The following is a 71,035-nucleotide window of genomic DNA, read 5'->3' on the forward strand; positions in this document are numbered from 1 at the left end:
AGAAAGAAATGTTGAAGGGTCTCAATGTTGTTTTAGAAGGATACAGAGGGTATGATCCAGTGCTTTGCAGATGGTGTCTCGAAGAAAACATTTTCTAGTCCAAACCAAACAATTAGAAAGTAAAATTCAGGAAAAAGGATTTAAGGTATTTAGATTCTGATATTGTGATTTCCATGTGAAAGAAAAATCTGTGGACCAAACACAGCCTAAATGACAGTTAATGGACTGAAGGCATCGTTACTCAGCAGATGAGAAGAGTCACAAGCTTCCAAATGAATCCTTGCATGCATATGGTTGTAACTTGTAAGTTCTTTCACCTAATTGGTGTTTTTGTGTGTAAAGCAGGTAGAGGAAAACAGCCTGAGAACCCCACTTCTACAACTGAAACAACATTCAAGAAGAAAGCAGAGTCAATTCCTATCGTTGAAGCTCCATTGTGAATCTCGGGGTGGCTTGCCAACAACTTTTTTGCATTGCTATTTCCTCAGAGGAACTGCATACCTATTGGGCTTCACCAAGTGTACATGGTGTCTAACCTTCGTTGGAAAAATTTACATCCTTCGGAGTAATATGTGCATCTTTGAAATGAAAAGAAATTGTAAAAGACGCAATAAATGTAAAATCGAAGCAATATAGTGTTTATTTTTTACCCTTCGACAACCAAAAGACAAAAGCCCTTGAAAGTTCGGAAGCAATACTCTATGAAGTTCTTAGTGCAATTTAGATGGGGGAAAGGATATATGCAGTAGCAGTAGTACTTTACATGTTCCCCGAGGATTGAGAATCCACCAATACTGCTGTGTTGACCAACAGTTCGGTATCTGTATGAGTTAATGTTCATGATTGATTTATATTCATACTAGCAATTCTGATATCACTACGAAGTTCTCAAACCAAACCAAAAAGGTTTTAGGTTCCTCTCTCAAATCTCAGTGCAGGGAACAAAATGCCATAACACATTAGAAAACTGAGAAGTTTAGGAGTGAAGTTGTCCACATCAGATTATCAATATATATATATATATATATATATATATATATATGTGAAGTTCCTCCACTTTGATACGGGAGATAGGAAAGAAATGCTAGGCGACTGTTATAGTGGTCGAAGTATCAGGACTATCAGCAACTATGCCGAGATTCCTTCATTCTAAGTTTTGACCACAAATGATGAAATTTAGGTTTCATTTCCCTTTCCGCCTTCACCATTTTCCTGAACTTTATTTGGGCTATTTTGTGAAAGTTTGGCAAAATGAACAATTGGTTAAAGATAGTTGTTTGAGTACTTGTTTCGTAGGAAAGGGTCACGTGTGCATATAGATGAAGTGGACCCTAATCTTTCGTTGAAGAAAATTACTTTAGCTACCCTTTATAAGTTTATTTAGCGGGCACCATTGGATTTGTATAATTGCATCGATCGTTGGGTCAATTTCTCTTCGTACAAACAAACAACCCTATCTTTCCAATTAGCCAAAACACGTTGACCCCTTAATATTAAAAGGCTTTCTTCTTCCCCCTCTCTGCCCCCCATTACTCCCCTCAGCCAACCAACAAAAATAAGACCTTTAGTGATGGCTTGAAGGAGGAACACCCTGGGCGTTGTTACTGTTACACCATCCTCCTTTAAATCATCACATACTTGGTTTATCTTTTAGATGGGTTGTACCTTCGACCCCCAGTGCTTTCGTCAACCAACAAAAGAAAATATGACCTATAGTGATGGCTTGAAGGAGGAAGACCACTGGGTCTATACCAAGGAGGTTCCTCCTTTAGATCATCACAATCTTGGTCATGTTTTAGGTGGTTTGTATTCTGTCAAATACTTCTGATTTTTTTTTAATTCTCTTTTTTAAAGTTTTAGATCTATATGATCCTCAAAAAAACTATTCTGATTTCTGGATTTCTTTCTAGTATTTTTTTTTCTATTTTTTTATTTTATAAATATAAAAAAAAAAATGGTTCATATTATGTTTTATTTTGCCCCGGCACTACTGGATCATTTTCAAGCCAATAAATTAAGAAGCCCGCCCAAACAAGATACATTTAGCAAAAAAAAACGCCCGCCCGAATTAACACAAACTCTAAGTACACCCCTACAATGTGACTGATTCCCCAACTATATAAGCTCATCACTAGTCTCTCTTTCTTTTTCTTTTCATTTCGCTTATTTTCACACCAAAACCCTAGATTCTTTTTTTCTCCCTCTTCCAAACTCAAAAAAAAGAAAAGAAAAGTAAGTCGTTTAGCTTCTTTTCTTCTTCCCTAATCTGTCAAATGGATTATGTTCTTGTTGTTTTTGGTACTAACTAAGTATGAATTCATCATTTTCTTCTTTGTTTCTGAGCAGGTTTTGTTCTCATTCCTCAAATCTCTTCAACACAAGTAAGTCTTGACTCGTTTTTGTTAATTTGTACATTAGACTTACTGCAAATAGCTGTTAATTAGATGAAGTTGTTATTATTCTTGAATCTTGAATCTTGATAATTCTGTTTTCTTGATTTTTTTTCTTTCTTAAGTATCTTGTTTGAGAATTCTCTAATTTTCTCTTGATCGTGGTTTTCCACATATGTTTTTTAAATTGTTTATGGTTATAAACGTGATCTAGTTAATGATTTGATCTAAACTTGTTTTTACATATTGATTTCGTTTTAATTTTGTGTATGATTCTTTCTTAAATTTTCCTATCATTAGCTAGCATGTGTTTGGATTTATGTGTAAATTTATAATCATGTGTATTTTTATACCTATCAACTGTGATGATGTTTTCCCACTGAACTTTGTTCCGATTTCTAAATTCTAAGATACCATATTATCTGTATGGTATGTAGATAATATGTAGATAGCGTACGTTATTTGTAACATGACAGACATATTAGTCCAGAAAATCCAGAAACAATACTTGGTTGATTCAACTGTTTAATTCGCTTTAACTTGAACTGTTGCTAGAGTTTGCTATTTTGAGTTGTTCATACGATTTTTGTTGTTTTATTCTGTTTGTAGTTTGTCTGTTAGTTTAAATAAATCATATGCAGTAGCTGGGACAATAAATTGTGTTGTTATGTATTGGTGCATGTTTAATGTCAAATGCAATGACTTTGTCGAAACTATGTTTCACTCATACGGTCTAGGTTGTGGTTCTGTGCAGACCTAAAAGGTTGTTCTAGGATATTGCAGAAATGAGTACAAAAGAAGAAAGTTGTTTAGCACAGAATTTCTGTACAAGTAGGATTTGTTTGTGTTGCGTCAATCAGCATCTATTTTTCATATTATTACTCGTCTTTATTTTTTTGATCAGGTATTTTTGTTTGAACATGGGACTTAAATTTTGTACTTATGAGCTTCTAATCTCATTATTGTCTTGATTTCATGGTTTGTGTTTTTTGTATTTAATGAACATGTTAAGGTTGTGCGTGTCAGTTTATTTCTGGTTATTCATTCTTTTATAAATTTAATGTACTCTAACTAGTTTTTTCCTTGGAAAAGATCTAGGGAAGCGTAGGTTTTTAAAATGAGCTCTGGAGATCAATTGATTGGTAAAGGAAAGTCCCTGATAAATCCCAATGATGAAGTACTCAATGATGGTATTGCTGCATCACTGGGTGGGAATGCAACAGAATCAGAATGTGGGAGCACAATACACGGCACCGTCCCTGATCTAATGGTTGTTGGGTCCAACACAGTATATGGTACTGGCGTGACTGATCCTCTCCCATTGGCAGAGGGTACAGTTGCTGGTGGTGACATTCAGTCTCAAAGTGTGGATCAAGATATGGATTCTCCAAGTCCACTTCAGAATGATTTGATTGATTTTAGCTTTCTTGGATCCTTTGGACATAGTAAGGGTACTGATGAAAATAGTGAAACCACAGTTGCTGGTAGCGTCTCTGATCAAGTGGATGGATTGGGTACTACTGCAAGTTCCTTTCATACTGATACTCCCGATTTTAGCTTTCCTGGGTCAGTTGGACATAATTTAGGCTTGGATGGAGTAAGTGATAGCACAATTCCTACAGGTTTCTCTGATCAGCTGTGTGGATTTGATTCTACTGGAAGTCGATTTCAGACTGATTCTATGGATCTTAGCTTTCCTGGATCCTTGGATGGGCATAACTTCGGAGCAGATGAAACAATGGATTGCACATTGTCTGGTAGCTTCTCTGATCTGCTCGGTATGGAAGTTGACACTATGGATCTTGAATTTCCTGGATCATCGGATGGACACACTTCTGACAGGCCACATCCTACTAGGAACTTCACGACTCCCCAAGGAAGCTTGGATAATCTTTTTTCTGGGAGTGCTGCATCCAATTTTATGACAGATACTGTCCGTGATCATTCACAGCTTGGGTGTTTGTCAAGTTTCGAAGTTGGTGGTACCTCTACAATGAATGAGTATCGGGACACAGGGCAGTTACACACCTCTGACATGTCACTTGCTGTTAGGAACTTTATGACTCCTGATGGAAGCTTGACTGATGTTTTGTCTGGAAGTGCACCTGTGTTAGTTGCTGGTACTAATGTTGGCTCAATTGTCAATCCTCTGGGAAATTATGGAGTTCAAAACTTGAATGAGAACAGTGGGACTTTTGTCAATGAGGGGGTCGTTTCAAACCCATTTGCCACCCACTTCCATTCAGTAAAAGGCAATCTAAATCAGCAGTCTGCTCAACCTGCAGAAGGAGTACTTCATTCTGTAGGAAGCATGGGTCATATCTTCTCTGGCAGTACCCTTACGTCTGTTGGTGGTGCCAATGCGGGCGTTAACCCTCAAGGCAGCGCTCTTCCTGGTATGAATGAGGGGTCTAATTCGCAGCCATTTGCAGTCTTCCACCAAAATGTAGAAGGCAGTCTAAATCAGCCCTCTTCTCATCTTGCAGCTGGAGGTCTTTGTCCTTTACCTGGTAATGGTATGTTTAATTTATCTACACTTCATATTTTAATTTCTCTCTGACACATGTTGATTGTTGCAAATATTCCAGTTCCTGTTGCAGACGCTTCAGCTCCTGTTGCACATCCTCAGACAAACACTGCAAATGCTTCAACTGTTACTCAGGCTGGACCCCCAGAAACTGGTTGTAAGTATACATGCTTCTCTTCATAGTTCTATTTTCTTCATGAAGAGTTTAAAATGAAACTGCTGTAGATTTCCTTGCACCCATGTGGATCCTCTTCATATTTGGTTTAAATCTGGAGTTTCAAGTGAAAGCCACTCCATGGATTGACAAAATACCTTCATTAACTTTTGGACCTCTTTTGGTCCAAAAAATTGGTCTTCTTACCTATGCTTGTTGTTAATGTGTATTAACAAAAAATTGGTCTTCTTACCTATGCTTGTTGTTAATGTGTATTAACAAAAAATTGGTCTTCTTACCTATGTACGTTGTTAATGTGTATTTTTAAAAGAGCATCCCCATATTTTCTGTAGTACATGAAGTTTTTGTTATATTTATGTGGGGCATTTTCAACAGTTTCTTAGTGTTATCAGCTACACTATAAGGCCCTTCACTTGTCTAAAGAATTTTCATTTTGAATTAAATGATTAAATTTAGTTAGGGGAGTTATGGTTTGCTGCTCATCTTAATCTTACTAGTTTTTTTTTTTTGCAGTTTCCATCCAGCCGAGATTGTGGCGTTACAGTGAGCTGTGTCCATGGTGCGAGAGGCTTCTAACCTCTAGCCCAAATTCAGTAACACCTCCACATTATCCTCCGGTAGTTGTGCATCTTTCATGTGGACACAATTACCATGAGGAGTGTTATCTTGGAGCTACAGCAAATGGACTTCTACCAGCACCTGCTTGTCTTCACTGCATGGAGGGAGTTATTCAGGATTAGACCGCTTACTGTGTTTTCAGATAGGTTTAGAGACTTTTGGTGCAATTGTAGGAAATATTCAAATCTACTTAGACTTGATACTGGTGTAGCAGGGTTTTGTTTATTGCCATTTTAAGTGTTTATAGTCATGGCCATAGATGTGTACAGTTAGCAATACATGTTATACAGCTTATCATATACAGTTGAATAGTTAGGAATACAACTTTTTGTATGTAGTTGTGAAATTTATCTACTGCTGATTTCTATGTACTGGAATTAGACATAATGCATATTTTTTCCTTGAGCTTGTGCATAAGTAAATGGTTGGCCTTTGAAATATTTGTAACATGTATGCTATAGGATAACTATCCTAAGCCCTGCGCCTCCCTGATTCCCCATTGACCGTGTTTTGTTTTAATCTGAACTGTGTTATGCTTTGATGTCTAAAATACTTGGTTATAGATATAATTGATAATTCACTTGCGGCTTCACAGTGGTTTCGTCTGTGTTAGTTATTGCCATAATTCCTTGGAAATTTTTCTAACAGGCCCTTAATGTCATTTTCATTCTGTCTGTGAGTCTCCTGTGTGCATCTTATTATATGAACTACTTAGTCTGATTTGTTTTCTAAACAGAAAGGTTCTGTCAACTATTTGCTTGGATAACTTGTGTTCTTATCAAAACTTGATCCTGAAGGTCCTGTTTAAAAATAGACGCCAAATATTCTTCAAATCAACGTTTAGTTTCGGAAGGTTAAGTGTGTACTCGTGGGATTGTGGCCATGGCTGGGAGGAAGAGGCTGTTTCAGGGGGGGAGATTATGAACCATATTAGAATGATGAACTTGATTCTGAACCCTAGTAAAAAAGGACATCATCCAAAAAATTTCCTTGCCCAAAGTTGCTTTAGATCAAGGCCCAAAATATCAAATTCGGTGAATATTTCGGTGTACTCAAAAACCGATATATATCGGATATATCAAAAATACCGGAGATATCTCTTTTTTTTCACTAATCAAAATTTTGTTTTGTATGTCGATATGTCAGAAATATTGTCGATTATATCGGAAATATCGTCAATATATCAGTCAAAGTCAACAATATTTGGTCAAAGTCAACAATATCGGTCAAACCCAATAATTTATATCGTATATATTGGTCGATATATATCGTTATATCGGAAATTCTGATATATATTGGGGGAAAAAAGGATTCAGTATTCGGTGAATATATATCAAATATATCGATGTCGGTATACCAAAAAAACGATATATATATCAGCGATATATCATATATATCGGTGATATTTTGGGCCTTGCTTTAGATTGAGAGTGGATTGAAAATGTTTCCAATTATTTGTTCATTAAGTTTGGAGATAATATTTGTGTGCAGCAGGCTAAAGGTATCTCAACAAGGAATTAACAGTTGTCCTTGGTTGTTGAAGACTTGAAGCATAGTACAAAATATCAGGATATGGGTATTTATCGATACTCAATTTCTGGATATGTATCGTGGATATTTGACATTGTTTCACATGCAAATATCGTGGATATATCTAAAATATCGACAAATATCGTAGATATTGTGGATATTTCTTGATATATCATGATACATTATTTATATTTATTTAAAATATAATGGTAAATATTAAATAAATTTGTTATATACAAAAAATATCGCTAAATATCTCCAAATATCCCCAAATATCCTCAAATATCACAAATATCGCAAATATCGTCAAAATATCGTAGATATTTGCAGTCGTATATATCTCTTAACATATCGTGATATTTATATATCTTTTTCTATAGATATCCCCAAATATCGCGATATATCGGGATATTTTGTACTATGACTTGAAGTACTTGTGCGCAAGAGATTCGAAATAGGGTTAACTAATATTACCCCCACCCATTAGGATTTCCCCCTAAGTACACAAAAAAAAAATCAACTTAGGTTGATAGTGTTTTTTGTGTGTATCGGGAGACCCTAATTTTTCATCTAGGAGGGAATCCTAATTGGCTGTAGGTGCCAACTAAGGGTGTAATACAGGGCTGGTCGAGTCAACTGCGCCCCAAATAGTGATGGGTCGGGGCAAGGCGGGTCTAGGGGATACAAATCCAGTGGTCCCCGATGGGGCGGGGCGGGGCGGGGCGAAGTGTCATGTCTTAGTACCACCACCCTACCGGCGGGGTCACCTTTACGAGTATGTGTTTTGGGCGGGTCATCTGGGTCGAGTGGAAATTATCATTTTAACCCAATTTGACGTAAAAAAAAAATTTCCTCAAGTAATATCTTTCCAATTCACAACATAGAGAAAATTAATGGAATCAATCAATGAAAAATAAACACAAATTAAAAACTATAACTTGAACCCAAAACCATATATTTGAAAATTTGAAATTTCTTTATCGTAAATTGATTATCTTCCATAACAAGATAAAATGAAGATGTGAGGGTCTATGATACAAAACAATAAAATATAAACTAAATGAATTTAAAATTAATACAAGGATGAATGATTCATCTTCTTCAAAATTCGAAAGTTGAATTTGAACTTTTGATATTTGTCTAATGTTCAAACTTGAACATTTGAAATTAATGCTGAACTCATAAGTTTGTGTTCATATCTCTCAAATTTCTACAAAAGTTAAAAGAAAATATAAACAAAATACACAAATATTAGAGTTTGAGTCTTGAAACGGACCAAATTTTGAAAGTTGAATTTGAACTTTTGATATTTGCCCAATGTTCAAACTTGAACATTTGAAATTAATGTTGAACTCATAAGTTTGTGTTCATATCTCTCAAATTTTTACAAAAGTTAAAAGAAAATATAAACAAAATACAAAAACATTGGAGTTAGAGTCTTGAAACGGTGCGGGTCAACGACTTATGTCACATTGTGGATCAGGCGGGTCGGGTTTGAGCATAGAACCTACACCTATAGCCCGACCGCGTAGAAATGGTGGTGGGGCAGGGCGGGTCTATTTTCAGGTCGGTGCGGGTTTGGGTTGTGGGTGAATACCGGGTGCCCTAACGGATGATGGGTCAACGGTTTTTTTTTACACTCCTAGTGCCAACTAGCAAAGTCGGTAAAATCTTTGGGTAATAATACCAGAGGTTTGGGGATCGAACCCCGCCATCATCAAAGAATTATTAATCGCATTTAAAACAGGCTTGTCAATCAAAAAAAAAAACAAAATCCTAATAGGCTCATCTAGTGGGGGGTAATGTTCGTTAACCCTTCAAAATATCTGAACAGTGAATTTGGATCCAATACATGTTATAGTAATGTTACTCTTAACGATGATTTGGATCCACTACATGTTACACACTAGATTTTGTCCGTGCCGTACAACACTCCCCTCAGCCCGACTAAAGCCTAGTGCATTTGTTGACTTCAATAATTATACAACACTCTTGTTCCACACTATTGACTATTCGTATGAGCAATGAACAATCGTTGTTCATATGAATAATCATTGTTCACACCTATTTGGAGTATGAACAATTACTGTTTATACCTCAACATGAGCTATGCACAATCACTGCTCATATATCAACATAATGTATGATTAGTAAGAACACATATTGGAATATAAACAATCAACGTATTTAAGGTATGAACAATCACTATTTATACCTCAACATAAGTAATACACAGTCACTGTTCATACCTCAACATAATGTATGATTAGTAAGAACACCTATTGGAGTATGAACAATCAGTATCTATATATATTTGATCATTGTTCATACATCAACATAGACACATAGTGTATGATGTATGTTCACTTATTTGGGTACGAACAATCACCAAATTTATCTGCTTTATAAACATAACATTGATAGGTGAAACTGATATTTAAAAAAAAAAATATTTTTTATTTTTAATAACACAAAGGGGTAAAACTGATATTTAAAAAAAAAAAAAATAGTCGGACCAACTTATTTTTTCTTTGAGACTTACTAAAATTGAAATCGTGAGTTTTTGGGTTATTTAATATTGGAATTTGTCCTTTTGAGTTATTAAAAAAAAAAGGGTTCCTAGTATTGTTTTGGCCTAAAATTGGTCCTGGACTCTTTTCTTGTTTTTAAAAGATTAGTAATTAGATTAGGCTTTCATTTATTAAAGTAAAAATAAAAATAAAAAAGCACTAAAGAATTATATTTTCCAAAATTTCCACGAAACGAATTTCATTTGAAATTATCGAAAAGAAAAACAAGGAAAACTCATTAACACGTGACATAAGTTCTTAGCTTAAACGAGTCCACGTGTCGAGCATTTAAAAACGGGCCCACAACCCGCACACCGAACCCTTTAAAAGCACAAGCCCCTTACAGAGCGCCAAAACCCCTCAAAACTTTCTTATTTTTTTCCCAGTCCTCAAAACCCCTCATAATCTCAACTATTTCTGGTAAGAAATCTCTTCAAAATATCAAATTCCATTTAAACTTCGTATTATTCAGCTGATCCAACACGAAATATTCAATCTTTAACAATATTTATGCACAATTTTTAATGAATAAGGAGATCATCAATCTTGATTTTGGTTATTTTGATGTTCTAGTTTGATGATTGTGATTTCGTCTTGATTAGATCACCATATTGCTGTTTGGGTATTGTGTATTTAGTTTAAATTAAGTCTTTTGATCACTTTTATATGTAATGTATTGTATTCATTTGAAGAATTTTGATGTTTATTGAATGGTATGTATGTTTTCTTGGGTTTGATATTATTTAGTTTAAAAGAATGAAGGAGCCCCATTTGTTATTTTTAATTTGTTTGATGAAAGTGTTGATAAGATGGATGGTGATATAAAAGAAACCTCTTTTAAGAAATTTAGTTGTTTACAGTATATAGTGTGGGTAAAGAATGAGGAAACTAGAAAGTAAAATGCCCATAGTATTGAAGTAAAGGAATATAGAACAATGAGGATTGAAGAAGATAAATTCCTTGAAAGTATCACCTGCAAAAGATAGCTTGGTACCATTGTTGGTTAGTATATGTCGTTAGGGTAATCGATGCGTGTTTTTATGCAGTACAAATGAGAAATGCAGATTTTTGAAGTCTCAATCTATGTTGTTGCAGGTTGGTTCATAGTGGTTGTGAAATAGCTTGACGCTGTACAACTAGTCTTTCAATAAGTTTTGAAGTCCCCCTTTGAGTTTCATCTGTTTCAGTTTGAAGAAGAAAGGGGGATTCAGTGAGCAAATTTTGAATGTTCTAAATGGACGAACTCTCGAAGAAGAATGTTTCCAATCCTTTTGGGAACCAACTTAAAGAATCTTCATATATAGTGATAGACGATGACGATTTTCACATTTCACAGAATGCAGCCACAATGAATTCCCGTGATCCATTGAATAATGACGAAGGCATTTTTGGAGTTAATAGTATGCCTGTGGTGAATCTGGCAGACTCCCCAGAATGTGCAAATTTTCTTGACTACATGGACGGGATATCCCAGACTCATGTTGATGGTATGGTGGACGACAATGGTAACGGTATGAGTTGTGCTCCTCTGTATAGCGATTTTTTGAACCCACAGATGGAAAGAAGTTCCTTTATTATTGACAGTAACATGGCTGCTGGAGTTCAGCATCAGAGTCTAGGAGGAGTAGCAACTCGTCCATCTTCCTTTCAGGCTGGTCAAGTCAATTTTGGCGACACTATGAGCTTTTCTGAACTATATGGTAATTTCCAAAGGCCACAGGTTGACATAAACTCCACAACCAATGGGAACAATGCAGAATTTCCAGAGCAAAATCTACGTGGAAATATTACAGCGACTGATATTGCAGGTGTCCACATTGTTAGGAGTAATGCTAATAATGCTGCGAGTGTACCTTCCCAGTTAAATGCCTTCCATATCCCACAGGGTACTCGAAGCAATGCTGGAGTTCAAATACGCAGTCAGGGTGAAACAACAATTGCTACGCCTGACATTCATGGTTTCAGTAGTAATAATGAGATAAGGTTCCCATCCATGTTTAACAACTTCCAGAGTGAACATGTAATTCAACAAAACAGTCAGGGTGTAGCAGAAATGGCCACTTCATATGCTCAGAGTGCTGTACGCAATGCTAATAATTCCATGACTGTTGCTACCCAATCCAGTAACTTCCAGAGTCCACAAATCAGTAGAAGATCCGTAAGAAGCAGAGCTAGCGGAGCTTCCGCAATTCAACAAAATAGTCCCGGCAAAGCAGCATATGCGACTGGAAGGTCTCATGTCCAAGGTTTTACTGTTGAAGGTAGTAACACGAATCTCTCCACCCTATTTAACAATAACTTGCAGGACCAACAGATTAACAGAGCCCCTATCAGTATTGATGGTGGTTTGGCTTCCAGAATGCATGCATACAACCAGGATATAGTGATGGATGAAACTAATCTTAGTTCTAATGCACTCTTGTCTGATGGGATTCGTAGTCCGCTGGCAGTTGGAAACTTTATAAATGTTGGAGGTGACATGCCTGAAGTATTGCAATCTCGAATTCATGGGGGTAGAAACAGTGTCAGTACAATTGAAAATCGGTCTGATGCGGCTCTTTGTCCACAACAAATTGACAACACTTTTCTGAACCTTGGATGTCGAAGTAATTCAAATGCCAATTTTCAATCTATTGAGCTTGGAGGAGGAATTTCCAGTAATAACGGATGTCCTATTACAAACCAATCATATGCATCCAATGGGCCACAAACTAATGGAAACTTCTTGAGTCTTGGAGGAAGCTTGAGTGATTCTTCCTGGTCTAACAATCCCTCTGCAGTTATTCCTGATTTTAATGCTGGGCTCAATTCCAGCACGTATGTTAGTCTTCGAGGAAACATGGGTGGTCAGACCCGGTCTAACAGAACAACCAGAAATATTTCCAGTATGAATGATGGGATCCATGCAAACCCATTTACAATACCCCAAGCAGTACAAGGCAATGTGCATCAGCATTTCCCGAGGCCAAGTGGCAGAGCCTTGGGGCCTGGAGGCAATGTATCTGGAAGATGCATAAACACAGCTCCTTACGGAGGCTTTGGTGGACATTCTGGCATGGCTTTTAGACCCTTTAATAGCATACCAGTTGGATTGCATGCCAATCCGCAAACAAGGCTGTCCAGCTTACCACAGGGACCAAGTTCTCTGGTGGGGATTCCAAGTGTACCTTACTCAACCCACCAAATGCAACAAGCTTATATGAACAGTCTCAGACACGTATCAACCAATCCTTCAATGGTTTCTTCGCTCAATGGTACTGCTGTGAGAACCTTTGGGCAAGATCAATCAGGTATACAGAAAATGCTTTAGTCCATTCTTTTTTTTCTTTTTTTTTTAATTTCTTGGTCATAAATAAGTAGATTACTTGGTTTGCTTGTTATAACCCCTCCCTACCATCCTTTTGTCCTTCTCTTAGTTGAGTAAGATCAAAGTTTTAACAATTAAAGATGTGTTAAACATATAGGTCACAGTTGTGGATATTAGGACATGTGCCTCTAGATGTTCTCTTTCATTCTCTAGTCAACAGATGCACTTAGTATACTTGAACAAGTATGAAGTTCTTCAATATTATCATTTGTTCTAAACTATTGAAAAAGCTATATATTTTTTTTCTTTTCTTTTTTGGATACAAAAAGGATGAAGACATTCTTCTACGCCCTTCCTCTATTTCTTCTAGTGCTTTGATAGGATTTAGTGCTTGCCCTTGAAGTTTACCTCATTATTATGACTTTCCGAAATAGTCTCATGCCTATATTAAAAATCAAAAGCAGTTAGTCAACAGGTTCCTACACTCCAAATTTAATTATGAACCTGTGATTCTTTACAATCATTTTGTGCTATACTAGATAGAATTAAAACTTGATTGTAACTTTATGTAACTTTTTGCTATTTATTAATACAATTAGCCAATTACCATAAGCGAAAAAATTATAATCATTTTTGTTACTAAACAAATTCATAATTTTGTACGTGTGGGACTGAGGAAGATGACTGGTAATAGGCCACATTTATTGATCCTTGCTTTATGTGTGGGTGGAGGTTGTTATCTACTTTTATGAGCTTTAACGCTATTGAAGAATTTGGGATTAGGCACAAGTCTCAATCTTGCTTTGTTATGTGAAATAAAGATGAGGAGGCTTTATAACTTTTCCCAACCATAGCCATAAGTTATGCTTGGATCATTTAGATTATGTAAAGGTGAGGATTGGCACTATCACAAAGTAAGAATCCGGTGTCCATGTGGTTGTTCATTCGTACAGTTTTTCCTTTCCGTACTAGTCACCTTTAATGGAAATTGGAAATCCATTAGTTTCATATCTTTCATAGATATTAGGGTCGACAATAGATTTACCCATGCCAAGCATGTTGAGCCTGATGTTTCAGCTATACAATATGATGGTAGATGTGGATATCTGCTTTTTCTTGAAATGAGGAGTCACCATATGGCATCCACCGTTGTGGATTAGATGTTGAGATCTTGGGGACCAGTAGTATAGGTTGGATTTGTTTGCTTCAAGTTCAATCTATATCCTCAGTGTCTGGTTTTGACCTGCTTGTAGATTTGGAAGAACAATTTCTTTTATCTTTTTCACTGTGTATATAGAGTTGGATTTTCTTACCCCTTTTTGATAGTTACAACTTAATTCCCATCCTGCTGAAGGTGGGAGTTAAATATTTAATCCCAAGGCCTTGGGCTCAATCTTCCAGGTTTTACCAGTACACCGCTGGATTTGATCCAGGGCTGTAGTGGAATATTTATCCTGTTCGTCTTATGTTCTGGATTGAACTTTGCTTGCATGCGGGTACTCCCACTGTTGTGATGATGATTATGAAGTGCTATGAGGATGATGAGAATGTGGATTTTGTAATTTTGCTTTCCTCCCGTGTTTTTTGATATCTATTGTCTTGATTGAGGTTAAATATGTTGAACGTTTTTCTTAGTAAAACCAGCACATGGGTGTACGGCATCATTAGTGGATGTTGAATCTGACATTATGAACTTTTCTCACGCCTCTTTTCTTTTAAGACTAGGTACCCCTAAAGAACTAGTTTAACGGAATATTTTGTCTTTTCTGTCAGGAGTAACTATTCCCATGTGTTTCGTTTACCTACTACATCTGCAGTTTGTGTTTTTATGAGATGCTTGAACAAGCGATACCAAGTTGCCAACCATTTTCTCGATCTCAAGATCTGTACTAAAGTTTCTATAAGTAACGTAATGCAACCTGTGTCACTGTCTTGCAAAAAATAGCATATATAAATGAAGTATCAGTGGTCATACCTATTTTATGTCATTCAACATTAAAAGTGTCAAGCTTTGTCCCTTCTTTTGCTTGCAGGCCATCCTGTTCCAGTTAATGATGCCCTTACTGATGCTGCTATAGCTATTACTGAGCTTTCTTCTATACAACCGCAGTCAAACCGAAACACAACTCGTACTTCTCGCAGAGGTTGGAAACATGTTATAGATTTTGCACCTTATTTCTCTAAATCGTCAAAAACTACCAAGAACAAACCATTGATATTTGTCATATGGATCTTTTATCCATTTCTAGCTGTACCGAATTAGGATTCCTACTAACATGTGTGGAGAATCCATTTTCAGTCAGCTTGGTGATTCTGTCAAACTTGATGTGACGAGGAGTTGTTTTTTGTTTTATTTTTATGTTTAGATAGAGAGTATGCAACTCCCAATCAAGAATCACACCCGTAGATCATATGGAACATTCTTATATTCTGCAATCTTAAACTCAACCCATCATGGATATCTTATTTAAAATTTCAACCAAAAAGATGGCTAATCAACACTTATGTCTTATGGTTGATTCTTGATGTTCTTGAAAGTTCTCAACATTACTTGGAGACACTGTTGCATTTGTTTGCTTTTAATATAAACTGAATGATTTTTTAAGTACAAATTAAATACTCAGAAAACTAAATTAATTTTGCGATGTCTGCTCGCAGGAAAGCGAGTTCCAGCAGGAGAGATCCCAGGTGCTCAACCTGCTAAAGTCCTTCTTGGACCATCTCTGAGTGGTATGTTTACATTATCTACACTTTCATTTCCCCATGCTGTCTCTGTAACTGGTTGTACCTGATTGTTTGCAGGAAAACCAGTTCCTGTGGCAGGGGGAGTTGAACTTATTAGGACTTCTGAAGGTCTGCCTGGGCAAACTAGTCAGAGAAGTATCATTCCAAATGCTTCAACTACTCTTCGAGCTGCACGCGGAAGAAGGACACCTCAACCTTTAGTAAATAGATCTACCCCGACTGTTAGCAAAACCAGTCCTGTCTACCATCTCAAATGGAAAGGTACGTCTAGATGTGTCCCTTCGTGTTTCAAGAATTTTGAGAATTTAAAATAGGTCTATATCTGTCCTTTTTTTCCTGATAGAATGTGGATAGAAACTGTTGTCCTACAGTCCTCGTCCTTCCTTGGGGACGCACAGGGGCATCTGCTTATGTTTTGATATCAATCCGGACCTTGCTACTGATAGCCATTCCTTGGATCTATGGCACACCAACAATAACACTGAATTACTGTCATAACTACCTCTACTGATGCAAATATTTGATCCTTACCTGTCTAATTAGGCATCTTTCCGAATGAGTTTAGTATTTTTCATGAAGTACCTGAAGTTTGTTCGTTAGCCAATTTTAATATTTTTGTCATCTATTTAATATGCCCCTACTTGTCCACATCATGTCAGACTTGGGTTAAACAATTGGATATATTCCGTGTGAACTTTGGTTTGCTGCTGATCCAAGACCCCTGACCTTTAGATAGTCAGGACTGCTGACCAAGTATAGAGCATTGTGGGTGCCAATCCATTTAGCTGGTCCCACCACGAAGGACTCAAAAGTTTTGGATGAGCTGGTATTTGCTTGTCATGTCCTCGTCGTAACTTAATAGAAATACTCATATAGAAGCTATATTTGCAGATCCTACCGATTTGTATCAATCCTCTGGAGAGAATTGTCATCTATGCAAGAGGGATCTAACGTTCACACCAACAGGACCTGTAACTCAGCCTTCTGTTCCTCCAGCAGTTGCAGTACTTCCTTGTGGCCATACCTTTCATGATGAATGCCTGCAGCTTATAACTCCAGCAGATCTGTCGAAAGATCCACCATGCATTCCGTGTGCCATCAGCACCTCCTGAAAGGCTGAAATCGTAGATTACTTCAAATTTTTGGAACTTTTGCTGCAATTATAGGAAAAAAAAAAGGAAAATCGAAATCATCATAGTAATTCCACTGATTAGATAAGTCCCACTTAATTGTACATACAGAGGTATTGGTGGTACAATGTGCATGGGTAGTAAGGTGTACCAGCCTAAGACATTTAAGAAGTTAGGAATACAACTTAGCGTATACGGTTGACTTGGTTGTCTGGGGCTTCATTTTTGTTTAATGGGATTGTCCGACTCCTGATCAAGTAATAAAAACCTTATTCTTTATGGTTTGAGATCTCTTATGGTTTTCTCTTGTTATATATGTTCAATTAATTGTGGTTTGTCTTACTTCTCTTGATTTCTCAAAACATATATAGCTGGTTTTCATTGTCCTACCTATGAAATAATCCCTGGACAGGTACTATGCACAGAGTTTGCAGCATCGCTTTTTTTGTATAGTCATGCTGCACGATGCTACAGTTTTGGCGTCGTCCTTTAACATTAGAATCTTGAAATGAAGCTCCATGCTCATGTGAGTACTGAGTACTGAAGTATACGTCCTATTACAGTTTGTTACTTGTACCTTCATGTTTTTTCACATGTAATTTGTTGTGCTCGTGAATTAGTGACATTTAATAAGACTGGTGCGTCATGCCTTCATTACTTCTCCTGAGACCACCCCCAGGCTCCAGCACGTTTGGACACTCTCCGTTCCTGGTTCCTTTTCATCAAATATTGATGGAGCTGTGAAAAGGCTAAGGCCTAAGGCTAACACAACCGAATCCATATACAGATTTTGCAAGGATTTTCTTTGATGGTGAAATAGGAATTTTGAACTTGCTAATCAGTAAGGGGTCGTTTGTTTTTCTGAGCCTATGAATGCTGAATGCTGAATGCTGAATGTCTCATTCTCTGAATGCTAAATGCTGATTGAATTCTAAAAACATGTTTGGGAAATTTGAATATAAATCATTGGACAATTTTACTCATGCTATCTATTTTATACACTAACTTGATTTCTTGTTAAACAAAATATATATTATATTTGAGGAGAAGAGATGGATTATCGAAAAAAATAAATGATAAATAAATTTATTTAAAATATGTTTTCACAAATATATTTTAACGGTTTATTTTCATATTTTGTTTATTTTCAGAATATATATATGTAATTCTATTTTTAACAAAGTGGATATCATTCACCCAAAAATGAAAAACCCGTGGACGCCAACATCAAATTTTGAAGAACTTATTTTGAAGCCATAAAAGTTGAATTAAGATTGGTAGTATTAAATTCAAAGACCATGAATGCTAAAACAATGAATGCTTAAACTACTTAAAAAAAAAAAAGTTTTGGCCTCTGAATGCTTAAAGTTTTGCTCTGAATCTTTGAATTCAAAAAAACAAACAACCCCTAAGTGTTCTCCCCTGATGGGGATAAATATGGAAAAAGGATCAGTGAACGACCAAAATTGGCCATCACATGAACTTAATAGTATAGACCACTACACCAGATGGTGAATTAAAAGACACTATTAACAACGCTGGCCAGGTGTCTTTACCAACGACGACCACATGCGCACCTCGTCATTGTAAATGGAATAGGATTTTCATGACATATATAAGATAGAGATATCGTCTTCTGTAATGATCAACATTGGATGATAAGAATGTCTGCGCACGTCGTCACTGTATTAGGGACTATGTTGAACCAGGATTTACACACACACTCCCCTAAAATCTCTCTTAACAGATTGATAAAATAGGATCGAGAAACCAGTGGAGGGTGCTCTTTTGAGAAAGTACGTACTAATACTAAGAGATCGAACTGGAACTTGTAGAATTTCATTATTGCGAAAGATGTTTTACACCAGTGACTTGCTCATCAGGTAAATTATTCGGAAAAAGGACCAATGCATCACAGCAATATACTTTAACACTGCTTGGTTATCAATCCAATTCCACTACGGTACTTCCTTTCCCTACAGGACGACTGCACTGAAAATTGCTTGGTCCATATATAACTCCAATTGTATTCTTTGTGGAGTTCATGCATGAAAACAAGAACTCCGACTGGAGCTCTACAAATTCTTCAACCACGAACGTTAATAACACAAAATGAGCAGCCAAAATGGATGAAGTGCTATCATTTGTTATCTTATTACCAAACTTCATTGTGTTTGCATTATTGGGACAACACCAAACCTTTTGTGTTTGCAATTTGCTTAGTTTAAATAATCTACAGAAAAAAGAGATCACATAGTAACTACAAGCAAAGATTGAAAAACCTTTAGTTTGCATAACATCGTATGAAGTTCAATGTGAAGTGGTAAACACCAAAATTTCCATGTTAAAATCCACCCATTAGAATCCTTTGCGTTCATAATAGAAAAATAAGATTAACATCGTCAAAAAAAACCTCTAGGGACAATGATGACGCCCAAAAACGACAACATGACTTTTTCACGTGCCATAGCAATCTGCCATCATAAGTCGTTGTTCTAGCATTCGTGGGCAATCAATTTCATCACGACCATAATATCGAAATCGTACCTCAGATAGAGGAGGTTGTGCAACCTTTTTGAATCCTTCTTCGCCCAAATGGAATGCCACAATTCGTAGCCTGTAATCGCTCAAGTTGTTGTTTAGCGAAAAAAAAAAATCGCTCGAGTTGTTATCAAATTGAAAAGTAATACACCGTACCTGAAAGTTGGTCTTCAGAAACTTCCCATAACAACTTGGGGACATTGCCAAACGTCATCCTCCATGAACTTTTTACCTAGTGTATACACTTGATTACTTGAACTTCTCTCTTAATACGTCTACTATAATATCCAGATTTAAATCTCGTAATAAATTTATTACAAAATTTAGTTAAGTACAAGTTTATCAAGACACACTTGAACACCTTTGCAAAGTCAAGGTCCACACTACCAAATCCATACACAGTTTTTTTTGTTATTCTTCGATAACCAGAAACGAGTTTTGCAGTCAGGAATCTGTAAGCGCTCTCCAGTGATGGGGTTGAATATGAAAGATGGATTACTGAACCATAAGAGACCATCACATGAAAGATGGGGTTGAATATGAATTTGGACCGATAAGCGAACCGAATATTGATTATTTTACCTGCTCTAATAATGGAATAACCTCTCTTGTTGACATGCTTACTGCTTTTAATACAGTAGAGCTGTTGTCCTTCGTAATAACCCTGGACGATAAAAGTATCAGAGCACGTTCTCATGGTATAAGGAACAACTATTCCATACTAGGATTTACATACAGAGTGATTTTTTGCTCCCAGCAATATTGCTCCAATGGCCTCCCAGTGGACTCTACAGCCAACCACCTGTTCAACATCATTTGAAAACCAGCCTAGCAGTAACTGACTTTATTTTCGACTTCCTAATTTGTCCTTTACCTTATATCAAAACAAAATGAAATTTCTCCTTGTCTTCTCCGCTGAGTACGTGATTCCGGCTTCGAAATCGGTGGTAATGAAATGCTACCACTAATAACCATTCCAAAATTTCGATCTTATTTGAGTTATTTCAACTACTACTAATAACAGTGATTAATAAAAGGCTACTTGTATTTCTAACTAAATCAAAATTTGTAGTGTTGCTCAAAATTGTGGGATATGGCTAGAACATTGTTGATTTTCCTCTCCATGAAATAACAAGAGGGAGTGGAAACCCAGCACCGTACCTTATCTCTTTTTCATTTTGTATTTTATAAGGGTAATATAGGAAGTCAAGATTTTCCATGGTTTTTGTCTAGCTGGCTTTCTGATTTTACTGAGAGGTGGTTGGTTCTAGAGTCCGCTTGGGGCCCTTGGAGCAATTTCGCTGGGAGCAAAAAATCACTTTTACATACACACTTGCATGCACAAAAAGATTCGAGTCGAAGATGTCGTCTGTGATCTCTTTTGGCAGTGTATCCATGCTTATCCAGGAGAAAAAACAAGAGGATTTGAGATTATGATGTACTAAGGATGAAATTGGAGATTGGAGAAGGCCCAAGAAAAAAGAGGTCATTTATTAGAGAGTGTTGCGGAGTGGGCTAGTATACTACGCTTCTTTTAGCATCCATAGGTGGTAGTATCATCTCCAAATTTGCCTCCACAATTTGGAATTATCACATGCAATGTTTTGAAAACCGAACCGGTGATCAAACTGATTTTTTATTAAAATGGTTCAACCAGATTCAACTATGGTTTGACTCGGTTGGACCGATTGATGTTTATTTAGCAATTTTTTTTAATAATTACAATAATAAAATAAATAAATACATATTTTAATATAATATTTATTAGTATTATATATCAAAATGAATTTCTTATACAGGGTGTATTATCAATTTTTCAAAAAAAAAAAAAAAAAAAATTATAATAAGGGTGATCCGGTTTAGAACTGAACCGGTTCGCCGGTAGACCGAGGATCCAACCAAAAACTCAAGTTTTAACCGAACTGAAAACTTACTGGTTCCGATCAGATCCCAATTCAACCACCGATCCGGTTTTCCAAAAACTCAAGTTTTAACTGATCCGAACCGAAAACTTACTGGTTCTGATCGGACCTGGTTCAACCACTTGTCCGGTTTTCTAAATATTGATCACCTGTCTAGCCGTAGATGTAAATTTGTGATTTCGGATGCAGTGGCAATGTCACGACAGTATCAATGTTGCATAATAGGCTCTATTCCAAATTTGCCTCTATTTAGTGTTGGTCAAAATTTAAAGATATTTTCTTCAAATTATAGCTTAAAATAATACTACCATCCTCTTATATATTTGGATGACATTCAAAAAAAAAAAAAAAAAATTAAGAAGGTTTTGGGCCACAAAAAAATTGATAGACCCAAACCCCCATCTCACTCTGAGCAGCAATGTCGATTTTGAGGATGCCACCATTAATACCATCATCACTATGTCACAAACTATCCCATCTTTCCATCCAACCCATCACTCATTTTCATCCCAAACCCACCACAATAATCCGAATGGGAGGTGGACCAAGAACATTTCCAGGTGGAGTATCAAAATGGCAATGGAAAAGAATGCAATCCAAGAAACAAAAACAACTCCTCAAAGCAAGGTTATGTCGAGAGAGACAAATATACGAAATGAGAAAACGGGCTGAACTTAGAGCAGCTGTTTCTGAACTAGAAAGACCATGGGAAATTGTTGAAAGAGCACCTACTTTGTTCTCAGTTAGTGCTGATGAACAGTTGAAGGTTTTAGCTGATAGGTTTCATAAACCTGGTGGTTATGATTTATGGTCTGATAGAGATGGCCCTCAATTGTTTCAGAATCAAAATGGTTTGCCTTCTGCCAGGTTTTTTCCAAAAGGCGCTGTTCATAGTCTTAAACCTTATGGGATTGGGAAGAATCAGGATTTAGAGGATGGGGGTGAGCGCCAAGTGGGGAATGGAAGGGGTGATTATAGGAGGAGGTCTAGAAAGAGGGGTACTTATCGTCGTGATTCAGATAATGCTGGGTTTGATAGCGGAGCGTATTCAAATACTAGTGATAATGTGGATGTGGAGGCTGGTTTGAATAAATTAAGGATTTCAAGTGGTAGAGAAGAAATGGGTGTGAAGTCAAGGTCGATGGTAAGGTCTAGGGAAGGAGATGGAAGGGGTGGTAGAGAAGAAATGGGTGTGAAGTCGAGGTCCATGGTAAGGTATAGGGAAGGAGATGGAAGGGGCTCATCACATGGAGGTTTGAGGAATAAAGGGGATAGACAAAATGGTGATTCAGGGAGTTCATATAAGGCGAATACAAAGCAGTTATCGCAAGATACAGAAAGGGGCCATAGAGGTTCTTTCGCGCAAAGAGGTAGAAATGGGGGTAGTGTGCAAGATACAGAAAGGGGTCATAGAGGTTCTTTCGCGCAAAGAGGTAGAAATGGGGTTAGTGTGCAAGATACAGAAAGGGGTCATAGAGGTTCTTTCGCGCAAAGAGGTAGAAATGGGGGTAGTGTGCGTCGGTATAATTCTGGTAGAGTGCAGCGGAAACCGGAAGTTTCTAGTAGTAGGGAAGTGTTTGACATGAGTTTGAAACAGGATGGAAGTTATGAACTTCAGACCAGTCTGCATAAGAACATGTTTTCTGGTGGATTTGAGGATGAGTTTGAACTTGATTGAATTATTTGGAGAAGCAGTGGAAGTTGAACCAAAAGGTTTTTTAACTACAGCTCCAATGGAGGCATGTTGTATATCATGTCAGCAGTTAAGAGATTCGAGCCTTGATGGAGCTTGTGAGATGTTTTATAGGTAACTGAGTCCGACCTGATGCCCTTATCGTGTTTGTTTATATGTGCATGCTAATTTCTTATCTAGTACAGAAAAATTTGAACCATATACCACTGTAACCATGCATGCTTATTCCATTTCTGTACTAGTGTATTGAGTTCCAGTTCTCCTGATAGAGCATTAGAGCTAGATTACCAATGCGGATAAAAAGAAAGAGGCTACTATTACTAATACCTATAGCCACAGATTGTCTTAACTGGAATGCACACAGCATTGCCACTTACAATGTAACCTTTCTTTGATTTTTAATAGAATTTTTAATTTACCTAGCGAAAAAGAAATATACCTATAGCCAAAATGACAAAAAGCATAAAACGGGCATTAGACCAAAATATGGAGACACTGTTAGAAGCAAAAATTGTCGAAATATGAACTTAAAGTTTGCATTGATGCGTCAATATAATGAAGCTGGCTGGTAATAGTACAATGAAGGTTTAACCAGAGTATGTCAATAGTATCATGAAGGTATACCCACAAGAGCTGTCAATAGTACCGTGAAGGTTTAACCAGAGTACCTCATTCAACATGAGACTGGTCCATTTTTTATGGCTAAATGAAATCAAAGGAGAACTAACTTGAGAGCAGCACATTGTTTTTTCCATACTGTATTCTTTTACTCTTGACAACAGAAAAAGAAGACACAATTGCAGATAAATAATCAAACTATTGATATCATTGCACATAAGTGATATTGTTAAAAGATATGATAGGTAGTTAAACAAGAATATGTACACCATAAAAACTAAACTTACAGACATATTTGATCTACTAATAAGCTTGCGCAATATGACTGCCCCTTATATACAAAGTAGCAAAACATACTGGCAATTTGGAATTGCGATCATATTAACAAGCAAAAATCTCTCTTTGGGTCATAATAAATCTTATTGACGAAGAAAGAGCAACGGTGTTTTCCCTGTCATTTATCAGTGATACAGACCTTTTTTTTTCTCCTAAACCAAACAATGATGACATAATCTGTGTATAGAGGCAGTGCGATCTCATGCAAATCCTTTGTACTTGATGAACAGATCCATTTATGATTTAGAAACAGTATGGAACATCAGCCATCTCTCTGTCCCTTTCCACCTCACCTAACAAATAAGTACACCTTTTATCCTGTTTTAGAAAATTCTTTTTCAGTTTACCTGTATGACCTTGTATTTTTCTAGTAGTTGGATGAAGTACAGAAGTATAATCTCAAGCAGTACACTTAACTATATATTTAGGAGATTTTGGTATCACTGATATAGGAGGGTACCATGCCAATTAAACATTTGGGGTAGTGCTGTTTGCAAGTTCAGTTGGTATGAATTAGGGGAAACCTAATGTTTTTCACGCTAAAGAATTATACGGCCTAATTTTCAAACATGACAGAAGTTGTGAACTTCATAGCAATCAGCACAGGAATTTGATTAGTGGTGGACTGGAGCATTCAGCGAAAGTTGATAAGGGATTTTCTGTGTAGGAGATGCAACTATGCAAGTCAGCCAAATTGTAATGCTGTGGTAGTTTAATGGAAACCAATAAACTCAAATGAGCATAAAACACTATAGTGTGCCCTTTTACAGGTATAGGCGCATTAAGTTCATGTATATTAGGCGTGCAACCAAGATTCAGGACACGGTTTATGTTTATTGTTCTATAGAGCTGAAAATCACTCTTTCAATCCCATAATGATTACAGACATTTGCAACAGAGACACGTTAATGAATACAGAGTCTCGCACGTTGTATAGCAATGCCAGGGGAAATATAAATAAAAGTTTTAAGCTTTGATGCAGTTTGTAGGATGAGTATGAAATGTTTTGTTGGTAGAAATGGGGGGTAGCGTTAGTCTGTACAATTCTTGTAGGGATCAACGGAAACCTGAAGTGTATAGTGACAGAGAGGTGCATGAGTTTGAAACAGGATGGAAGTTATGGAATTCAGAACACTCAGCACAAGATTTTGTTATTTGGTGGTTTGCACGATGATTTTTATCTTGATTGAATTAGTTGGAGAAGCAGTGGATGTTGATCCCATAGTTTTCTAAGTACAGCTCCGAAGGAGGCATGTGGTATAGCAGTTGCAGATGTTGAAGCATTTCAAAGATTTGATCTTTGATAGAGTTTGCAGGATGAGTATGAAATGCTTTATAGGTAACTCAATCCTACTTACGCCAATGGTGTTTGTTGGTATGTTCATGCTAACTGTTGTTTTATTTAGGACTGGAAATTTGAGCCACATACCATTAACCCTTGCATGCTTATCCATCTTTCACTAGTAAATCGAGTTCCATTTCCTCCTGATAGAGGTAGATTAACAGTGGCATTAAGCAGATAAAGTAGGGAAAAGCTATCCAGTATGGTTCAAGTAAGTATATATAGTAGCTTATCTTACGAAATTAACATAATGGGTTCATGCAATGGCCTTTTATGTTTGTCAAAAAGAGGAAAGAAGAGAAGAAACATTAACATATTTAATCCCATCACTGGTGAACACCAACAACTCCCACACTGTACACTTCCTAATAATTGCAAGAGGATTACAAAGTATATGTCGGGCTTCGGGTATGATGTTTCTATGCAACAATTTAAGATGGTATTACTACTTTTCTATAGACCTTTCAAGTCTATAAATGTTCAGAAAGAAGTTCAAGTTTATACATTAGGCAGCAAGGATTGGAGACGTAAGATAGGCAATGCCCCAAACTTGAGTTTTCCAAATTATTATTTTCCCAAGTATTTTGTACATGTTTCGTTCGTATTTACTAATGGGTCTCTTCATTGGATAGCCATTGATAATAGTTCTTCCAATCCCAAGTCACGTATTGTGTCCTTTCATCTTGGGGTTGAAGAATTTACTGTTTTCCCAACACCTGATTCCATTGGTCAAAATAGTGATGACCCATTGAAATATTGGGCACTCAGTGTACTAGATGATCGTCTTTCGTTGTTGGATTCTTCTTCAAGACAGTATGTTGATGCATGGGTTACAAAGGATTGTGATGGGAAGATGTCTTGGAACAAGCTATTTTCTGTGAGGGACCCTTTGGTTTCTCATCGATTAGTTAGGCCTATCCAAGTTCTAAAGAATGGAGAAATTTTACTAACGCGCGCCTTCCCATGCCTGGTTGCATATAACACCAATAGCAAGGAATTCAGGTTAATTGAAGTTCCTTTGGGATCCCTTTGAACCAATTCCATTTGTGGCCACCCTCATTTCAGTGATATCAGCTTTTGGGATGAACAGTGATGGGGAGAAACTCCCTTGCAGGAAAAGGAAACAACCTTCATAAAAAAGGGTTACTTGGTATGTTTAGCGGAGTTGTTGTTCATGTATCTTGCTCTACCTAGGTATGCAGCACTTATCTCTTCTTGTGTAAGTTTCATTAGCAACTTTGTGATTTCAAGTGATGACTGGTCTATAGAATATGTATGTTATCATTCTTAAATTTATACGAGGTTGAGGAAGAGGGTTGCTTATTGTCTAGATTCAGGTACCTGATTTGTTAGTGAAGCATTTTTAAAGACTATTGAGAATGAGGTTGTGTAGAGTGGTTTGAGTAGATTAAGGATTTCAAGTGGTAGAGAATAAATGGAGGTTCCATCAAGGTCTAGGGAAGGAGATAGAAAGGGTCCGTCTCATGGAACCTTGTGAAATAAAGGGAATAGATGAAATGTTGAGCCGGGGAGTTCTGATAAGTCCAATTCCGAGCAATTATTACATGATAGAGAACTGAACCACAGAAGACCTCTCGCACAAAGAGGCAGAATTCGGGGTACTGTGCACTGGTACAATTTTGGTAGGGATAAGCGGATACTGGAAGTTTCTGCTGATAGAGAAGTGTATGGCGTGAGTTTGAAACCTTATGGGTGGGGGTTATGAACTTCAGAACAATCAGAACAAGAATATGTTGTTAGGTCAAGTGGAGGATGGCTTTGAACTTGATTGGATTATTCAGGGAGGCAGTGGAAGTTGATTTAAAAGTATTTTATGTGCAGCTGAAAGGATTGGAGCCGTGTTGTGTAGCGGTTGCAGATGAAAAGCAACTGAAAGATTAGAGCATCGTTGGAGTTTTTAGGATGTGCATGAAAGGCTTTATAGGTAATCCTACCTGATGGACTTTTAGAGCTGTTTTATTGTATGTTCATGTTTAAGTTCTTTTCTTGAACAGGGAAGTTGAATTATGTACCAATTATTTATTATTATAACCATGCATGTTAATTCCATCTTTGTACTGGTTTTTTATATCAATGTGTTACAGAAAGACTAGTGTATTGAGTTCCACTTGCTCCTGATAGATACAAGGGATTATGCCTTAAATACAAGAGATTACTGCACTTTTGAAGGCCAGATGATGTCAATCGAGAACTACAGTAACTTGAGAGCTGCAGTAAGTTTTGTTTTTCCATGTGGTTCTGTCTGACATACAAAAATAGAGAACACATTGTCCTGAATAATACAAATCCTGTAAAAATTCTATGGATAGTTAAACAAGAGTTTTGGTACTCTTTGAACTACCAATATATCTGCTCGCTGATTCTCTTGCTCCTTCACTACCTGTAGACAAAGAAAACACAGAAGAAATGGGTTCTTGATTTAAAGTAGGCATGGTTATGAGGCCAAATATTTGATTGCACCCGGTTAATTATAGCTTATTTTCTGATGGCATATGAACAAACCAAATCACATTATGAAATGCAGATGGTTCAGTGACTCGCTCTTCCAATGGATATGGTGGCAGCCTGAGAGATGATCAATGTATGATGCATATTGCTTACTGTGGTAGCTCTACCAATAATTCAGTTCTGTATCAGTAGCTCAGAGCTATGTCAGAAGGCATGCGACTGGCTGCAGAATGAGGTATCAGAAAATTACTTGGAAGGTCTGACTTCTTAAGGGCAGTCAACATCATAAAGAGTACTGAGCAACCTCCTGGGTATTGTTTAAGCCTTGTTGCTGCTATTACTAGAACTTGTAGTTCATTTGAGGTGTTGAACATGCGTATAGAGAATGTAATTAAGTAGCAGATTTACCTGGCTAGGTTACCTAAGTCACATGTTGACAATTTTGTAATTTACAACCTCCCTGTCTAGATTAGCTAAATTAGTGGAGGAATGTAGGTCTCCTAGACCTCTAACTTTTTCCCAAAAAAAACAAACATTATCAACTGCCATAAAAAGTGCTTCATTGCAAAATTGTTCCTTTATTCTCCATCTCCCCAGTTTATCCTGAAAGAATGCATACAACTTAATCAGAAAACAAGCTTGTTGTATGACTTTAAAGTGCTCAGTAGGCGGTTATTATATATAATTGCTCAGTTTTGATTATCAGAATCAAAATCTTCACATTTAACTTTTCTTACGAACAACATTTCATATAACCACTGTCTGCCGTCGGCACTAAATTTTTGGGAGTTGCCAAGGCCCAAGAGCTGGATTTCGAAAGCAAAAGTTGTTAATTAGTACAAAAAACTTTAGTTCACATCAAGGCTACACCGAGAGAAAGGATTCCTGACAACTGATTTAGGTATGCCGAAGCACTGCGTATAGGTTTTTGAAGCGAATGTGGCCAATCAGTTCCCAACTTTCACGTGTTGACATTCCCTTGCTTTAAGAAGAATCTCAGTTATCTGCAAATATGATACAATTCATCTACAGATACTCGCCTGAACAACATTATTCAGTATATGATCTGCTGATACCCAAAGCATACATGGTTTCATCTACTTGTACTGCAAATGCATTCTACGCATAGATAGCATAGCACCAACTTCTCTCGCTTGTTAAATTCCTCTTTGGACTTCAAAAGCTGGGCTATATCTCGGCTACTTTCTCTAAGAGTTCCTGGGCTATTGCAGGCCCACTACTGCAATAAAAGCCCTACACAAGATCACAAGGGGCACAGAAAAACGTCATGTAAGAAAAGCCTTGCTACGATCAACTTACAGTCAACTATATTCCTCCTCACGTGCAATGAAGACTTTGTGAACGGATTCAAACTTTTGAGGGTCACGAGGAGAGAGATATATGGAGAGAATGGGCATTGTTGTGCACACCTTAAAAGCTTACATGCTCAGTTTCGACTAGAATAATGTTAGACTCCAAACCCAAACCTCAATTCATTTACATAATTAAGCACTTATCTGCACCAGCAAAGGTGATCACATTTGGGGTGCAGTCTGCCAGTCTGTACGCTTCCAAAGTTCCAAGTAAACATCATTAGATGCTAATCACAAAATCTAACAGATTCTTCAACTTCGCCACATTTTGTATAGTGGTCTGTCCAATAGGATAGGACAGGACAGGACAGGATCATTTACGTCTCAAACGCAGAGTGAAAGACACTCACATTAAAACATTCATTTATGTCTCGAGCACAAAGAGCAAAAGACCCTCAAAGAGTTCAAACAAAAAATATCCATAACAGAAAAAACTTACAAATATCCGTTCAAACAAAAAATATCCATAACAGAAAAAACTTACAAATATTCTAAGCAGAATCTAGGGCGAAATATCCATTCATCAAAATATCCGTGACAACGAAAACTTGAAACATCTTAACAAAACCCATGGTTCCCTGAAGAGAGACCAAATACAATGGGCTATTATCCGAACGCTTTGACAATATCCACAGCACTGGGCACAGTGAAGTTTTCATCGCTTGATTCCACGTTTACATATTTCACCTCCAGATTATCAACCAAGACCATGAACCTTCTAGATCGTGGCGGCCTCCCTTCTTGTTGAATATCCCTATGTATGCCCAAAGCATAAATGAAGCTTTTGCTATCATCATTTGGTGCACCATCATATGAATTAACACCTCCATATACATCAGTAGCAACTTTAACAAACTCGTACTTTGTGCATTTTGGACAAGTTCTTGCAACCATCCTCATCTGCATATTAAATGAAACGAAGATGATTTCATCGACACCCTTTGCTTTTAAACCTTCAGCTTGATCGATAAACTCCCAAGTAGGCTCCATGACTCTGCGTTTTACACGACATTCTAAATCATATGCTGAATAGTATTAAGTCGCATTCATGACCAAAACACGCGTAAACGTCCATCAGTTCTCAAAGAGTACAGATATCTGATTACTATAGGTGTAGATCTATTGCTAACGACAGACAAATTTCTACATATAACATGCAAATCAATATAAAGTAAGATCTACTGAATTTACTATTCTGTAAATAAGTATTAGCACATGAGGATCCCATTAGGCACCATTTTAGTAATGACAAACTATTCAAAAAAACCAATGAAATTTATTATCACGCTAAAGAGCAGAATGAAAACCTGAATAGAGGAAGTCACAAAAACAAGAATTATTTATTTAACTTTTTGGGAGGACGATTTCCACACAGTTGATATCATACGAATATAATCAGTAGTCTCTAGTCTGATATCTCCCCTAATGGCAACTATGCATGATTGTATGTATTTGAACATTTTGCATATAGTATACTAGTACTTCATCTTATTGCAAAATAGAGGTAGCATGTGTCAAACAATCAGTGTGTGAAGTGGTTTGATTTGTGAGCAAATCAGAGGTTAGTGGTGGACTACTGGCTGAATCCAACAACCTCCAAATGCTGAATGTAAACATGTATAGCAATATGAAATTTGTTCCTGTGAGTGCATACCTGCTTTTGAAGAAAGGTAGCCAAAGGGCAAGCTTGGGGACACAATCAATTGGCATTGTATCGCTAAAACAAATCCACAGACAAACAGTTAGACATGAGTTAAGAATGCTAACCCACTTTGGATACAAACAGATTCACCAAAACAAGCAACTTTCCACACTCTCAAGCAAACAAACGAGAAGGCGAAATCAAAAAGGATAGGCCAACAAAAGTTAAGGCAACAACCACTGGAAGAATTCAGCATAATGTGAAAAATTACCAATCTACTCATATGTGCAAAGTAAATAGGTCTCCATACAACAAAGAAACAATTGTGCAACAATGGTGGATAACAAACACAATTGCAGCGCAAGACAGATAGAATGTCATGATACACTTAGTGTATCATTGAGATTATGCATCGATTACACGAAAGAAGAACTATGTGTACCAGGGGCAGACCTACAGCAGGGCCAGAAAAGGCAAGCAGCTAGTATACTAGTATATTGTGTGGAACAAGCAAATGAATGACAGCAAAACCAACAGCAAGATTAAAAGATCAGAATTCTTTGATTTCCAAATCCGTAAATGGAAACGACAAAGTGAAAATAGCTATCTTTGTTGAGAATGTGTGAGTTGAGGTAGAATGTACTTTGCGTTGTTTACATAGTTTCATAAAGGGCATCGGGGTAGAAAACAAAATCGGAAAAGTATTCCACTTGAAGGTTTAAAAAAATAAGACTTGAATTCTGTAATGTACAAATGTACCGCAAATAAATTGGCGAGGAATCAACAACATAGTCTGTCTGGTTCATGTGATGGATAAATAACTTACAAAATGATATATTTTTTTTAAACAACTGTTTTTTTTATCATTGAAGGAAGTATCAAAATCAAAAGTAAAAAAAAAAGATGTAAAAGTCGACACGGCACAATGTCAGCACAAGACATGTAAATGGGAAAGGGCAGAAAATGGATGAGATAGAGCAAGGACTGAAAATGGTAGTAAGGCATGGCATCAAGAAGGTACAAGTGCAAACTGATTCCAGCACAGTGATTTCGTTCTTTAGAAACAAAGGGCCCTCCAATACAAGCTACATAGAGTTAAAGAAGATGTAAAAAAAAAAAATGAATGCCATAAAAAGAATATGTAAGAATGTAACAACAGATCTTTATTTTTTCCCATCAAACTTTTCCACCAAAAAAAAAAAAAAATACACGGATACAGTCAAAAAAATAAAAACGGAGGCATATCATATCACATACAATCTGGATCTGACATGGATTATTCTTAAATATGGGGTGTCCATGCAATCAGTAAAATGGTTATTTCACAGAGGAAATTAAAAAACAAGAATATATCAATCAACAATCATAATCCAAGGCACATAGAATGAGTAAAGGATGATAACTAGAGAAAGTACATACATATGTACCTTGCATATTCTTCTAAGTAGCCGGGGAGTCCATAGAGGATAACTTTTTTCCCAGCAAGATGGCTGTGAACGTCCATCATTTCAATAGTGCCCCAGGGGGGTGGAGTGGGTAGAATGTGCTTAAGAATCCCATTTGGAATCTTTTGGTTAACAGCTATGAGGCCAGGTGGTGGTTGTTCCCTCCTCTCTTTATCTTTGGCTAAAGTGGGAGCCATCCTAATCTGATATTTAGCTGCAGATACAGCCATGATTTCCGCCGCTCGGGGATGGGCTCCTTTACTTATAAGTTTTTGATAGTACGCCTCATCCCGAGGAGGATCAGCAGCGTGGACTAGGGACCCTCTGACTTTTCTTTTTCTACTTGTAGTTCCTCTACTTACAACTCTTTCATCAGCATCGCGGACAAGGGATCGTCTGTTTTCTTTCATGCTTTCTGCCACTTGTCTTTTTCCACTTCTAGTGTTGGGGGCCATTTTTTTCTCTTTGTAGAACCAGAGAGAGAGAAAGACAAGAAAGACTTTAATTAGGGTATGAAAGAGGAAAATGAAGTAATAGGATTAATTATCAAGGTTTCTTCCTTCCATCCGTGAGATTAATTATTAGGGTTTCAAATATTAGGTAAAAGAAACATTGATTTTCCTACTACTCGAGTTAGATTAAAAAAAAGATACCCTAGAATTGAATAGCCTGAATTCCACATAAATGAATCACACCTAAGACAGAAATCAAAAGAAAACCTTATAGTAGTACATTATTATATCAAAGATTATTTTGAGAAGATAAAAGGATTACCACACTCGGGTCCTCCTCCAGATTGAAGTACAACAATTTCGATGTCTAATTTATATGGCTGCATGGCCACCCTAAACCTTCGCTCATAGACTGTTAAGCCCACGGTGTAATCTTACCGACCCAACGCCATTGTAGAAAAATTTATTACGTGTGACTTTTGTTAATGGTCTGTATAATTGTATGTCCCTTGGACGATATTCTATCATCCAAAAAAATAGATGATATTCCAATGTTTCATTTGTATTTGCTAATAGATCTCTTCATTGGATAGCCATTGATAATACTTCTTCCAATCCCAAGTCAAATAGTGATGACCCATTGAAATATTGGGCACTTGGGGTACTAGATGATCGTCTTTGTTGGATTCCTCTTCAAGACAGTATGTTGATGCATGGGTTACAAAGGATTGTGATGGGAAGACGTCTTGGAACAAGCTATTTTCTGTGAGGGACCCTTTGGTTTCTCATCGATTAGTTAGGCCTATCCAAGTTCTAAAGAATGGAGAAATTTTACTAACGCGTGCCTTCCCATGCCTGGTTGCATATAACACCAATAGGAAGGAATTCAGGTTAATTGAAGTTCCTTTGGGATCCTTTGAACCAATTCCATTTGATATCAGCTTTTGGAATGAACAGTGATGGGGAGAAACTCTCTTGCAGGAAAAGGAAACAACCTTCATAAAAAAGGGTTACTTGGTATGTTTAGCGGAGTTTTTGTTCATGTATCTTGCTCTACGTACCTAGGTATGCAGCACTTATCTCTTCTTGTGTAAGTTTCATTAGCAACTTTGTGATTTCAAGTGATGACTGGTCTATAGAATATGTATGTTACCATTCTTAAATTTATACGAGGTTGAGGAAGAGGGTTGCTTATTGTCTAGATTCAGGTACCTGATTTGTTAGTGAAGCATTTTTAAAGACTATTGAGAATGAGGTTGTGTAGGGTGGTTTGAGTAGATTAAGGATTTCAAGTGGTAGAGAATAAATGGAGGTTCCATCAAGGTCTAGGGAAGGAGATAGAAAGGGTCCGTCTCATGGAACCTTGTGAAATAAAGGGAATAGATGAAATGTTGAGCCGGGGAGTTCTGATAGGTCCAATTCCGAGCAATTATTACATGATAGAGAACTGAACCACAGAAGACCTCTCGCACAAAGAGGCAGAATTCGGGGTACTCTGCACCAGTACAATTTTGGTAAGGATAAGTGGAAACTGGAAGTTTCTGCTGATAGAGAAGTGTATGGCGTGAGTTTGAAACCTTATGGGTGGGGAGTTATGAACTTCAGAACAATCAGAACAAGAATATGTTGTTAGGTCAAGTGGAGGATGGCTTTGAACTTGATTGGATTATTCAGGGAGGCAGTGGAAGTTGATTTAAAAGTATTTTATGTGCAGCTGAAAGGATTGGAGCCGTGTTGTGTAGCGGTTGCAGATGAAAAGCAACTGAAAGATTAGAGCTTCGTGGAGTTTTTAGGATGTGCATGAAAGGCTTTATAGGTAACCCAATTGTAGAGAAAAAGACGTTTTCTCTCTTTGGTATATAGCGCGCTCCGCCCTCTATTTTGCCTGTCAAAGGGCGCGCCCCGAGCTCATGTCTTGGTCGACTTCTAGGCGATTGATTGCGCCCCTTCCTTGACTTTGTCTGGACAAGTCCCTTCGACTGTTTCGGAAAGTTTTTTGGAAACAGTATAAATATAGGTTTTTTATGTAAAAACCTAACCTAACCAAAATCAAGAAAGAGAGAGATTATAAGAGAGCAATTCTTTGTGAGTTGAGTGTTCATTCTTTGTGAGTAAATTGAGAAACTTGTAATCTGTTACTCCGGACATCTAGTAAAATTTGGAACTCGGAGTGTGGACGTAGGCAAATTGCCGAACCACGATATATCTTGTATTATAGTTTGTTCTTCTTTTACGTTAATTGCTTTACTTTAGATACTTGTTTATTTGATATTGATAAGTGTTGGGATTACTTTGGAGGGTGTTGAAGTCTTGTCTAGTAAGAAAGATCGATCTTTGTGTAGGATTAATCTATTTGTTGTGGATAACGTTGTTTCCGCATTGCCCTTTACACAACACCAATCCTACCTGATGGATTTTTAGAAGGTGTTTTATTGTGTGTTCATGTTTAAGTTCTTTTCTTGGACATGGAAGTTGAATTATGTACCAATTATTTATTATTATAACCATGCATGTTAATGTCATCTTTGTACTGGTTTTTTATATCAATGTATTACATAAAGACTAGTGTATTGAGTTCCACTTGCTCCTGATAGATACAAGGGATTATGCCTTAAATACAAGAGATTACTGCACTTTTGAAGGCCAGATGATGTCAATCGAGAACTACAGTAACTTGAGAGCTGCAGTAAGTTTTGTTTTTCTTGTTCTGTCTGACATACAAAAATAGAGAACGCATTGTCCTGAATAATACAAATCCTGTAAAAATTATATGGATAGTTAAACAAGAGTTTTGGTACTCTTTGAACTACCAATATATCTGCTCGCTGATTCTACGTGCTCCTTCACTACCTGTAGACAAAGAAAACACAGAAGAAATGGGTTCTTAATTTAAATTAGACATGGTTATGAGGCCAAATATTTGATTGCACCTAGTACTTGGTGTAAATCAAATACTGATAAAAAGACACCCATATACTGATAAAAAGAGCTGCATCAGGCACAGTGACTCCCACTCTGAAGTGGTAGTAAGAAGATCAATGCGCGGACTATTCTTTCCAGTACCAGTCCTACTGACAGGTACACGATTATGATGATTGACAAGGTCACAAAACGCTCTGGCCTAACTCCTGGTGGTAACATTGGGAGTAAAGGAGGCGAATAATCTTTAGCTGTCTTAGCCATCACTTGTATCAGATTTCCTGTACATATTTCACACAAAAAACAATCACTAGTAAAATCCTTGATTCTGCAAAATCAATCAAACAGACAATACTACATCAACTCATGTTTGGCACCCACAAACTGATGTGGAACCTGTTGGAATCTCTTGTGTATTTCTAAATACTAGTGTGTGTGTGCAAAGTGGAGGAGATGAACAAATGGTATTCTCGCCACTTTAGTGCATAGTAGATAGTCCCACATTGGTTATCCACCACATCGGGTAGGGTTCAGGCCTGGGCTTGGGCTTACAGTTGTGGGTAGTGGTTTGACCAATAGCCTAAACTTGTTTTGCCTTTTTCTTGAGGAGCAAGTTTCAGTGTTCTATGAGGAGTTGGTCTCTCTTTCTCCTAACCTCTATAAATAGGATTTGTGAGTCCATAGAGAGAATAGACTTGATCGAAACTCAATTTCGTGGAGAAACGTTGAAAACTCAAACCAGTTCATTTTCTTCTTTTTTTTTCCCCAGAGATAGAACGAGAGAGTTATATTCTCGTTTCTAAAGGGTAGTACGTTGGAGGAACAAAAGCATAAAAGTGCAAAGTCAGTTCTGTTAACCATTGAATCTGTGGAGGAAGACGCCATTGTTGCCACTTTTACGCACCATTAGAAGTGGGGCTTAAATCTTTCCTTAAGGACGACCTAATCCGCCTTGGTTATTCCGATTCATCTTTGTCCTTGTTTCTTCATTATTCTTTTTTTTACATTTCTACTTTTAGTTCTTTCGTGTTCATACAACTATTCTAACAGAACCTGTATAAGCTTTAGTGGGAGTGGCATCAGTCACTGCAAGTCTGCAACTGCGTTGCAAATATCTGATTATGCCTGCTGTTAAGAATAAGAAGTTCCACCCATGCAAAGTTTGCACTCCAAAGCAGAATGGCATTACATTACAACAATGTTGAGGTTCAAAACTTAGAAAGGATAGCCTTACAGTCAAAACGTGGGTCAGATATTGCATTTATTTTCTTCCGCCGGATGAGCGGACAACTCTCAATAAAAGGCAGCCGAAGAGCATTTTAACAAATTTGCCAAATTGTGGCAAAACAGTGTCTCTCTAATTCTCTAATTGGTAACAAAAATTGATAACAAATAGGGACTCAATCTACAAATCTAGCAAAATATGTTAAAGGCGGTCTCATTATAATTGTTTAGTATTAAAAATGGAGTTATTGCAAATGGTCAATTTGCTTCTGCAATGGCTGTAAACTAATGTGACCAAAATAACCCATGAAAGTTCAGTGTCAACTTTCAAGATCATAAATGTTTCAAACCAAGATATGCATAAAAGCTAAATTCTTCTCTTCTATCCTAATCCAAAATTTTAAAACTCCAGATTGATTTGCATAAAAGAACTGTGTATAACATGTCAAGTTTAAAACTGGTCAAATCTTCTTCTTTCCTTTTTACTTTCTAAAACTCAAACTCAAAATCAGGATTCAAAATGCTCTAATTCTATGAAGTTTAATCAATTAAATAACCCTTTTTAATTCACATCAGAAATCACCTCCAAATCGAGATTGAAGAACTAATTTCAAAAAAAAAATTAAGTTGATATAGAATCGAAAATTATATATATGAGATCTTTGTTAACTCATTTTAATTAACATCTAAAGGTCTTGGGGAGGTTAAATGATGAGAGGTGGTGCTGCTAGTACTGATACTCTTATAGAAAGTAGTAAAAGGTTACTTCAGTGGCAGAAGACCTCTCTCCCTAACAATTGTTCTTTTTTATTTCTTTAATTTTTGGAAGGTTTATCTCATCACAATAAGTTTGTGGACATATCGATATTTGCCGTCCACAAGACTTCATGTCCTGATTGGTGGAGAGGCTGCACTAGGAAAACTGTTTACCTGCCTAAAAAATCTGTTTATTTGGCTCACAATGAGAAACTTGGCTCTCTTATTTCATTGGTATTTTGGTCACACTAGTTTATGGCCCTTGACAAAAAGGCAAATTGGGCATTGACAATAGTGGCTCCTTAAAAAAAAAAAAATTCTACCTAAAAAATGTGGCAGTGTGTTTTGGCTAAAGTGAAGTGAGTTCAATTTTTATTGTTTTATATTTAAAACCTTTCTTTTCCTAAAAAAAAAGTGGGGATGTGTTTTTGTTGAAAAGTTTTAAAAATATATATATTATCGGTTGAAGTGGCGCGTCGTATGTATCTATAAACTTGAACTACCAAATTTGCGACGAACAATGTTTGCTACCAGCCATTTTACACCTCACTTATTGTAATTGACAATTAAAATATCAGGGAAACCGGCCTGCTGAGAAATAGATTATGTATTTGGTCATTATATAAATCATAGCAAATTAAATAGCAACAATATCGGTTGTAATTGAATATTATATTTTTTCTGACCTAACCCAATCTCCACTTGATTATGAAGTTCTCATAGATATTTCGTCTTTAATGGCTTCCAAAGATTTTGAAGATGATACTGATATTCCAACTCAGTCCTCCACCACCACCACCTAAGGAGGATGACTATGAAATAAAGACCAAGAGAAATATTGGAATTGCTTGAAACATTAATAAAAAAAATTGATAGTAATTTTTGGAGTTTTTTTTGTTTCGTTTTGTGTTGTTATGATGATTTCTCCAATAATTTGATATCTTTCAGACACTACTACCCCTTATTCCATCCAATCCATCCAACACACAAACAAACTAAATTTCAATAAATTTGAGGAAAAAAATCAAGTAAACTTACACAACAACATTATAACCTCAAGGTTGAAAAACAATTAACTTCTCTAAGTTCAAACAACACTTGTATTACTTGAAATACATACCACCAAGTAAGCACAACTCTCACAGGGAAGAAAAACACATAAAAAACATCGATTTTCAAAACGAACTTAACAAGTTAAAAAAATAAAATCTTTTATAACTCCGATCCAAACATCACTTGCACTACATAAAACACATTTCAATAAAAAAAAAGTTTATGAAACATATCATATTGGAACCACAAAAACAAACAACAAAACAATTCTACCAAACAAATCACCTTAACAAACATCAACATAATCGTCTAGTCTTTCACCAATCCAAGTAGTTATGTCTTCAAGATTATTAACGTGACACCCTAATGAGGTACTAGGTTTATAGGAGGATTATTTCCAACCTCATCAAATGCAACAATGATCCCAACTAACCTTAGTTCCCTTCAACCAAAGTTTGGATAGAATTGGTAACCCTATCCCTCGCCTGCCCGCAAGGTCTAGGAATACTTGGAACAATGTTTATATTGTAATGGACGATTACAACATCAAGGAAACCTGCTAAGAAGTAGATCTTTCGGACACTACTCCTTATTCCAACAATTTTATATTTCATCTCCATTATGCCGATGTTGTTAAGAGAGGCCCAATTCCTACCCTCCAAGTAGTCAACATCGATTTTCAAAGCGAACGAGTTAAAAAAAAAATCTTTTCTAACTCAAAACATCACTTGAACTGCTTTAAACACGTAAAATAAAAGATATTTCTAAAACCATATCGGAACCACAAAAACCAACAACATAACAATTCCACCAAACAAATCACCTTAACATACATCAACTATCTAGCTCTTTAAAACATCATCATTATCTCAAACCGATGAACAATTAAAAAAAAAACATATATAAATACTTACATAGGTTCAGTGGAGGCGTAATTGATATGGTTTATGTGTACTTTTGTTTCTCTCTTTACTTCAATTTTTCTCAGACAAAGAATAATAAGTGTGTAGGGAGGGAAAAAAAGTCCGAGTGGTCTATTGGTCTCTGTATCATTAGAAAAAAAAGTATCTAATACTCAACAGGTTTACTTTGTTTTGGTGGAGAATAGATATTGGGCCTTGATTGAATAAGAGAGTGAGACACTTAGTAAATGGACAGGTGAGATTGTTAGATGTGATGGGTTTATTATTTCGTCTAATTATTTACTGGATTTTGAAATGTAGATCTCTCTCTCTCTCTCTCTCTCTCTCTCTCTCTCTCTCTCTCTCTCTATATATATATATATATATATATATATTTTTTTTTATTATTTAAAAGCCCTAATTATCTTTGGATTTTTAAAGAAATCTCTCTCTCTCTCTCTCTCTCTTTCTCTCTATATTTCTCTCGCTTTTCAAATGTCATTTTTCTCTCTCTCTCTTCTCTCTCTCTCTCTCTCTCTCTCTTTCTCTAGATATATATATATTTATATATATATATATATATATATATATTTTTTTTTTTGGTAAGCAAAAGAGAGTCGTATGGAGGAGCTCGTCTACCTCTAAAAGCTAAACTATGGGCGACAAAGTTCAAGGTCCTACTAACAAGTAACAACATAGTAAAGTTTACACTCAACTAATTGAGATAATAAAGAGTATGTGTCAAGAGCTATAGTCAAAAAATCGATCAACAATAAAAAAATCAATCCAAATCAATCAATATATATCGGATATATAATATATATCACCAATATTTATCAAATATATCGGAAAGTGCAATATATATTGGTAGAAAAAAGCTTCAATATTCCGTGGAGATATATCAAAATTTTCCATATCGTGTATCAAAAACCGAGATATATCAGTAATATATCGGAAATATCTGTGATATTTTGGTCCATGGGTGAAGTCAAGCCATGACTAAATTATAACGTCTATGTTCTCGTTTTAAGTTTATTGAAGTGTGCATTTTGTGTTTATGCTTGATCAAAACCCCTTGTTTTGGGTCCTAAATAATTTGTTTAGTTGGCCTATTTGAACTGGAATTTTGGCCAGGAACGACTGCATATGGTAACAAGATTTGTTCATTGCGCATCCAAATTGGCGAATCACTAGATCATGGAGTGTCCTAAACTAATGGCGAACATATATTAAGAAATTCCACTTACAGTCGTGGAACAAGAAAACCAGCTAAGAGCATCCACACACCTAAAATGCTGGACAAACAACGGTAGCAAAGGAGTATTAGGAGACCAAGAACAGTCACCATGCGTAAACGCCTAGTTATCAAGTACACAACAACTCCAAATATAGATAAATTTCACTCATCATCAGAGCGTACACCATTGATTATTAACTAGAAAGAAAGATATGCGAAAGCAGTTTCAGAGCACACACTCACAGAGTCCCAGGCTCCCAGCTGGTCTTCATTTTTATTGTTTTTTCAAAAGACATACTCAATGTCCACAATTCCATCACACATTTACACTGGTTACCGACACCTTAGATGATAAAGATAACTGAAGCAAACATTGAGCTCATGGGAGTCATGGCATTAAGCAGATCTTGTTCCCCTTCATAAAATTGGCACAACAACAGTTCAGTATATGGCTAAAATAAATCTAAAGTTTAGAATAAAGATTTTGCATCAAGGAATTTAATAATTATAGAATGTTAGTTAAAGTATCCCATCCGCTTTCCAATTACACAGGTGACCATGCATTGAAGATAAGATAACGCAAATTGCAATGTAATGTAGAATTAGGAACAATAATTACGACGTGAACCTATAAGAGCATTCCCAATGCAAGCCACTCTTATTCACCTCCACGTCAGTTCTATTTTCACCGTTTTGGTGAAAAGCAAGGTGAGGCTGGCCAATGCAAAGGTATGCAAATGTGACTATTATTCTCGGGCGGGATGTTTGATTCTCGTATGAATATAAAAATCGAAAAAATGTGCCAAATGATTCCGTCTGAATATAAAAATCGAAAAAATGTGCCGGACGGAATGAAACATCCCGTCTGAAGTTAAAAAAAAAACAAAAAAAAGTCGAAAAAACACGTGAGACGGAATGATCGTCCGAAAAAAAAATCGAATTTTTAAAAAACACGAGAAGGAATAAAACATCCGTCAGAAGTTCTCAACTCATCTACTATCTCGATTGAAGGTTTCACTTTCGTTTTGACTTGGGAAAATAGTCACTTTGATATATATCACCTTTGCATTTGGCAAAGGTTTTTGACCATTTGGAAGTGAATATTGTCACATCCCCTTGATATTCATCTGCATTGGGAATGCTCTAAGGGTCGTGAGAATATGGTCTTCAAGGGGATATGGGGACATAAAAAGGATGTCATCTATAATCCTCGTTGCATGAGTAATAATAACAAGATACTTCAATCCTCCCTTTGACCGATATATTTGAAGGGTATTTGGACCGCCAAAATTTCGCCTGAAATATTACAAATAAAAAAATAACAGTTCATAAATATCCGAGAATCCTTTTTTCGTTTTTTGGAATTTTGGATGGATAATTCAAAATGCGTGATATCTTCTGAAATCTTGGTTGATACATTCAGTATGCCGATATTTTTGGATCTATTGATTCTGTTCGTACTTTAGTAGCTAAAATAAAAGAAACACAGACTCTCACAACCTCTTCTCTCCTTTCCTAGGTCACCACCGCGCGGAACGAAGTAGCAACAAATTCTTGTTTTAAGGTTTCTTCTCCAAACAATCATTGTAAGTATGCTTTCAAGTTTCGAGTGTTTAAAACACTTTATTTTTCCATGTCCACAAAACACACATGAAAAGAAACAAAATAAAAAAGTTATCATGCATGGTTGTGATATGATCAAACACAAAGTACTGTAATTGTAGACTAACGGTGGAAAGAAAAATTATTTGTGATTTTGTGAATGACAGAATGAAATGTTTATGTTCTTACTTATATAGTTATATAGTTATATGGTAGATAAAAATATAAAATGTGTGGGCAAGTCTGTTTTTAAAGAGATTAGTAACTCAATTGTGTGTAGCGGGTTCGAACCCCAAATCTCTGGTATCATCACCCAAATGTTTTACCAACTAAGCTAGAAATCACTCACTTTTGTTAAAACCATTAATATACTGAGGGATACATTGTTGATCTAGTGCTAAGATTTTGAGTTTAACACTAAGTTCATATGCAAGAGGCAAGAGGCAATAGTCTCAATTCTAATTTGAACTTCTTCAGCTCAGTTAATGCATGGTGATGTGAATGATCGAATTTCATATATCTTTAAGAATGCTTGTGTAGTTTTCATATCATCTTTGATTAGTTGTAGAATTCCTTTTTAGCAATTTTGATTTGGTAAGTTGTGGATGGTATATGCTGGTTTCCTGTATTAACGTTGGCTTTCGTTGGTTGGTTTAATCTTAAAAATATGCCCTGTTTCTGGTTTGCTCATCAAGGTGGTTGTTTCTATGAATGTTTATGTTGGGATATTTGACCTTTACAAAGCCAATGAACATTTATTGTTTATACATGATGATGTTTAATTAAATACACGAATCTTATTATTATGCATATGGGTGAACTAATATCATATGATGAAATCATAAGTTCCATAGGTAATAGAATTAGAACAATCAAGCATATGAAGAATCATGTGCGGGAGATTTGATTGTATCTATTTACCTAGAATGCTCACAGTTAGGGGTGAAGTCGGACGCTTCATTTATAAGGCGTGTAATATACATAATTGCTATATGATAGGATGATGATATCTCAATCATTTGAGTATGACTCTAAGTTTGTATATTGGTGTAGTCACATGACTAACGAGGGATCAAAGTGAGAACACACTATAAATTTCTTTGTTAAGGTTAGTGTGCAAATCTCACTCTACCAATTAATCCCTAGACTTGAGGAATTGTGAAAATTCATTGTGTCTCAAATTTATTACTTTGAAATGTTAAAAGTAATGTCTATTCATAGACTAGACTTGACATTTTTGGGTAATGAATGTAGGACGTCTTGAATCACGAATTCTAATAAAGGATCCACCACTCTACCTGGAGTTATATATTAGGAAATTGTGACATAACTAATTGAGCTCAAACCCAGGCGGTATAATAAATAGTTTCTTAATGCTCAATTGATGTTAAATGTCAAATTAGATCAATTAGACATGGGTGTGACAAATGAAGAACAAATTCCAATGGTCTAATTGTGAATACAAGTAAGGTGGAGGGACTTAGATATAATTAATGGTAGGAAAGGACTTTCTTGAAAGTTCCAAGGGCCTTATTGTAAATATGGATTTGTTAATGGGCACTTTTCCATATTAAAGAGATATATATTAAAAGGTTTTAATATATCAAGACAAATCTTTGTGTATGACAAGCGACTTGTCTTCTTAAGATAAGACTTGGAATCTAAGTGTGGATCCCATTTACACACACTTACGTGATTCCAAAGTTTCTACATATAAGAGAATAACTTTTTGGAGAAAGAGACCATTAGTCTTTCCAGGAAAAAGTAAAACTAAAAAGTAGGATAAAGCAAAAAAAGTGTTTTGTTTTGTGTTGTGTGGTGAATCTACTTAGAGAATTTCAAGACTACGTGATTTGGATTGACTTTGGAAAGTTTCTATTTATTTGTCAATCTCCAATTTAAGCCGGCTTTGAAGGTATTTTTCTTTTATTATTTTTTTATCAATACTTAGATTAAGATGTTAAAGATGTAGGATTAAAAGTAATCCAACAATTGGTATCGAGGCCGGGTAAATGCTATTATCTATTTTGATTTCTTTTAAAAATAATAATCAGATCGAAAATTTTATATGAGATATATGGTAATTTCAGATCTGCATGTTCTTAGTAATAAAAGTGCAATTTTTTTTAGTATTGGGACGTACTATTTAAAATTGTATAAAAGAAAAAATATATTAACGTTGTTAACATGAGATGTTAGTTTATTAATATGGTTTTTTGTTACATGAGTATATTAATAGTCTGTACAATTTTTGTTTTACTGCTTGCATATTAATTTGTTTAATTAGTGGCTATTATGTATCCTGTTTAATTAAACATAATCTTTTTACATAAGATAAATAGACGTTGGACTAATTTTTTAGCCATGTTAGTAGCTGCTAACAAAATAAAGTAGGATGTACTTTTAAGGCTTTGTACTTTAGTTAAGTTTTCTTTGCCTGACATGTGCTCTTCTTTGCATGATATGTATGGACCACATGCTAAGTAAATGATGTTTTTTTTGGAACTTTGTCTACTGTGACACATGAGATGCTTACAAAGCTTTTGAAGCTTGTACAATAGACATGGTTATAAGTGGTACACATGTGCAAATCTATTTTTTGGAAGTTTGCTATTACAGCTTACTTTATTGGACAGGTACAATATTTATTCAATGCATGGGATGCACAAAAACATAGAACATGGAGTCATGCACTATATACTAATTAAAGATGCATATATAATGATGCAAACACATAGAACGTACGTGCATGAGTCAGATATGCTTGTCCAGATGCTAAATTATCATATGATATATTAGATACACACATTACATGCTAGATTAGATATTTTTTTCTTATTTGCATGCATGATATTTATGAGATAACTATTTGCATATGATGCTAGCTATTTTTTTGTCCGCAGTACACTAATATATTAATGATAGGTCTTTAATTTTGGCAAGAGATGCATAGTCTCTTAATTAGAAAATTAGAAAGATGTTATTGTCTTAACGTTGTTTTTTTATTGATTAATACCCCGATTACATATAAAGCGAAGTGGTAAAAAGCGCATTTAATTCTTAATTAAATCCTTGCTACACCGTTATCAATTCAATCACAATTATTATATTTTTAGATGTGATTAATATGGTCCCTACGGATAAATTAATTGCGCTAAAAAATTTTTTCTTTATTAATACATTCTTGAGAAAAAAAATTAAATGTATATAATTTAGTGGGAGTGTTTTCCCTACGGATTAATTATCATGATTATATTAATGAATTATGATGATGGTACACTTGGCGGAAACATAGTTGACAGCCCCACGGTTTGTGCAATTATGTTTTAGTAGCAAAAGGAATAATAATGGAAATCATATTACATGTATGTAAAATTGATGGGTCTAGTAGAATTTTTTTGATTAAGTTGAATAATTTTGATAAAATACGGATAAGAGATTATTCATAAAGTATTAGGTTTCCATTCTTTATATTTGTCTTATTGATACAATATGGAGGGTGTTGTATTTTTATTATATAAGCGGAAATTGATTTATTAAAATTCCAAAACCAATATTAAATGCATTATAATAATTTTTGTATAAATGTAAATGTTAGGATATGTCTCAATCAAATTTCAGTCCCTTAGCATCTATCTTGAAAGAGAACAAGTTAACTGGTCCTAATTATGTGAATTTGGAAAGCGTAACATTAACATTATCTTGATCTTTGAAAGTTACAAATTAGTTCTCACTACCCCTTGCTTTTGAACCCGTGAGACAGACAATGCTAGTGCTTTTGAAAGATGAGTACAAAAATGGCAAAAGGCCAATGAGATGTCCAAGTGTTATCTCGGCATCCATGTCAAAAGCGTACTCCGGCACCAACACCAAAATTTTGGTATAACTACTGAGATCATGACCAATTTGCAAGAGATGTTTGCGAACAAAATCGCACTAAACGTCGATTGCAATGACAAACGATGATGAATACAAAATGGATGATGGGACTCGGTTAGGGAGCATATCCTTAAGATGATTGGCTATGTCAATGAGTTGGAGATCTAAATATTTGAAATAGCGCCAATTCTCGAGTTGATGCTATTCTTGGTCTTTGCGGTTTCATTTAATCAGTTCAAAGTTGAACTACAACATGAACAATATGGATCGACAACGCCGAGGAGTTAATGAACTCTTTTGTGGTCTGAAGACTTAGTTTAAGGTTAAGCCAAGTATATTGGTCTCGAGAAAATGTTGGTGTTTCAAAGCCTGCCGAAAGGCAAAGGCAAGTGGAAAAAAGGGTAAAAAGTTTGCCCTTGGGGCAAAAGGGGAGTGGAGAAGAAATTCGGGGGCTAAAGCAAAAGATAATTGTTACCATTGTGAAAAAGTCCGATCATTGGAAGCGGGCTGTAGAGAGTATCGGCTATGAAACAAAAACAAAAAGAAGGTATGCAATCCTTTATTCTTGAAACCAAAGAGTTGGTATTTCCTTCTAACACGTTATGTGGAATAAGAGGCCACTAACTACTTTTGTAAAATGTTACGGGGAGTTTGAGGAGGAAAAGAAGGATGATGAAGAAAAGGTGTACCAAGCACTAGGGGACAGAGGCAAATGTTGCTCTGATATCAATTGGAGTTTATTGTTTAGCATTATAAAAAGAAAATGTTGGTTTTAGAAGACTATTTTTATGTTCGGGGATAAGGAGAAATTTGGTTTTGTTTTTGACTTTATTATAAGTTAGAATATAATATTCTATTTCATTTGATTCAAAAGTTGTAATTAGATTAAATAAAAAGATTATTGCCTACGGTTTTTTGGAAAATGGTCTCTATTTACTTTTCTTCTATGCTAGAAATAAATGATTTTGATATTAGTAATTCATCATATGTTATTACGAAAAGAGGGTATTTTCTTGAGTTAATCTAACAAACTTGTGGCACTTAAACTTGGTCATATCAATCTGAATAAGATTGATAGCTTGGGTGAAAAGATGGGATTTTAAGTTCACTCCTTTTTATAATCTTTTCTCAACCTGTAATCTTACTTAGAAGGAGAGATGCCTAAAAGATCTTTTTTAAAGTAAAGGGTCAAGAGCCACATAGTTAATGGAGTTAGTACATACTGGGATGTACATGGGCCTATAAATGTGAAAACAAAAGGTAACTTAATGCAAAATATGATTTTGTTTCAATTAAGTGCACCAAGAACTCCACAACAAAAAGAGATTGCAGAAAGAAGAAACATCTAATATAACAAGGGAGGGAAGTTTTATGACCTACGGCTGGGATTCAATATGAGCGGGTATAAATCGAGGGCCACCGTTCCGCCACGTGTTGGAGTTTGATGGCAATTAAGACTTCCCATTAATTTATCAAATCAAATAATAGTAATTAAGACTTCTATTTATTAAATCAATAAATAATGATAGTTAAAATTTGTTATTAATTAAGCAAATCAATAAATAATGGTTTAATTGGTAATTAAAACTTTTCATTAATTTATTAAATCAATAAATAATGATAGTTAAATTTTTTTATTAATTTTGCAAATCAATAAATAATGGTTTAATTAGGTAATTAAAAAATAATTTTCCAATAATATCAAATTAATTAATGCTTTTGCAATATTTCAAAAATTAAAATAAAGAACTCAATTCAATCAAAATTTTCAAATATTTTTTTTATTATCAAAGTTGATATTTAAGGAATAAAAAATCCTACACATCGATTGTTCCCACATAGTCACCACAGTGTAAGGTTTTTTGACACCGACAACAAGTTTTCAGGAGGCCACCCATCCTATGACTACTCCTACATGAACAAACTTCACTACATAGTTTCCATGAATCCATAAATCCGGAAAAAAAATCTCTATGTTGGGATTTGGCGAATGAACTACTTATGTCTCAGATCTCAAACAACTTCATAGATGCTAGAATTCATACATGAAACCCTTGCCCCACCGGGCTAGGCACCTTTCAAGTACTGTTTCAACCTCGGCTTCACGGGCTAGGCGTCAAAAGTATATTCCCACACGGGCGGGGTATTACACTATATGCCAAAGATTTAGACTATCTAAAATACTAAAATAAAATTAGCAAATTATTTAAGGTTTCTACCATTTTTCCAAAAGCAATTTATTAAAAGACAAGTCTCTGAAAAAAAATCAAAATAAAAAATAACAAGTTTATTGAGAAGTTCTTATAGAGATGATCAACAGTTCAATGAGGTTTTTTCATGGGTATTTTAATTTCTTAATTGATAGCTTACAAGAATTTAAAAGCGGATGGAAAGTTATGACAAGTATGAATTGGATATTACTACGAGTTAAGCTGGTTAAAATATAGGATGAGACATACTCTAAAATAGTTGGATTTCAATCTGAGCCAATAACATGCGAGGCGTTAAAATATGAGGACGACAAAACCATTATGCAACACTTTAAAATGGATAGTTGGTTTACATCGTCTCGATGAACGATTGGAATTATAGAAAAACTATGAGTTAACGAAAATGAAATAAACAAAAACAATTCAAAACCATAAAATGAAATCAAATTATGAAATTTAGGAAAAACGCATTACCTCCGGTGCATGTAGTCACCGTTTATATATATATATATATATATATATATATATATATATATATATATATATATATATATATATATATATATATATATGAATTAAGTTTCTTTTGAACTACAAAATTTCATGTTCAATCCGTTGAAGTATGTTCAAAATAATTTTTGTAGAGTGAATTTGACACAAATCTTTTTTCTATTTTTATTTCATGTCTTATACTTTTACCGGTTCTGTTGAAGTAAGAGATGACGTCATGAGTCGAACAAGAGCAAATTAACATTTGTTGATATACCTTACAATGTGCAAAGGATTGCTCAAAGTGTAGTTAACTGTTGCAGTGAATATTCTCAATTGTATAGTATGTTTCAATTACCTGCCCAGTAACTTTGGTATATTTGCAATTTGCATAGGTTTTTTGTTTACATTTTCAATGTCAATAGTGGTTGTATTGCTTCAATATCCCAAAATAACAAACACAAAGAAGGTTTTGCCAAAATTCTTTGCGACATGGTGTTCATAGACGTGTAGAGATAGCACCAAAGATAAAAGACGACAACATAATTTGTGCCTTCATGGCTAGCTGGAGCGTATATCATATTCATATTTTGTAATTATATATATTATTATTATTATTTTTTATTATTTTTTTTGTAGTTTATTTTATTTTTTAATATCGGAAACTAAATCATTAGGAGGGTGTATATACATGCTAGGGATACATATTGCCAAAACATGTGTGATGTATAAAGTTTGTGGACAAGCACATTTAATGTATCATATTAGTCAAAATTGTTTCGGTTGGATGAATTTTTCACAAGTACTTTTTGTTTTTGTTTTATTTCTTGAAATTGTGAAAAATACATGAATTAAAATATATATGTTCAAGACAAAAAACTATACCAAAATCATAAAATAATGAATCAATAATTATTATTTAAATAAAGAGGCGAACATAGAGATGATGTTTGTTAAAACTGTGGCTAGGAGAAATATTAGTGAATCTAAACAAGAAAAAATAATAATAAATAAATAAATAATATTAAAAAAATCAATGCAAATCAAGAAATTCAAAAACAATCCGTGCCAAAGGCACGGGCATTACCTAGTAACCTTATGGGGTATGGTTTGGACTATGGTGAGTTATTCAAACTCTCTCTATATCTTTTTTGAGATAAGCCTTAGAAATGTCAGCAGATATTCCTATTTATGTTCAATCTAGATTAATTTATAATTTAGATAAAACTTCCATGTAAAGTTCAGAGTTTATCTAAACCTACTCCAATACTTCGTCGTAGTGGGAGGGCAATTATTAGACCTCCAGAAAAGTTAACCCTATTATTAAGGGACACTTTCTATGTTATATCATATGACAAGGATAAAGATCTTATACACTACGAAGAAGCAATTTCTGATATTGATTCTAGAAAATGGCTTGAAGCAATGAGATCGGAAATGGAGTCCATGTATTCCAACAAAGTCTGGGAACTTGTTGATCCATTGCCAAATGTTAAGCCTATTAAGAATAAGTAGTTATTCAAACGTTAAAGGGGAGCTAATAGAAAGGTATAAACTTTTAAAGCTTAGAGGTTTGGTGGAGAAAAATGTTTACTCGAGAAAGAGGTTATCAAATATGAGAAAACTTTTTCGCCAGTAGCCATGAAAAGTCCATTAGAATCCTTCTAGTGATTGCTACTCATTATGACTATATGATTTGGCAAATGGATGTAAAGACCGCGTTTTAGAACCTAGAGGTTTTACAGTTCCTACAAGCTTTAAGGAGTTGGAATGTAAACTTTGATCAAACAATCAAATCGTTTGGTTTTGATCAATGTAAGGAAGGACCTTGTGTTTTACAAGAAGGTTGAAGGTACAATGGCTATGTTAATGGTCTCATATGTATATGATACACTAGTCATTATGAATGATATAGTCTATGAGGACCAAATACTATATATTGGTATATATGTATGTGCAGACCCTTATATTAATATTATGGGTTTTATAATGGTTGCTATATGGCTTTGAAGGCCAGTGGGAGATTGTTGGGATATTTGGCCTTTACAAAGCCAATGAACATTTATTGTTTATACATGATGATGTTTAATTAAATACACGAATCTTATTATTATGCATATGGGTGAACTAATATCATATGATAAAACTATAAGTTCCATAGGTAATAGAATTAGAACAATCAAGCATATGAAGAGTCATGTGCGGGAGATTTGATTGTATCTATTTACTTAGAATGCTCACAGTTAGGGGTGAAGTCGGACGCTTCATTTATAAGACTGTAATATACATAGTTGTTATATAATAGGATGATGATATCTCAATCATTTGAGTATGACTCTAAGTTTGTATATTGGTGTAGTAAAAAATGACTGACACTGAGGGGATCAAAGGGAGAACACACTATAAATTCGCTGTTAAGGTTAGTGTGCAAATCTCACTCTACCAATTAATCCCTAGACTTGAGGAATTGTGAAAATTCATTATGTCTCAAATTTATTATTTTGAGATATTAAAAAATAATGTCTATTCATAGACTAGACTTGACATTTTGGGTAATGAATGTAGGACGTATTGAATCACGAATTCTAATAAAGGATCCACCACTCTACGGAGTTATGTATTAGGAAATTGTGACATAACTAATTGAGCTCAAACCCGGCCGGTATAATAAATAGTTTCGTAATGCTCAATTGATGTTAAATGTCAAATTGGGTCAATTAGACATGGGTGTGACAGTGAAGAACAAATTCCCAATGGTCTAATTGTGAATACAAGTAAGATGGAGAGACTTAGATATAATTAATGGTAGAAAAAGACTTTCTTGAAAGTTCCAAGGGCTTTATTGTAAATATGGATTTGTTAATGGGCATTTTCCATATTAAAGAGATATATATTAAAAGGGTTTTAATATATCAAGTACAAGTACTTGTATGACAAGAACTTGTCTTCTTAAGATAAGACTTGGAATCCTAAGTGGATCTTGCTACACACTTACCTATTCTCGAAGTTTTTCTATATTACTTATTCTCAAAGTTTCTCTATATAAGAGAATAACTTTTTGGAGAAAGGGACCATTAGTCTTTCCAGAAAAAGTACAATTAAAAGTAGGAGAAAAGCAAAAGTGTTTTGTGGTGTGTTGTGTGGTGAATACTACTAGAAGGCCGAAGACTATGTGATTTGGATTCAGTTTTGGAAAGTTTCTATTTACTGTCAATCTCCAATTTGGACAGCTTTGAAGGTATTTTTCTTTTAATTATTTTTTTGATCAATACTAGATTATCATGTTAAAGATGTAGGATTAAAGTAATCCAACAGTTTCTGCAGGTACAAACTTTGTTCCTCCACCCACGCCGCGTTTGAAATTCAAACCGGCCTGTTTCCTTCGGTTGATAATGTCAATGGACAGACTACCAATCGAAATCACAAGTGATATTTTTTCAAGGCTACCCATCAAATCTCTATTCCATTCCTGTTTCGTTTGTAAAACCTGGCACACCATTATATCTAACCCTTCATTCCCCCTCAGTCGAGCCTCTACAATCAACCCGACCTCATCCTCTATCGCTATCGTTATCCCAATCAGAGCGAAATCTATTTGGCTGAAAAGAATGAGGAAAATGATACCGTTATTAAATTTAAACAGGTTCATGTTCCATTCATCATTAATTTAAACCACCCCGATAAGGCTAATCACATAATGGGTTCATGTAATGGCCTCTTATGTTTGTCACTAAGAGTAGGAAGTGGAAGAAACTTTCACATATATAACCCCATCACAGGTGAACACCAACAACTCCCGTACTGTATTGGTAACAAGTGGGCTTCTAAATACATGTCCGGGTTGGGTTATGATGTCTCTATGCAAGAATTTAAATTGGTAATGGTGTTCTTTACTTATAATATGGAGCAGCTTCCAGCTTTACATCTTGAGAAAGAAGTTTATGTTTATACATTAGGCTGCAAGGCATGGAGAAGAAAGAATTATAATGTCCCAAACTTGAGTTTTCCAGCTGGTCACGTACATGCTTCCTTCGTATTCATTAATGAGTCTCTTCATTGGATCGCCGCAGATTATAAATCATCCAATCCTAATAAGCGAGTCATTTTGTCCTTCCACTTGGGGGTTGAAGAATTTACAGTCTTACCAACACCCTATTCCATTGGAGTAAATCTCAGTGATCCATTTAAAAGTTGCTCTCTTGGGGTACTAGATGGCCACCTTTCTTTGGTTGATTCCTCTTCAAAACAGTACGTTGATATATGGGTTGCGAAAGACTATGGTGGGAAGATGTCTTGGAAGAAGCAGTTTTCTGTAAGGCGATATTTGATTCATCCATCGTCTGGTGGATTAATTAGGCCTCTACAAGTTCTGGAGAATGGGGAAATTTTACTTATGTGTGGCTTCTGTCGCCTGGTTGCGTATAACCCCAAAAGCAAAAAATGTAGGTCTCTCAAAGTCGATAAAACGATGAGATCCTTTGAACCAGTTCTATTTGTGGCCAGCTTCATTTCAATAAAATCCGGTTTTGGAATGGACAGCGATGTGGAGAAGTTTTCTTGCAGAAAAAGAAAACAGCCCTCGTAAAAAGAGGTTGCTTGGTATGTTTAGCGCGCGAAGTTTTTGTTCATTTATATATCTCGCTCTATCTAGGTTTGCATCACTTATAATTGTTTGTAACGAGTGAGTTAAATATTGCCAAAGAGTTTAATAAGGAGTTGGGTTCTTGGGGATTGTGAGTGATTTTGTTATTTGGCAGAAGAGTTTTATTTGCTTTTTTCGATATAGATAAAAGTTTTGGTTTTTTAATTGTGAATTGGTTTAGTGTTTTTTGTTTTTTTTAATTGTTTGTAATGAGTGGGGTAAGTATTGCCAAAGAGTTTAATAAGGAGTTGGGTTCTCGGGGATTGTAAATGATTTTGTTATTTAGCAGAAGAGTTTTATTTGTTTTTTTTTATATAGATAAAAATTTTGGTTTTTTAATTGTGAGTTGGTTTAATGTTTTTTTTTAATTGTTTGTAACGAGTGGGGTAAGTATTGTCAAAGAGTTTAATAATGAGTTGAGTTCTCGGGGATTGTGAGTGATTTTGTTATTTGACAGAAAAGTTTTATTTGTTTTTTAAGATATAGATAAAAGTTTGGGTTTTTTAATTGTGAGTTGGTTTAGTGTTTTTTGTTTTTTTTAATTGTTTGTAACGAGTGGGTAAATCTTGCTAAAAAAGTTTAATATAAGGAGTTGGGTTATTAGGGATTAATTGAAATAGTTTTTTTTTTTTTTTTTTTTTTTTATGGTTGGTTTATTTTTTGTCCTAAATTAGTGCAACTAACTGAACTTTTATTAGAAAACTAGCCAATATGCCGGCCCGTGGCCGACTTACTACATTAATAGTTGATTTACTATTCAAGTGTATTATTTGGGCACGACTTTCTTAGCATTAATTACCTCAATTTTAAGTTGTTCCTTCACAGTTTATGCTTCAGTCAGCTTTATTTCGGTAGTTTTAAAGTTCTCAAATATAACAATAATGAGTAATTCACGGCCATCGGGCTATGCAAAGATGCTATGCAAATGGTGGAAAATGGAATAAGTTAGGAACTCAGTAATATAACAATAATACTCGAGGATTTCGACAATAATTAAAAAAAAAAAAACCCCGCAAAAAACTGTAAAAGAGCGATAAATCTCACTTGAAAAACACCTCGCTAGAAATGGCCATTTTCGAATCCGATGGAGGTGGATAATTTGAGAAGATTGATGAATTGAGGGAGACAATGATTTTAGATTGGTGGTTAGTAGTTTGTTTGTTTTTTTTTTGAAAGTTTTACCATACGGAAGGAAAAAGAGAGATGGGCCCTACGAAAGGATTCTTAATCTTATTTTCTAATTTCTTGGGTATTAGTAAGTGTTATAATTACCGTCAAATCATCCCAAAGCTGCTTTCTCCTAGACCGCTTGATATAGAATTTAACCCGTGGGTATGCCACTCGAGTTATTATGGTGGCAATTAAAAACTAAAGTAAAAAATTTACATCTAATATGTATGTGGATTAACCAAAGCATTGGTTGTAATTTGCTTGAAGGAAGTAGGCTCTTAAAAGGATTATAATTGAGACTATATCGAGATAAATATATATACGTACAACTAACAGATACGATAAAACTAATGGAATCTGTCTTAAGAATGTAAGCACAACATCTTATATCTAACAAAAACATTTTCTAACTATCATACACTAATTAATGAAAATTACCTTTATCATTGGATACATCGACGCTTCCTATCAATTTCATATATGGATAAAAAAAAACTTTTCCACATGTTGGCAATGCCGTTTATGCGCTCAATAACCCTTCCATCCAATGACGGGGGACTTCATTCCAATGCCCTTAACCCACTATTATTCTACATGCCTTTAGCACTAATGTAACTATAACAATAGTCTAACTGGAAAGAAACCAACATTTTAGCATCTTAAGTAAAATTTAAACCCTTTGAGAGCAAGATCTTAGAAATAGATATATAAACATGAAAGACCCTCACAAAGGGGAGTAAGGCAAGCTCAATATTCTCAATATTGCCCACTACAAAGTTCAAATACTTTGCTTTTGTTTATATCTCGAGAGAACTTTATACTACCATTTAGCAATACACACACACACACACACACACACACACACATATATATATAGCTAACAGATACGATGAAACTAATAGAATCCATCTTAAAACTGTAAGCACAACATATTCTATCTGACAAAAATATTTTCTAACTATCCTATACTAATTAACAAAAATTACCTTTATCGTTGGGTGCAACGACACTTCCTGTCAATTTCATATATAGGGAAAAAAAAACAACAACAACTTTTCCATGTGTTGACAATGCCGCTTATGCGCTCAATAGCCCTTCCATCCAACGATGGTGGAGTTCATTCCAATGCCCTTAACACACTATTTTACATGCGTTTGGCACTAACTATAACAATAGTCTAACTGGAAAGAAACCAACATTTTAGTATCATAAGTAAAATTTAAACCCTTTAAGAGCAAGATCTTAGAAATAGATAAGACACTCACAAAGGGAAGTAAGGCAAGCTCATTATTCTCAATATATTGCCCACTACAAAGTTTAAATACTTTGTTTTTGTTTATATCTCAAGAAAACTTTAGACTACCATTTAGCAATATCATTATCAAAAGGTAAGATAATTGATTTGGGAAGACAATTGCGACACATAAACAATGAGAAACTTGGGAACATGTGAGTACACATAAAGAAAAACAAATTGAAAGCAAAGAGTGTGCAACTTCAAAAAATAACACTAATAGAAAAAAGTGACTCAAGTTTTTTTGACTTGATGCTTCAGTACTAAAATAGATATAGAGATACCCAATGAGAGATATAACTGTAGAGCCATTTTGTTAAATCATTTTTGAAACCACTTAAACAACCATACTTAAGTTGAAGTCTCACGCCACTTAAAAGAACAGTTATATGTGAAGCTCAAAAAATAAAACAATTTATTTGATAGGAATTTCTAACCCTGGTAGCTCAATGTCATATAAACCGATTGTTTATATTGCACGTTACCTATGCTAGGTAATAAACTTGAATGTACGTGTACCATTTGCATATCAAAATAACAAAAGTGTACACAAACTGACATACCATTTACAGCTTCAATATCCTCCCCAACCATCACATGCCCATTGCCCACTACTCATAATCTCACCTTCCTGGAATAAAATTTAACAATAAACAACACTCCGTAAACATACCACAACAACATATACAAATAAATTATTAAGTTATGAGTGCATACCTCAGCTTCGGGTTCAGGGGACATTGCAGTTTCATCATGCCCATAATCAACAATAGCTAAAGATCTCTTCTTTGACCTCTCAACTTCCAATGTAGTCTGTGGTTGTAATGGGGGTGAGGATATTGGAATTTGGGGTAATGGGCTTGGTGTTAAAACCCTTTCTTCTTCTATCAATATTGAATCGTCTTCTTCAATTATTAGAATTGTAGAAGTTCCTGGAATTTTGTTATCAAAATTGTCAGAATCGTCTTTTTCAATTGTTGTTGATTTTCTGGTTCCATTTCTTCATGTTTCTTCTTTTGAATAATGTTGATAGTAATGTACAACGATTAGAGCAATGTAGAACTCTACCTACATTCTTCCAATTAAAATTATTATGTTAACCATTGACATACCTGGTACAACTTTGCTTGAATCTTCCTTTTGGTCAGCAGAAAACACAATTTGCCCCTTACCTCACCATATCCGGCACTTTCGGTGCATACAAATCCCCATCAAGCAGACTAATATAGCATCACTTTCCATATATCCTTGAGACAAAAGAGTAAGGATATAAAGAAATTCACATTAGATTATCTTGGTATAACTAAAAGAGATGGGAATGAAATACCAATAATAAATCCAAAGACAACTCCAATAATAGTTGTGAGTGCAAGCCTAGCACCATCACTTGATTTCTTATTTACTCCAAAATTAATGAGAAAAATAGCTTTAAATGAATACAAACATGTAGTCTGATTATAGTACTCGCCCTGGTACTGCTTCATGAATTTTTCCCACCTCAGCACATCCTTTTCCATTTCTGTTATTCTAGGCAATTTAAAAGACCCTTGAGAAGATGTGCCAGCCATCTACACCTCATCTTAGATGTAAATAGATTTGCTATACTCTTCGAGTAGCCAATAATCGCTAATTGTGGAATTCGAGGATGTATGCATTCTCTGCATTAATTAAGATGTATAGTTAGTAATTATTTTGCACTAATCTATGTTACATAGGGCTGAATGCCACATTTTGATGACTTCAACTTAGAGACATAATACCTGTAGAGTGGGATTCTTGTCCTTGATGATCCTATTATGTATTTCTGAAATGTGGATGATGCAAAAATGTTTCGTCGCTTCTGGTTTCCCCTACTCTCTGGATAGAGTAAAGTAGATGATGCTAAGTATACATAAATGTGGGGTACAATGATCATTAATTAATCAATTGGGGTAAAACGAAAATAAGTAAATGGGGAAATACCAAGTGGTGGGCAGGCTCCCATCATGTGAAAATGAACAACCAGTAAGCGGACGATCATCCCCGATTTCACTGGAATCGAGGACCAAATCTCTGCTGCTTCAGAACTTTATTAGTCTCCGTGTCTAAATCTTCATCACGGGTCATCCCTTCTTCGCAGCACGCTTTAAGCCTCAAAGCTGCCATCATAATCGAATACTTAGCAATGTCAATCCGAGCCTCTAAAAGCTCCTTTGACCCTTCAATATAAAATGGATATGTCTGAGGTCCTTCATCACCCTCTTCTGATTGAGGAGAAGCCGCAGCCTCCTCATCTTCATGAGCTTTCAATAATCTATCCAATTGTCCTTCATTGTCCAGCTTTACCATAATCATACGCAACCGATGACCCAATTATCTTCGAAACTCAAAGGCAGTATAGTGCCAGAATAACCAAAGGATTAAAACTCTTTACGATTCTTTGTAAGATCAAGGTTTAGGATCAAGGTTCAAGTCCGGTAAGGTGCATGTATCATCTTCAATGCTACTTGCAACATCATGCACCGAATCATTGTTGCCATGACTTGTTTCGGTTTTTGACTCAGACGATGCGACACAACCAGTGACTTGACGGCGAATTTGGTTTTGGGTCACTATTGGGGCGACAAGCGATGATTGTTTGGATCAATACCCATATTAATAAGCTTTCTCTTCAAATGGGACTTCCAATAGTTCTTCACCTCATTATCATGCGTCCCGGTAATCTCCACGCTATCAATGACCACATCGCATACATCGAGGCCGCGATGGACTACAATTAATCGGTTAGCAATGTGGTAACTAATAATATAATAACACCAACTGCATGCATTTTGTCAATTGAAAACTAAGCAAGTTCAATCACATATATATGAACTTAGATTGATTTGGTCATTTGTAAGATGTCGCACCTATTGCCCAAGAGTGCATGGAGCTTAATGATTAGGCCTTCTTCATCTTCAGCAAAGTTTTCGCGTTTAAGGTCCGGCCTTACATGAACAATTGGTTGGAAGAGAAAACTGAAAATAAAACTAAAGTAAATGAACCAAACAGGTTACCTGTGAACTACACTTGCTTTTCAGAAACTGTATACAAAACAAATGTAGAGAACCCATGCTTGGACGAAGAGGGGATCTACACTGAAAAATGACGACAAATCAAATATTTATTATTATAAGGAGGTGGAGCATAAACAACTTGTTTATATAGTTTCAGAAATTATGAATAATAACTTAAAATCCAAATTAACAGCTCAGCACTTAAGAATAAGAGAAATTAGGTATGTCCCTATAACATGTGCCACCCTGCATGAGTAGAGAATAAATGAATTTGAAAAAGTATGGTTGATGAAAAACTTGAGGTTGGTGCCAAAAAGGGACCATGGACACCTGAGGATGACATCATCTTGGTAACATACATTCAAGAACATGGAGCAGGAAACTGGAGATCAGTCCCTACAAATACTGGTAATTAGTCTAGCTCCAAATACTTATATATCCACTTTGGTTTCCTACTTTTGTTTTCAGGTGGTTAATATATCTCAACTTGCACTTGTTGTTTTTTTTTTCATTTTCTCATGCGTTTGATACGTCACGATGAACGTCTTCATCAAAATTTGTTTGTTTCAATCTGAATAAGTCTGGCTTTGAATCGTTTTGTGTCACTTTTTAAGGGTTGTCAAGATGCAGCAAAAGCTGCAGGTTGAGATGGACTAATTACCTTAGACCAGGGATTAAGCGCGGAAATTTCACTGCTGAAGAACAAATTAATTAAGACTAAATGAGCAAATGTACTACTATCCCTAAATAATTAAACTATATAATTTTAATCACAGAGAAAGTTAGTTTAAGAGTGATCGAGCAGTGCGTGCAGTGGCTGTTTTTTTTTATCTGTTTAAATTGATACTTGCGGCCAAAGGCAGTGTGCTCCAGCAACCTTCACCGTGAGCGTTATTAATGTAATCGATGAGCGTCTGGTCTTTTTTCTCAGACCAAGTTCTAGAGAAGCAATATTCACTTTATCAGTAGCTTCTCCAATATATGTCATAGGCCATAATACCTAATACCTGCTAGATTAGGGTATTATATTTTTTTTTCGAAGGGAGGGGAGTGGAGGATACATCTTTGGAGGGAGAGACATTTTTTTTTTTATTTTATTTTATTATTATTATTATTTTATTATTTTATTTTATTATTATTATTTTATTTTATTTTTATTTTATTTTTATTTTATTTTTATTTTTTTGCCAAGAAGAAGAAATGGCTGTTAGGTTAGGTTACGCTTAACGAAGGGTCGGATTCTTTTTTTATTTTATAATTACTAAAATAGCCATACGTATAATTCAAATAACGGGCGTAGAATTCAAATAACGAAGTAGTTTTATTTTATTTTTTTCCAAACACACATCAAAAACAATTTTGACTTATATTAAATTAGAAATAACACCAAATTAAGGGTTATTTTGGTAAGAAGGTAAGTAATTACTTTTCAAATAAGGACTATTTTAAAAAATTTGCTTACCTGGCTCACTATGAGCATCTTGGAAGAACCGATATTAATGTAGGTAGGATTTATTGTTTTGTGTCGATAATAGTGTGGCCCATATTTTTTGTGTTAGTTTGGTTCGCTTTGCCTTAGGGCCGACACTGATCCTCCCTCCTCATTGCACGAGTATTTTTTTTTTTGGTTAAAGGGTATTAAGCAAAAATGAAAAAAATATTACATTTACATCCATTGAAGAGCCTTGTGTAGGTCTCTCCAACTTACTTAAGGAACCTGTAGTAGGCTTATAGGTATCCTCCTCAGCCTGTTTTCAAGACCAAGAGCTTGCAATGTAGCTAACTCTTGCCTGGTGTTGTTCATTGAACCATTGAACCACCTGACTATTGGTACGCTCCTAATATAGCCTTTCTAATATGTGGCCTCACAAAGCCTTCCTTCGCTTGCGTCCCATCATACATAAGCTTATTTCTAGATTTCCAGATGGCAACCGAGCATGTAATTGCTGCAGCAGACCAGAGATCTTTTGTGAAAGAGCTCCTGGCAGTGCAAGCCTTAAGTATGTCTAGCTTACATGCATGTGATACCACTCTGCAGCTGAAACCAGTTTTGAAGGTGATGCCATTGTTTTTTAGCAAACCTACAACCAAATAAAAGATGCTCTTGTGTTTCTTCATGTTCATGACACAAACAACATCTTGATGGCAGTTTTTGCATGAGTAATAACTTACTAAAATGTACTTCAATAGGAACAGACTTTAAAACTTATATAAATGGAAATAAAATCTAAGTACATCTCAGTAAAAGGTTTACTTGCATTATTGAGTTTCAATATAATTCTCCTAGCTTGGTTGATAAACAGGCGTAATTCTATCCTCCTTGTGCCTTGTGGACACTGGAACGCGAATGCTTTGGTGGCCTGGGCAATGTGGTTATCTATGGTGACTACTCTCATCCCATGGTGGGGATACACTGCGATAGAAAACATAAAATTCTTCTTGTGCTTAACTGTTTAAATTCAAAGGCGAAATAAATGATTATCATTTTCTTTCTATTTGATTCATGGATTGTATGAATTACCAAGAAATTCAAAGACACTAACTCAATCGCAATGTTCTAGAAATAAGTGAAAATATATGCATTCGTGCATTGTCCTCCAACATTTCCAAAACCTGACTGTGGAACAATGGAATACAATGTGGTTCACTATGGCAGAAGAATGCTTGCATGATCTTACTCAGTACCATGTGTTACGTGTTTCCCTAGCTAAGGAAATTCGGAAATCGAAGACACATGGAAATGTGAGAGGTCCTTTATGAGTCTTGAGATGATATCATTGGAACAATGTAGAACTGTTTACGAGTACAATAGTGGGAGAAAGTAAAGTGTATCACTCTCTTTAGTCTTCAGCATCAGCAGGTAGGCGAAGCTAAGCAGAAAAGGCAAGGGAAGCATAAGTAGTTTGGTTAATGACATTTCACAGTGACCTATGTAGAAGGTGGAGTCTGCTCTCTGCTTTTCTAGGATTTTTCGTAAGATTCAAGGATGTTACTGCTTGATTGCTGAATGGGCAGGAAAACCAAAATATCACCCGAAATAATCAAGTGAGCGGAGGGGGGTATGTGGACAAAAAGTCATTTGGTTAGTTTCTGTCTCTCTGTCCTCATTCCTCATATTTTCTCTTTGTCCCTCTCCCTCTCCGCTCACTCCCCCACTGCCATAGCAGTATACTAGTAGTATTTCGAGACACACTAAAATCTCCTGTTGTCCTCGGTGCCGAAACTTAAATAAAAATTGTTTAACGGAAAAGACAGCACGAAATGCTACGATATCTTTTGAAATCTTGGAAATTAGAACGATATAACTTTACAGTATTGGTATGTTTGATATGCCGACATGTTTAGATGTATGTTTCAAAGTGGTGGTGATGTAACAAGTTAATCATCTCATTCACAATTATGTTATCTTTCCACCGTTATTATTCTATAAATCACCACCACAATTATATATTATCTCTACACTATATGATAGCCGGGTTTTAAGGAACCCCTCCCCACTATTGAGTAGGCTAATTTAGATCTCCTTATTTACTTAAGTTAGAAACACCTCCCTCATTAAATTTATCTCTCACTAAATTTAGAATAAGCCCCACTTTTATTGATATAATTTGAATAAAGTCCTTTTTGTATTAATAATTTAGAAACACCTATCTAATGTCACTTAAATTAAATAATTACCCCCATTTTGATAATTTAAAATAACCTCTCTAATATCACTTAAATAACATAATTATCTCTCATTTTGTTTTTAAAAAATAAATAGATGAGTCTTTCCTATATAATTACAATTACGATTTACAATTAGGGTGCGTTTGTTTACCAGGAATCGGACTTGAGGAGTGGAATTAACTGGAATCTTTGGTGGACCACTCACTTTTGGCCTATTTGGAGACATAGAATCCAATAGAATTGGATTCTAAACGGACTCCAATTCCTTTTATTAAGTCTTTGACAGACCCCTGTTAATCCAAAGGAATCCTAGACTATGGGAATCGGTTTTTTATTTCTAATCCGAAAATGGGGAAATAAACTAAAAATTGGAGTATGTTAGAGGATAACCAAACACATTAATTGAAGTAGGAATTGAATTCCGATGATTTCTAAACGTTTGCCAAATACACATTTTGTAAGTTGGAATCAAATTCTATTCTAATAGATTCCATTCCAATGGTTTCCTACTCTATTCTATTCCTAATTAGTTTCCAGTCTCAGTTGCCAAACACACTCTTATAATCCAAAAAAACCATACTAACTATCGATCTAGAGGGGCGGGTGAGACTTAAGAAAACCGATGTGTAGCACGGTTTGCATACTTTTTATATATATATATGTGTGTGTGCCAAAGTGGTGGTAATTTATAGAAAACATATATGTGAATTAGATGGTAATGTTTTTTATTTACATACAGAGAGCTGGATTATCGATCTTAATTAGTGCTAAGAATCTGAGTTTTACACCAAGTTCACATGCTAGGCAAGACCGCAAGAGGCAATAACTCATACTTAATGGGCGATGTGAATGATCCGTTCTGATATATATCTTGTTGAACGCTTGTCTTATTTTCGTGTTTGATCAGTTGTAAAAATCTTCTTTTTTAGAATTTGTAAGTTTTGGATTGATGCTGGTTTCATGTTGGCTTTTGCCCTGTTTCTGCAGTTACAAACATAGTTCCTCCACACCCATCGGCCTCTGCATTTCAACGACTCAGTGGGTTCACATTCCATTCCATTCATTCGTTCAACCGATTTCCCTTTGTTTATTTTCATAGTGGGTTCATGTAACGGTCTCTTATGTTTGTTGGAAAGAAGAAGCAGAAACTTTTATCACCGGTGAACACCAACAACTCCCGTACTTAAAATTTACTAACAAGTGCACGGTAAATTTTTGAATACATCTCCGGGTTCGGGTACGATGTCTCTATGCAAGAATTTAAATTGGTAGTGCTGTTCTACAAAATGTACACGGAGCCTATAAATTATAAGAGAGAAGTTCATGTTTATACATTAGGAGAAGAAAGATTTGTAATGTCCCAAACTTGCTTGCTTCCTATTCTCTAATGGGTCTCTTCATTGGATTGCCGCAGATGATAATTCATCCAATTCTAATACGCGTGTCATTTTGGGATTGAAGAATTTTCAGTGTTCCCAACACCCGATTCCATTGTGCACTTGGGGTACTCATTGGTGGATTCCTCTTCGAAACAGTATGTCGATATATGGGTTGTGAAAGACTATAATGGGAAGATGTCATGGAACAAGCAGTTCACTTGGTTCATCCATCGCCTGGTGGATTAATTAGGCCTGTTCAAGTTCTGAAGAATGGGGAAATTTTACTAAAGTGTGGCTTCAGTCGCCTTGTTGCATATAACACTAAAAGCAAAAAATGCAGGTCTCTCAAAATTGGTAAAAAGTTTGGAAACTTTGAACCATTTCCATTTGTGACCAGCTTCATTTCAATCAAATCCGTTTGTAGAATGGACAGTGACGGCGTAAAATATTCTTTCCGAAAAAGAAAACGGCCATCAGGATAAAGGCTTATTTACTATGGACTATGGTTGGGCGGAGTTTTTGTTCACTTATCTTTCTCTACCTAGGTATGCACCACTCTTCTTGTTTTCTTGTGTAAGTTTCATTAGCAATTTGGCAAATTTAAGTGATGACTGATTTTTATATCGTGTAAGTTAACATTTTTAAATCAATTGAAGTTCTGCAGTCAGTGCCTATGCTTGAAAACCCCTTTATTGGATTTTATTATGTTTGTTCAGTTGGCCTAATTGGCACGTTAAGATGTTACGCTAAGCTCTGTTTTTGCCCAAAGTAAATTCTTAGAAAACCCACTTACCAACCTTCCTCTGGTGTTTTTATATATTAACTGAGAATAGAAATCTGGAATTCCATTGGAAGCACTCAAATCTATTTATAGAAGCTAGTAGTGGAAGTCCTGTGTTTTTCGTGTTAGAATTTGGTTTGAAGAATTGGGAGTTGTGCGCGCGTGGATACACTTTTGTAGGGATCAGTGGAGACCCGATGTTGCTAGTGATAGTAAAAGCTAATGACTTGAGTTTGAAACAGGAGCTAGGCAAGCTATGAATTTTAGACCAATCAGCTCAAGAATATGTATTTTGGTGGATTGGAGGATGATTTCGAACTTGACTGAATTATTTGGCGAAGTAGTGGAAGTTGTTTCAAAAAAAAAAATTAAGTGCAGCTCCAAAGGAGGCATATTGTATATGAATAGCAGATGAAAGGCTATTAACAGAGTATGTAGGAAGAGTGTGTAGTACTGTAATGCTTTTTAGGTAAACAAGTTCTACTTATGTCCTTTTAGAGGTGTTTGTTTATTTTATTTTTATGATCGGTAAATGTCAAGGTTAAAGAGGTGTTTGGTTTTATATCTTTATGCTAATTTCCTACATTAAAACAGTGCATGGTTGAGGCCAGTAGCTGGTCAAAGGAAGAAGATGAAAAAGGTTCTTACAGTTGTCTGTTTTGGTTTTGTTGATTTTTTTTCGGGTCAAATTTAGTTCTTGCAGTAGCTAGAGGCTTAGGACTGCTCGAATTGTCAACTTGGGGGATCATACATGGTGCATTTTTATAACATTTCTTCTCTGATGCCGAAAAGAATGGGGGAATTCCTTTAGAACGTATAGGGGCACATTTTTAGGCATAATCGTCCAAAAATTCTAATTGGAAATCAATTGACTGGAAACCCCAATTCGAAAGTGATTACTAAAAAAAGAAAATGTTTTTTCTCTCTTTTTGTTCTGGTCATATTTAGTACCGTTAAGGTCATTCTTTTCGACTGACTTGAGTCTTGAGGTATGGTAGTGTATTCCTTCAGTCTATTGGAGGAAAAAAGAAGTAGCATATGGGCCCTTCAATAATGCAAGACGTAGTTCTTTGACTTATTTCTACAGAGAAATCCACAGTTGTGACCACATATATTTTTCTGATTGGAAGGTAGTATCTATTGACTTTGAACACTAGTGGGCTAATGACCCTGCTTTGAGCAGACAGACGAAAATAATACGAACTTGTCTTCCATGAGTAAACTGTAATATCTTCAAGAAAGATTCAAAATATATATACCTTCCTGCTTTTTGGCCAAGGAGTAATGGCAGGTACAGCTCTTCAAGTGGTAGTTTCTCCATTTCTGGGAGTCCTATATGACAACCTCAGCTCTTTAATCCAGAAGGAAGTTAGTCTACTATGGGGTGTGGAAGAAGAGATGAAGAAACTATCCAGCACATTGTCAACAATACAAAGTGTCCTTGAAGATGCCGAGGAGAAGCAACTGACAAATAGGGCGATTGAGAACTGGCTAAGAAAAATTAAAGACACAGCTTATGAGGCTGATGATATTCTAGATGAGTGGGCGACTGAAGCTATTCAACAACAGTCAGGAGTAAGACACCAACTGGTATGTGAGACTTTATTATCCTGCTTCAATTTCGAACATATTAAGTTTCGTTATAAGATTGCAACGAAAATAGAGAAAATTAGGGAGACATTTGATAAAATTGCTGCTGAAAGGTCTAACTTTCATTTTAAAGAGGGAGTTGTAGAGAGAAGAAATGAATTCTACAAGAACCGAGAAACTAGCTCGATTTTAACTGAAGCGCAAGTCTACGGAAGAGATGAAGAAAAAGATTACATTGTTAGCCTATTGCTAAACAATGTAGGTAATGAAGAAGATGTCTCTATCTATCCCATTCTTGGTATTGGTGGCCTTGGGAAAACTACTGTTGCACGAATGGTCTACAATGAAGAGTCTGTCAAAGAGCATTTTGATGTCAGAATTTGGGTCTGTGTATTGGAAGATTTTGATGTAAAGAAGCTTACAAGAGCAGTCATAGTATCCATTTCAGGAGATGTGTGTGACCATGAAGATTTAGATCCTCTACAGTGCAAGCTTCAGGAAAAACTTGATGGGAAGCGTTTTTACTTGTTTTGGACGATGTGTGGAATGAAAATCAGGAAGAGTGGAACAAATTCAAGTATTCATTAAGATGCGGAGCCAGAGGAAGTTCAATAATTGTAACTACTCGCCTCGAGACTGTAGCGTCAATCATGGGCACCATTTCTCCTTACTGTTTGCAGTACTTATCCGAGGACGACTGCTGGAATTTATTCAAGCAACGTGCATTTGGCAGGGGGAATGCAGAGAGTTCAAAGTTGGTCGAGGTTGGCAAGGAGATTGTAAGAAAGTGTAGAGGTGTACCATTGGCTGCAAAGGCTCTGGGAGGCTTAATGCGATTTAAACGTGAGGAACAAGAGTGGATTTTTGTGAGAGATAGTGCAATTTGGGATTTGCCACAAAACAATGAAAATACCATCTTACCTGCCTTGAGATTGAGCTATAATCACTTACCTACATATATGAGACATTGCTTCACGTTTTGCTCAATATTTCCTAAAGATTATAAAATGAAAAAGGAAGAGGTAATTCATCTATGGATGGCAAATGGTTTGGTTCAATTCAAAGAAAGAATGGAATTGGAAGATACTGCAAATGATATTTTCAATGGGTTGTTGTGGAGGTCGCTCTTTCAAAATGTAGAGAAAGATGAAGATGGTGAAATAGTAAGCTGTATGATGCATGACCTTGTACACGATCTTGCTTGTTATATTACAAAGAATGAATGCTCTACTGTGGAGGTCGGAAACTCAGAAAATATTCCCAGGTGCACTCGACATTTGTCATTTATGTTTGGTCTATCTGAAGCTTCAGAAAATGTGGAGTTTATACATCAGTTATCGCCATTCTTGCGCACACTGCTTTTGTTAAATAATTCAGGATATAAGAAGAATGTTGACTTCGACTTCTCAAGGTTTACATCCTTGCGGGCAATGACTTTGAAACTCTCCAAAATTACAAGACTTCCAGATTCAATAGGCAATCTGAAACACTTGAGGTATCTGAACCTCTCTTGGACTGATATTACATCATTGCCAGAATCGATCTGTGGGCTGAGAAATATGCAAACGCTGAAACTTGTGATGTGTCATAATCTTCGAATGTTACCCAAAGACATAAGGAACATGAGCAGGCTAAGACATTTAGATATCAGGGAATGTGACAGGATAGATCAAATGCCAATTGGGATTGGAAAGTTAACTTGCCTCCTAACACTTAGCATCTTCATTGTGGGCTCAAAGGATGGATGTCGTATAAAAGAGTTGCAAAAACTGAACAACCTCAAAGGAGAAATAAAGATAAAAAAGCTTGAGCATGTGAAAAGTTCAAGGGATGCCAAAGAAGCACATTTGATAACAAGGAAAAATCTTAGATCGCTGAGTCTAGTTTGGTCTGAATCCCACTTTCAAGAAGACAACGACACAGATGTCATAGAGGGTCTCCAACCTCACCCAAATATGAAAAGGTTATCGGTTGAAGGATTTCAGGGAGAAAATTTTCCAAGTTGGTTAGATTTTTTACCCCTCCCAAATTTGGTAAAAATCTCTTTCGCAAAATGTAGAAGATGTGAGCACCTCCCTCCGCTTAGTAGACTACCTCTCCTCAAGACTCTTGTTATGCATTCATTAGATTCTGTGAAGATCATTGACAGTGGAGGCATTGGAAATGGATTCACGTCACTTGAGGAACTCGAACTTGATGACATGCCTAAATTGGAGAAGTGGTCTTCCTGGAATGAGAACGGAGGGAGAGAAGGTATCCTTCTCCCTTGTCTTAAGAAGTTGAACATTAATAACTGTCCCAAGTTAACAAGACTTCTATTGTCATCTTCTCTTGAATGTTTGTATGTGGGGAACTGCAGTGAGATTGTATTGAGATCATTGGAGAACCTACCTTGTCTTTCTTCCCTTACAATCTCCAGTTTTAGTGAGGCAGTCTCTTTTCCAGAAAGGATGCTACCAAACCTCACTGCTCTGCAATCTTTGCGCATCTGGTCATGCGAGAAGCTTAAGATTCTTCCAGAGGAACTGGGAAATCTCTCATCTCTCAAATCCTTTTATATTAGTGGTTGTTGTGAGTTGCAGTGTTTGCCAGAGGTGGGAAGGAGTTCTCTTGTACAATTGAGCATCAGAGATTGTTCAAGCCTGACGACATTGTTACATGTCCTGAGATATAAAGGAACTCTACAGGATTTAGTTATTTCCGGTTGTCCAAATTTGGACATCTCAAAGGTGGAGTTTTATCACCTCACTGCCCTTCGAAGTCTCATAATTGGTGATTTCCCTGAAATGGCAACTTTGCCAGAGGGAATACGACATGCTTTTATGCTTCAACATTTTGAAATTTTGAGGTGTTCTTCCCTGGTGTCTATACCTGACTGGATAGGGAGTCTCATAAAACTTTCTTATATGAAGATTTCCTCCTGTAAGAGTTTGACAATCCTGCCAGACGGACTGCGTCATCTGACTGCCCTTCAGACTCTAATTATTAAAAGCTGTCATCCTGATCTTCATAGACGAAGCATGGAAGGGGGAGACGACTGGCAGAAAGTCTCCCACATTCCAAAACTCTTAATATGACTCTTTGGTAAGAACAAAAAATTGCTCAATGTGTTTCAATTGCTCCATTCTTCTGCAAAAGTTCTTAAACTTTTAGAACAGGAAATAGTGAACAAAACAGGTTCAATGTGTTTTTTTTGGAACCTTAAGCTGTAAAAAAGTGCCCAAAATGTATTCAGGCTAATTGTTACTTCACCCTTTGTGCTTATCCTCTGTCATTTCCAAACTATTTATTTCTGGATTAGGAATCAAACTCCTCGTAAAAGATTAAAATGGAGAACTGGATGGCCCGAATGAAATTATTAGTCCTGTCTGAGGTGCTTTCCACTGTGACCATTAACTAAATTTAATTACAGTTACAATTCTTGTTACTTAAGCATTTGAGATGTTAGTTTTCTGCAAAAATAATGCAAAGAAGTATTTGAACTCTGATAAAGCAATTGAAGTTAACACTGTTTCGGAGACCAGAATGAATCTCTTCTTTATTTGTTGTATTTATGTCATTTATATATTTTATTTTAAATGAAGCATCTGTTAATGAGTTTATAGTAAACCACTAGTTGTGTTCTTACCAAAACTGAAGAGTTTAGATATCAATACTGTCTTTTTCTGGTCACTAGCTCCCATACTTAACATGCCACACTTCATTTACAGTAGTTTTATATGCTAATCTTTATATTTACAGTTAAAACTTTGCTGAATTTCGGTGTTGGTAATTGTGATTGATGAACTCTGCTAAATATAAACAAGCAGGCCAAGTTTGCTTTTGTTCTTTTAAAGTATTTTAATAACTTGTTTTTCCTTGTGACGATTAGGAGGTCATCGAAGACAACCGAACAAGGGCAGTGACCTACGAGAGGTCTTTCTTCCCATATTTTATGCTCCCGTAAGGAGGTATTTCTCTCTCATTATACATTGCGCTTGTTGGTTGGATGGCCAGAATGGGAGTCCTGTAGTAATTTTGACCTTGTCACAAAGCCACTGCAGAAGTTGTGTTTTCAGATGAAGTGATGAAAGTTTTGTAATTGGAATTTGGAAACTAACAGCGTATTCGGTAAAAGTGTTGAATTTGTCTAATGTAAAGTAGTCCAAGTACTATTTGTTTATGCACGGAGAAACTGCGTGTTGATTAAGTTTCTAATCATTTCTTTTGGCAATACTACAAATAGGATGCATCATGCATGTGATACTTAAATATGGCACCAGATGATGATGCGGGCATGCGGCCCTCTAACCATGTAATTATATTTATATATATCCATCACAAATTGAACCTCTCACAGGAAGACTGCGGGACATATATAGTAAGAAGTGACCAGAGCT

At 35.7% G+C, this 71,035-nt stretch overlaps 6 protein-coding genes, 3 long non-coding RNA genes and 1 pseudogene across 19 annotated transcripts in view; 7 read left to right on the forward strand and 3 right to left on the reverse strand.

The window, feature by feature from the left end:
* LOC147508381 (uncharacterized) overlaps positions 1–801 on the forward strand; it is a 4,321-nt gene extending 3,520 nt beyond the window's left edge. Inside the window, exon 6 of the long non-coding RNA XR_015216357.1 lies at positions 346–801. This is a non-coding gene — a long non-coding RNA (uncharacterized LOC147508381). The remainder of the gene's footprint in view (positions 1–345) is intronic.
* A 635-nt stretch (positions 802–1,436) lies between these two features.
* Positions 1,437–6,150, forward strand: LOC147508382 (uncharacterized). 3 transcript variants are annotated; one of them, XM_086600915.1, is made up of 5 exons: positions 1,437–2,232; positions 2,347–2,381; positions 3,483–4,906; positions 4,979–5,074; positions 5,606–6,150. In XM_086600915.1, exons 3-5 carry the CDS (start codon positions 3,508–3,510, stop codon positions 5,830–5,832), a joined length of 1,722 nt encoding a protein of 573 aa, XP_086457041.1. In that variant the 5' UTR covers positions 1,437–2,232; positions 2,347–2,381; positions 3,483–3,507; the 3' UTR covers positions 5,833–6,150. The 3 variants fall into 3 exon arrangements, with proteins under 3 accessions (XP_086457041.1, XP_086457040.1, XP_086457042.1); XM_086600914.1 differs by having other exon boundaries at positions 1,438–2,381; XM_086600916.1 differs by having other exon boundaries at positions 1,440–2,381; positions 3,483–4,900.
* A 3,963-nt stretch (positions 6,151–10,113) lies between these two features.
* LOC147508383 (uncharacterized) lies at positions 10,114–17,279 on the forward strand. Of its 2 annotated transcripts, XM_086600917.1 has the most exons (6): positions 10,114–10,230; positions 10,906–13,100; positions 15,151–15,261; positions 15,776–15,847; positions 15,920–16,123; positions 16,754–17,279. In XM_086600917.1, exons 2-6 carry the CDS (start codon positions 11,045–11,047, stop codon positions 16,972–16,974), a joined length of 2,664 nt encoding a protein of 887 aa, XP_086457043.1. In that variant the 5' UTR covers positions 10,114–10,230; positions 10,906–11,044; the 3' UTR covers positions 16,975–17,279. The 2 variants fall into 2 exon arrangements, with proteins under 2 accessions (XP_086457043.1, XP_086457044.1); XM_086600918.1 differs by lacking the exons at positions 10,114–10,230; positions 15,151–15,261 and having other exon boundaries at positions 10,912–13,100.
* A 2,029-nt stretch (positions 17,280–19,308) lies between these two features.
* LOC147508384 (uncharacterized) lies at positions 19,309–20,792 on the reverse strand. Its single transcript, XR_015216358.1, has 2 exons — positions 19,690–20,792; positions 19,309–19,609 (listed from the first exon to the last, which is right to left on the reverse strand). It is a non-coding gene; the product is annotated as an uncharacterized LOC147508384 (long non-coding RNA).
* A 956-nt stretch (positions 20,793–21,748) lies between these two features.
* EMB1513 (copper ion transmembrane transporter) lies at positions 21,749–28,467 on the forward strand. 7 transcript variants are annotated; one of them, XM_086600926.1, is made up of 4 exons: positions 21,792–22,807; positions 22,934–27,389; positions 27,550–27,678; positions 27,990–28,467. In XM_086600926.1, exons 1-2 carry the CDS (start codon positions 21,874–21,876, stop codon positions 23,131–23,133), a joined length of 1,134 nt encoding a protein of 377 aa, XP_086457052.1. In that variant the 5' UTR covers positions 21,792–21,873; the 3' UTR covers positions 23,134–27,389; positions 27,550–27,678; positions 27,990–28,467. The 7 variants fall into 7 exon arrangements, with proteins under 7 accessions (XP_086457051.1, XP_086457052.1, XP_086457045.1 ...); XM_086600925.1 differs by having other exon boundaries at positions 21,749–27,389; XM_086600919.1 differs by having other exon boundaries at positions 21,794–27,389; positions 27,587–27,678.
* LOC147508386 (F-box protein CPR1-like) lies at positions 25,695–27,346 on the forward strand. Its single transcript, XM_086597078.1, has 2 exons — positions 25,695–26,336; positions 27,206–27,346. The coding sequence occupies exons 1-2, from the start codon at positions 25,695–25,697 to the stop codon at positions 27,344–27,346; spliced, it is 783 nt and encodes a 260-aa protein (XP_086453204.1).
* A 1,219-nt stretch (positions 28,468–29,686) lies between the features above and the next one.
* LOC147508387 (uncharacterized) lies at positions 29,687–33,329 on the reverse strand. The gene is made up of 4 exons (XM_086600927.1): positions 33,148–33,329; positions 32,356–32,836; positions 30,941–31,003; positions 29,687–30,280 (listed from the first exon to the last, which is right to left on the reverse strand). Exons 1-4 carry the CDS (start codon positions 33,209–33,211, stop codon positions 29,893–29,895), a joined length of 996 nt encoding a protein of 331 aa, XP_086457053.1. The 5' UTR covers positions 33,212–33,329; the 3' UTR covers positions 29,687–29,892.
* Positions 33,330–52,928: 19,599 nt separating this feature from the next.
* LOC147508388 (F-box protein CPR1-like) lies at positions 52,929–53,681 on the forward strand. The gene has a single exon (XM_086597079.1). The coding sequence runs from the start codon at positions 52,929–52,931 to the stop codon at positions 53,679–53,681; it is 753 nt and encodes a 250-aa protein (XP_086453205.1).
* A 3,029-nt stretch (positions 53,682–56,710) lies between these two features.
* On the reverse strand, positions 56,711–58,040 carry LOC147508389 (uncharacterized). Its single transcript, XR_015216359.1, has 4 exons — positions 57,963–58,040; positions 57,315–57,860; positions 56,920–57,134; positions 56,711–56,833 (listed from the first exon to the last, which is right to left on the reverse strand). It is a non-coding gene; the product is annotated as an uncharacterized LOC147508389 (long non-coding RNA).
* Positions 58,041–64,836: 6,796 nt separating this feature from the next.
* LOC147508390 (disease resistance protein RGA2 pseudogene) lies at positions 64,837–70,878 on the forward strand (annotated as a pseudogene). The gene is made up of 2 exons (XR_015218050.1): positions 64,837–69,740; positions 70,528–70,878. The product of XR_015218050.1 is annotated as a disease resistance protein RGA2 pseudogene (transcript).
* The last annotated feature ends 157 nt before the right edge of the window (positions 70,879–71,035 follow it).

This window comes from Coptis chinensis, chromosome 3, assembly GCF_015680905.1.
Source record: "Coptis chinensis isolate HL-2020 chromosome 3, ASM1568090v1, whole genome shotgun sequence".
Classification (NCBI taxonomy): domain Eukaryota; kingdom Viridiplantae; phylum Streptophyta; class Magnoliopsida; order Ranunculales; family Ranunculaceae; genus Coptis; species Coptis chinensis.

Excerpts from the sequence above, each read along its gene's own strand:
- LOC147508388 (XM_086597079.1), top strand. The coding sequence starts at position 52,929 with ATGTCCGGGTTGGGTTATGATGTCTCTATGCAAGAATTTAAATTGGTA.
- LOC147508382 (XM_086600915.1), top strand. The coding sequence starts at position 3,508 with ATGAGCTCTGGAGATCAATTGATTGGTAAAGGAAAGTCCCTGATAAAT. Across the intron at positions 4,907-4,978 it reads TTGTCCTTTACCTGGTAATG|TTCCTGTTGCAGACGCTTCA; the intron begins GTATGTTTAATT and ends CAAATATTCCAG. Across the intron at positions 5,075-5,605 it reads TGGACCCCCAGAAACTGGTT|TTTCCATCCAGCCGAGATTG; the intron begins GTAAGTATACAT and ends TTTTTTTTGCAG.
- LOC147508383 (XM_086600917.1), top strand. The coding sequence starts at position 11,045 with ATGGACGAACTCTCGAAGAAGAATGTTTCCAATCCTTTTGGGAACCAA. Across the intron at positions 15,262-15,775 it reads AACTCGTACTTCTCGCAGAG|GAAAGCGAGTTCCAGCAGGA; the intron begins GTTGGAAACATG and ends GTCTGCTCGCAG. Across the intron at positions 16,124-16,753 it reads CTACCATCTCAAATGGAAAG|ATCCTACCGATTTGTATCAA; the intron begins GTACGTCTAGAT and ends CTATATTTGCAG.
- EMB1513 (XM_086600925.1), top strand. The coding sequence starts at position 21,874 with ATGTCGATTTTGAGGATGCCACCATTAATACCATCATCACTATGTCAC.
- LOC147508387 (XM_086600927.1), bottom strand. The coding sequence starts at position 33,211 with ATGCAGCCATATAAATTAGACATCGAAATTGTTGTACTTCAATCTGGA. Across the intron at positions 32,837-33,147 it reads TGGAGGAGGACCCGAGTGTG|AGAAAAAAATGGCCCCCAAC; the intron begins GTAATCCTTTTA and ends GGTTCTACAAAG. Across the intron at positions 31,004-32,355 it reads TACTTAGAAGAATATGCAAG|CGATACAATGCCAATTGATT; the intron begins GTACATATGTAT and ends GATTTGTTTTAG.
- LOC147508386 (XM_086597078.1), top strand. The coding sequence starts at position 25,695 with ATGGGTTCATGCAATGGCCTTTTATGTTTGTCAAAAAGAGGAAAGAAG. Across the intron at positions 26,337-27,205 it reads TTTCTGTGAGGGACCCTTTG|GTCAAGTGGAGGATGGCTTT; the intron begins GTTTCTCATCGA and ends ATATGTTGTTAG.